General features: G+C 36.0%; 1 pseudogene; it reads left to right on the plus strand.

The window, feature by feature from the left end:
• Positions 1 to 11,060: 11,060 nt before the first annotated feature.
• Positions 11,061 to 60,054, plus strand: LOC144367242 (olfactory receptor 14C36-like; annotated as a pseudogene).
• The last annotated feature ends 12,035 nt before the right edge of the window (positions 60,055 to 72,089 follow it).

Below are 72,089 nucleotides of genomic sequence, written 5' to 3' on the forward strand. Positions count from 1 at the left end.
TAGGTTTTAAGGCCTTTAAAAGTCTCAGTTTAATTAAAAGTAAGCCAAAATAACAGAAGAACAACTTTTTAAATATTCATATAATGTGGTATTTTAGTTTGGGGATTCATCTCTATGATATTGAATTCATCATTCATTTCTAGGTGTTAAAAAATCAAATATGAATTGTAACCTAGGTTATAACTAGGTGCGTTTCAGAAGGTGTACTTACCTTGGAGTTTCAGTATGTTCAGATTCCTATAATAAAAATATCATAAGCTAGTATCTTAGGAACAACATTATTTCTCACAGTTCAGTAAGATGGGAATTCCAAGATGGTGTCCCCGCAAGATTTGCATCTGGTGGGGGTCAATTTCCTGGTTTACAGTAGAGACTTTTTGCTGCATTCTCACATGGTAGCAGGGACAAGGCAACTCTAGGACCTCTTTTATGAGGACCCTAAGGATCATGATGTCTCTGCCCCCATTATTTAATTGCCTCCCAAAGCCCACCTCTCAATACCATCACCTTGGGGGATAGAATTTTGGTGCATCAATTTCAAACTTGGATCTTGAGTGGTGATGAACATTCAGAAAATAGCACTTTGTTCTTTGTTAAATTGGTCATTAATCTTTCTATTAAAAAAAAATCTCCTTGACCCTTTAGCCCTTCTTTCCCATCTCTAAAATGGGGCTTGATGACCCAGAAGTTCTTTTAAAGAGCCCTACTCTATGATTCTAATCAAAATCAAACATTGAGGAAAGCCCCCACGCACACTCCCAATGTTGTGTGTGTTAAACATGTGCTAATCATAGAGTTTAATTTACCATCTCAGAAACAAACAATGTCAGATATCTTGGTTTTGGGGAAGACCAAGAAAATGACTCTTCCATTGCATACATGATAACTGTTGCATAGTTCAATATTTTCTTTCAACATGTGGTCACAGTCCTGACAGTTTTCTCTTATGTATCATAATAGTATCTTTTTTTCCATATAAATGATGACTTCATTATTTTCATTAAGAAATCATGAGCTCTTTATGTAAACAATTCTAAGAAGTACAAATAAAAAATACAAAAATGACTTCAAATCCTGCCACCACAAAAAAACTAAAAATAGCATTTGATGAGCCTCATTACAAATACTTTCCATGCATTGATTATATATCAAATAGACTAGTAGAATGATGGAAAGGAAATATGGGCAATACACATAGTACTTATATTCTAACTGTATAGACAGGATTTGTTTTATAATATTCTGATCATTCTTTACAAACATTTTAATGGACTCTTACAGGTAAAATGTGCTTAAAATGAAGGCAATATTTTTCATGTTTTTTTAAAAATTTTTTGCAAACATAATTCTCACTGTTGCTAAGTATTTGTTCTATATTCAGCTGCTTCCAAGATCATCATCTGTTCTTTTCCCAAAGCATATCCATTTCTCAGGTATTTAATCTAATCTGTTTATTTTTGAGAAGGACTCTGTGAAAATCCTCAAACTTTCTTATTTAAGAGTGACTAGTCTTGCCTTTATAAGGAGCTTAAATTCAAGTAATCATGATTGTTATATGCATTATGATTTTTCAGGAATAATTCTGAAATGACTTTTCCCCTCTGCATTCTACAAGTCACAGTAATATTTTTGTTGTATCATCACTAAATGAGACACCAGTTGTCAGGCAGAACAGTGCCTAGAAAGCACATACAAGGTGCCATGTAAATGTATAGTAACCAAGAAAGTTCTGAAATTACATTTTAAAACATTCATTTTAAGTACCATTCTGTTTGTCTAGGTGATTGAATATATATTTTTCATTATCTTTCTATATCAATGCTTTGAGCAAGATATGGCACAATATTAGGTTTTCTGCTTCAATATTTCTTGAAATATAATGCATTGTTTCAAATAATAGATTACTGTTTCTTTTAAGGAATTTTCTTTTTTTCTTTTTCTTTTTTTTTTTTTTTTTTGAGTACTTTTCCCCTACTGCATCCATTCAGGAACACCAATTTCAATTCTGTTCTGTTGTGTATGGACAGATATCATATCTCTTCAAGCTCCTTGTGGGTTTTTTTCCTCTGTGTTTACTGGGTTACCTCAAGCCATTCACATTAGGTATATTTTTTGTCATGAATGTCATTCCTCCTCTTAACATTTCTAAATAATTCACTAAATATGCAAGAGTGTTGGTTTGGTAGATAGCTCTGCTGTCACTATTTTTATTCGAATATCATATTTCCTTTCCGTTCCAGTTTTATCAATACTTTTTAAAAGTGCTTTCAAGGGAATCTACTTCTCTTCCTTGGATTCCTTTTTTATTTTTTTAAAAATTTTTTGGTTGCTTGTTTCCCTCCTTTCATCTTATCTTTCATCATTGCCTCCTCTTTTTCTTCCTTTTCTCCCCTCCTCTGACTATACGTGTGTCTCTCTCCCTTCTCTGGGCTTTTGCCATCACCACCTTTTTCATCTTGCTCATGCTGATGTGCTAAAAGCTGTGTAGTGTGGGCAAAATCTATTTAATACCCTTTCTGGATCGTCTAAGAAGATTCCGAGTCTTGGTTTTATTTGTAGCCAGTATTCACTGGGTCAGGATATGTACCTTGAGGAAACAGAGAAAAGAGATTATCTGAAATTGCCTTTGGTGAGGGGCAGGGCAGGGACCCGACCTCTGCTCTTATTTTTTTCCAACATTCCTTCAAAAATCTTGTTTGAGGGCCCACTTCACCTGATTAGGGATGGATCCCATTTTTATGAGCTTAGTCTCACTTTCTAACACAGCACAATATCCTGAGGAAGGGAAAGACCTAATGAATAGAAAAGATACGCTATTCAGTGCCAGAATCTTAGTGTTTCAATACTAAAAATTAGTCAGTTTTCTGCTGCTGCAACAAAATAACTGAGGAAGAAACTTAAAGGAAGAAAGATATATTTTGTTTAATCAGATGGGCTTGTGGTGAGACAGTGAGTACCTCATGGTAGAAGGGAATGGGGGAGCAAAACTGCTCACTTCAAGGAGGCTGGGAAGAGGAAAGAGAAATGGGCCAGGGACAAAATAGACCTTCCAAAGGCCTGCCTGCAGAGACCCTCCTCTTCCTAATAGGCCTAGACCCCACCTACAATTTCCCCCACTGCCCAAAAGAGCCACTTGTTCAAGACTAAGCCTTTCACAGGAGCTTGTGGGGGACATTCCACATACAAACTATAGCACAGTGCAAATGTGTATTTCTCATTTGTGATAAAGTGACCATTGTTTCATCTTCCACTATGACCACAGATATATGGAAAGGTAGGTACCCTTGAGGATTCTTCAGTGTCCTCTCAGGTTTATGTTCACATTTCCATTTTTTTCTTTCTTTTCTTTTCTTTCTTTTTTGACAGTTTGCTCAAAAGCACAAAACAAAGAACATTTTATTGGCTCAAAGTTATAAAGTTACATACAAATTCCTTAGGGTATATAGAGTGTCCTTCACTAATTATCTTACAAAACATTCAGGTTCTTGAAGAAAAAAAAATCAGCACTGTGCTATGTAGAGCACAAGATAAGCATTTCAACTTCATAACATCAAATCTGACATCTGTAAAATAAATACCAATAACCAGTGTATACATATGGAAGTATCATTCCCAAGACAGGAAAAAAATCCAGTTCACGAGTACAGCAAGCTGATGGCAATATTTTCAAATCTGAGATTACATATGTAAACACACACTAGCCCACAAAGTGGAAATGCACTTCTTCATTGAACCCAGCATACCCAGGGCTTAAAAGGTGATTCTGCTGAGTCTCTTCAGTTCATAGTCTGAAAAACTACCACAAGATTTAACCCTAGCAGGCCATATTTAAATATGATAGAAAGAAGATCAATGTGTTTGAGCAGGATGGAGTTCTTCTTCTGATGAACCACTAGTAACATTTCCAGTGCACCCCAAAGCCTTCCATGCCAAGGGTGCACATGGTAACAAGTCCACTGGATGCAACCCTGACTCTCGTGGGGCATCTGAGATCAGAGTCAGATGTAGGTGAGGAGTCATAGGCCTGAGTTTCCCACAATGGACACTGCACTGTAACCAAGAAATTATAAGTCAATACAATATAATGAAATGGTGTGTGTTTCCTAATCTGCTAGGACCAGATGGCTCAAAAACAGGGAATGTTAACATGTTAACCCTTCCTCTTATTATTACTTCAAGCATGAATGACTAGTCTTTTCCAGAATGGTCTTATAGACACTCACAGGGTTACCATGTTTTCTTTCTTGTGACCACGAGTACAACCAGACATAAAAATAAACATTGAGAAGCAGATGCAGCAGCCAATTATTTGAATTTTGACGTTAAGGGGGAAATCACTGCTCGAAAGATCAAGAGTAGATGAAAGGTAGTTTGGGGCAGGGGAAGTGCTGAACACTGAATTAGAGCAAATTATACTCCACGCTTTTGTGATTATGTCAAAATGTATCTTAATGTTTTATATAACTTAAAATAATCATAAAAAATTACTGCTAGTATGTGTTTTTTTCCTAAGTCATTAACATTTAACAACTGTCCAAACCAAAGGTCATTTCCAGGTAGAAAACTTCCAACTTCTCCATTGGCCCATGTGCAGCATAATTTATTCTGTTCACCAAAACTTGTGACAGACTTGGCTCTTACTGATGCTGAATGGGCTTGTAGACACAAAATGCCCTAAGGACGTGGGTCACCAGCAAGATGCTGAAAACTGTTCCTGTCAACACCATATTCTGCCCACGCAGCATTACATACGGATGGCTCTGCTCCAAGGCTCCTCCAGGCCTGGGCCCTCTGCCTGCCCCACCAGGAAGCTACACAGGCCCAGGCAGCTACAGCCACACAATATCTTCCCCAGTACAAGTGGCAAATAGCCATCCTTACATTTTCAAACATAAGGCTATTTCTGTAAATTCTCAATATCCTATTGAATGATAAAATAAAAATTTCAAACTTTCATAAAAAATAAATTATTTTATAATATAATTATAAGTTATGTAATGATCATATCTATTTATAAAAGAAAAAGAGGTTTTAAGTGTTTCTAAGAAACATTAGGAATTGAATCATGACCAGAATCTTGGGTTCTGTTCCTCAGAAACCATTTTACAAGTGGCATTATGGTCCTACCTATTCTTATAAGATTTTACTAAGATTTTACAATTTTGGTTTATTCAGTTAAGTATTGGGAAGGGAAATTTCTGTTTTGGCTTGTTCTGCTCATTCTACCTGGAAATTAAGATGCCTTGGTTTCTTTCCTTTCTAATTTGCTTCTCCCTTACTCCATCTATTATTTCATATTATTATTGTTCAATTTAACTTCTTCATAGATGTAATATATTAATGTGATTTTAAAAATTAAGAATTTTATTAAAAGTCTACATCTCATTCCTATTCCCATTCATGCAAATTTCCACTCACTTTTCATAATAACTACCACTATTTTCACATATATATTTCTGAAGATTCTTTATATAAATAGAAGAACAAATAAATATACCACCTAATATTTCTTATTTACACAAAACTTGCCATGTTATATATTTTGTTTTTAGAATTTTTATTTTTAAGTCAGAGCAAAGAAAGTTCCCTCGTTACTTTTATAAGTAACATCAAATTCCATTGCATGCTTATGTCATAACTTATTTAACCAGTCTTCATTGGTAGACATTTGGGCTGACTTTAATATTTTACTGGAATAAATAATACTAAAATATACTACATGCAATTTTAAGTGTGCTGTTTGTAAGGGTTTTAGCTCCTTACATTCTCCATAAGTATGTCATTGAGCATCTGTTTTCTCACAGCTTCATCAACAGAGTTTGTAATCAAAGTTTTAATTTTTTCCTCATTCAATAAGTAAAATTAACATATTTCCAGAATTTTCATCCACACTTCATTTACATATTGTTTTGCATGGCCATATACTAACAAATAAATTTGCTCATTTATCCATTTGGTTTTTAGAATTTTTGTAATGCAAAGAGCTCTTTTTATGTTATGAAAATAAGATATCAGTCTCAGCTCATTGATTAGAGTGCTCTTCTTTGTCATTGAGGTAGATTCCTATCTACACTGGGCATTAAGTTTAAGATCCACTAGGTTAGGCGAATCCACATGTTCCTCTAAAATAGGTGTATGTGAATTGTCTGTTTAGTACACATAAAAATATAGCCACCCCTTATGAGTCCGATCTTACCATCTGGGGCTTCAAAAGGATTAAGTTTCCTTTTTGTCTCCTGCTGTGATGGAGTTCTCACTCCGTGTTGAAAGTTGGATTCCCTCAGTACTTTACTCCATGCAGGAGTGCTGACTTGCCTGTGGTATACAGAGCAGATAGTACCTCACATGTCATTTGCATACTAAATGGTCCTGGCAGAGAAAGGCAAATTCTGCCCAATCTATTCTAGTCTTTATTCTAGAAGGCCGAAATTGATTCCAATTTCCAAAGTGACGTTATTTTTATTTTCTAAAAATATATTTCAATTTTACTAAGGGAATTCTGATACACACACATGTGCGTCGAATAGCTAGAAATTACATATCCGGTTTATTACTCTGTGTTATGGTTTAAATATGTGTCCCCCAAAAGCTCATGGATAAAACCATTAGAGGTGAAATGATTGGATTATGAAAGCCTTAACCCAATCAGTGGATTAATTGCCTGATAGGGATTAACTGAGTAGTAACCTTGGGCATGTAGGGTGTGGCTGGAGGAGGTGGGTCTCTAGGAGCATGCCTTTGGGGTATATATTTTGTCCTGTTTTGAGCAGAGCTTTTGCTCTGTTTCTTGTGATGTCTAGAGCTGCTTTGCTCCACCACATTCTTCTGCCCTGATCTTCTGCCTCATCTGGAGCCATGAGAAATGGAGCTGGCTGACTATGGTCTGAGACCTCCGAAACTGTGAGCCTCCAAATAAAATTTTCCTCCTCTAGTTGTTTTTGTCCAGTCTTTTGGTCACAGCAGTGAAAAAACTATCTAAAGCACTCTGTTAGTCCTTTTTCATTCATATATCCACTAGGTTGAAAGAATATAAACAATGAGCTGGCTTTCCTTCAGAGCTACTTGTGGCTATGTTTCCCTTCCAGGGATATCTTAGAAATCTTCAGAATTTATTTTCATCTCACCTTAGATAATAAGTCCTCCAACTCTTTACCAAAAATAGTTTTATTACAGGATCAGAAGTCTTATTAAATTTAAGAAGAATAATTTCTAAGTGACATTCAAACTAAACCTTTCCTGCTCCATGGGCAAAGAATCCCCAGTGAGAAGCCTCCAGGGGAAGATACCGCATGGGTTGAGTTGAGGTGACCCAAAGAAGGAACTCTGTCTCTGAGCTGGGGATGTGAAAGGAGAGGGGCAAGGACAATGGAAAGTTGAGGGGTAACTTTGTCTGGTACTTTTAATCTTATGATGTTGGTGTTTTATGAATATATTCTATACAAAAATATGTTGCAATTTTATAATTATCCTTTCCATTTATTGGGCAAATAGTATGTTATTTAAGAGATGTCCTTGAAAGACCTGGTTAACAACTTAAAAAAAAAAAGATCTTATGACACAATGTACTGCAAATTAAAATTACAGATTTAGAAAAGAATCATAGTGAACTGTCCCCCTTCATCAAAAAAAAAAAAAAAAAAAGCTTAAAAGAGCAAGGAGAGGAGAAAAGTTATATAAATATTTACCTTACTGAAGCATGGGAAAGGTCATTCTTTGAATAAAAATATAAAAAGACAGATTGTTAAATTATGCTGCATGAAAAATAAGGTATTCTACATAACAAACTTGTCACAGAATTGCTAAGCAATTTGAGAAAAATATTTGAAAATAGATATTAACAAATAAGTAGCTAGGTGGATACAGATCTCTTAATTTATTTATGAATATGTTAAAATGAGCCCTACTATTATCATGACAATTCTTCAATAATAAAAGGGGTAATCTTGTGAAAATAGAAGAAATTATAGTACAGTAAGGAAATGGAGGGAGGTTGAGAAAAGAGGGAGGAAATATAGAATGAAACTGACCAAATTATTGCTATGTGCATGTATGAAAATACTACAATGAATTACACTTTTATGTATAATTATAATGTATCAGTTCAAGAAAACAATAAATAAATAGAAGGAAGACCAATAAAGTAGAAGAAGACGATCAGGGAGAAGAGGAAGGGACCAGAAAGGGAAGCACTGGGGGAGGATATGGAGCAAATTATCATGTATACAATTAGGAATATGTCAAAAAGAATCCCATTGTTGTGTATAATTATAACACACCAATAAAAATATTAAACCAGTACCTCACTAAAATTGTATATTTTATCATGTTTAGAAAATGTTAGGTGATACAGGAAAATGGTCATGACTTTGTATCCACTAAGATTACAGAGGAAATCAGTTGACAATGACGTGTTATGAAATGTCTGTGAGGGTTAGTTTTATGTGATTGGGTTGTGGAAACTTTTAAATGTGTTTATGCTTTTGTGAATTGCCTGAACCTCCTTTTATATTCAGAGAAAGAATATTTCATTTCTAAGAATGTAGAAAACTGAAATAAAGTCAATTATGATCTTCATTAAATGCATTTTAAAATAATGATGTGAGAAGACATTTTAATTATACATACACACACACTATTTTAGACTGATCACATTTGTGCTATTAGAAATGTATGGGGAGTTACTTATTTCAAAGCAGTTTTGTGTAGGGCTGAGGATATAGCTCAGTGCAGAGCACTTGCCTAACACACTCAAGTTCTGGGTTTGATCTCCAGTAACACACACACACACACACACACACACGAGCTATGTTCAAAAAGTTACTTGCATGTCTAAATTGCTTATTGATTGTAGATTGATTGTAGTTTTTTTTTATGTGGTGCTAAGGGTCAAACCTAGGGCCTCACACATGCTAGGAAAGTGCTCTACTGCTGAGCCACAACCCCAGCCTGATTGTACTTTTTTAAGGTTCTGAAAAGTCCCAAGTGAGAATAGTAACATGTTAATTTATGTGCCGCCCTATACCCTATCACTGACTGTGTATAGGGGAGAATCATTTTTCATTTCTGATTTTTAGTTCATTTATAATAAAACTGAGATCTGAACTTAAGCTTAATAATATTTGAGCATGTCAGGGAAAGTCTAGATGTGGAAAGCTAGAACTCAATTTGCTTTGAGGACAGGGAATATTTAGGCTATAACTTATCCCAATACTGCCAAGGAGTCAGGTGAAACAGTGAGACAAATTAATCAAGTATTAGTTGTGAGCACAGGGAGTTGAGTCTAAGTATATAAGTGATCATGTACATGAGGTTATTTCTAGCTCATTTCCCATATCAACATTTAAGTAAAAGCCATAAAACAGTTTTGGTAAAAATTCTATAAAGTAATAAAGCGCAAACTTCCTCAAAAGTTCTCAATTATTTCTTGCATCTCCCAAGGCTTTCAAATAGTTTTTTTTTTAATTTTTATTTTTTAACAATTAAAAATAGCTTAAGTTTATTTGGTCAGTTACTCAGTTACAGATAAATTAAAAATTTATAGCATTAAATTATTACCTATTATTCTTTTAAAAATCAAGACTGAAATATATTTCAGATTGCAAGAATTTAATAATCTATTAAGAAATTAAAATTATCTGAATTCTTTCCTTTTGGATGCTAATAAACAGTGCATTTTGACACATATTCTGTATCTATTCACCCCAACTCTCAGACCTGAAATCTGAAGTTCTATACAATTTCAAATTCTCATTTAAAGATTGGATTGTTCCATCATATAAGCAATACCTCCTGGATGTCATCAATGGGGTTTTAGTTCTTAACAAGGACAAAAAAGTGGGTTTGGCTTTTTGTTGTTGTTGTTGGTGGTGGTGGTGGTGACAATTTTGCACTGCATTTCTGTTCTTCTTTTTTTTTTCTTTAAACATCAGGGTAAGTGACAATGCCCGATGGGGTAGTACAGAATAACCACAGTACCCAAAGATAAACATTGATTAGACTCAATAACTAACCTTCCAGGGAAATTGCAGAGAGGAAAGACTTGCAGAAGTTTGGAATAAACACAACCGAATGATTCAGGGGTAAAAGCAATGAATACCTGAGTCCTAGTTTTACATAATACACAAATGAAATATGATATAAGAAAGACTTTGAAAATAGAAAATTTTCTATGAACATGAAAAATATGTATTTGCTTAATCCAGACACAACATAATCCATTGAAAGGACTAAGGAGAAGAAAGCTCAAGTCATGCATAAGGTGATCAATTATTGTTTTCTTTTATAGGTGCTACAACCTTAATGATTTATGAGACAATGTATATTATATGTAAGTAAGGCAACTGTAAAAAGATTGATAAACAAAAGACCAGAAAGAGCTCTGTTTCCTTGTTGCAATTTCCTGAGCTGCTTTCTTCCTCCATTCCCTTCCACCATAATGTTTTCTACCTTACCTTGAACTAAGAGCTACGGAGTTGGTAAACTATAGATTGAACCTATGAAACTATGAGCCCAAAATTAACTTTTCCTTTTCTAAAACAAACAAACAAAGAACAGGAAAAAATTAAGTTTCTTCATGATGGCTCTCATATTTGTAAACATATAATTTATGTAAATATGCATATATAGTGCATGTAATTTGGCAATAATTCTTTTACTCAACACTATTCATTAACAGTTTCCTAGAAGATATATATCATGTAAAGTTTGCACAATATGGACAGCTTATACTTATTCATTCAACAACTCGTTTTAGACTACATGTTATATAATTGGCAACTGTGCTCATATTGTGGTACTATAGTAAGCGAGTAAAGACAATTTGTGTTTTTAGGAATATATATATTCCTAAAAACACAAATTATCTTAAATATATGAAATATATATATATATACTCAACTGGCCCTGAGAGTTGGGGGAAATCTTTGGTTTCATCGCCTCTGGCTATGATCATCCCCTCATGGTAGGCTCCTCAAAATATAGCAGTGATTAACAATGCAGCCTGTGGTCCTTGTAGGCAGTGATCAGAAAGTTGGACCAAGTATATGCTGTTATATTACAGCATGGCGAAGGGTCAAGGAGCTGATTTCCTACATAGACGTATACATCTTGATCAGTTTCAGAGTTTACCTCTGCATTCAGTATGGCTAAGGGCCTTTGGAGCTGCTGAAGGAGTTATTGTTGCAAGACCATGCTGGAAAGACCAGCATGCGGTAAGATGTGGTGGAAAGGAAAGGAAGTCAGATAGTGGTACCCAGTTGGGGAGGTTCTAAATGACATCCTCAATTTCTATTTCCATGTATCAAAAGTTTTATTCATTTGTTCTGAAGAAGCATTTGGTGGGTTCACAGTATCTGAAATATGATTTCTCTGATAAGGATCACTCATTTCTGCAAATTAGAGCATACTGGACATTTTGGAATCCTTAATATGAAAATAGTTTAGGTGGATAAAAAATTAATTAACATTATCAAATCCAAGTTTTCATATTTTATAGATTAGAAAAAGGAAAACCCATTGAGGTTTCTTAAGAGGTGTAATTTAAACTATTTTTATCTAAATGCAAATACCAGCTTTACCAAAACAGATTTGAAATTCTCATTTTTAAATGTTGGAGAATAATTTACTTGATTTAACAATTAATGTCTGCATTATTTTGAATGCTATATGGTGTAAAAATATATTTTATTTACCTAAGTCTTAGAAAAGAGTTAAATACCCTAATAAATTGCAGTGTGCCATACAAGTAATACTGACTTCTTCGTCTTTGCTACCAAAATGATATAGGCTAGGAAGAATGGCCCAATAATTGCTTCTTAAACTATCTGTAGTAAATATGTGTGTTGCATGTAAATAATATATAATCTTGTCTTATAATTTTATATCTATATGAGTATGTATAATTTTAGTGTGTAAAATACCATTAAACTTCTGATAAAATAATTATCAGTGTAAGTTAAGAATTAGAAAAATGAGAAGAAAAGAAAGACATAGAATACAAGCCCCTATTTTTTCCCTATTTTAAAAACTGTTACATTTAATGTTTCCTTACTGAATTGCTATAAAAGTATAATGTTTACTCCTAATTCTTTACTTTATTAAGGTAGGTACCCACTTTGACCAACCCGGAATTGTTAAGTGTTTGACTAAACTTTTGGGGTATTAGAAGTAATGCTGTGATTAATGTTGTTAGACATATAATTTAGTAAAGGTTTGGATTATTTCCTTGCAATAAGCTTTCAGATATGGAATAATAGAAGACCTTGTTGTGTCTTTTTGATTTAAGTTTACTTATTTTTTGTTCTGATGACATGATTTAATTTGTTTCTGAATATCTAGCTGTAAACCTCATCCTTTGTGCTGTTAATTTTGTGTGACACTAGATTTTGCCTATTTTTTTCATATAACAAGTAACATGTCCTACAATAACTAAAATTTATTTTGAAAAAGATTAAAGTGAAATGAATCAATTTTCCCTATGTTAAGAACACAGTGATCAAGACAAGTTGAAGGTCCATAGGAAAAAATATGAACATCAATTTAAACCTTATACCTTATGTAAAAATTGTTCCCAAATGACCTTAAATATAAAACTACAAAAGTTATAGAAAGAAAAAAATACAAGAGAAAGTCTTCAGAATCTAAGGAAAGTTCTCAGGCTTAACACTAAGCATGATGTATTTGTCAGTCAACTTTGCATTGCAACAAAATACCTGAGACAATAAACTTAAAAAGAAGAAAGCTTTGGCTCACAGTTTTGGAGATATCCATCCATTGTCAACTGGCTCTACTGCTTTCTGGTCCATGAAAAGGCAGCATATATTACTGACAGCACATGGCAGAGGAAGCTGCTTACCTTCTTGCAGCAGGGAAATAAAAAACAGAATGAAGAAGAGACCAGTGCCCCCAGTTACCTTCCACGAGGCCTTACCTTCCAAAGGTTCCACCAACTCCCAATAATGGGCCAAACTTATAACACATGAGCCTCAGGGAGACATTTATAATCCAAACTATAGCTATCCATGCAAGAAAATAAATAATAGATTGGATTTCATCAAAATTAAAAATTTATGCTGAGAAATAACTTCCTAATAGAATAAAAAGATTTGAAGAAAATATTTGAAAATCACACATTATGGTTTATCATCATCAATACACCTTAGAGAAATACAAACTGAAGCCAAAAGAAATATCACTATACAGCTACCGAAATATCTGAAATTAAAAAAAAATCATAATAACCCCAAATGCTGAAGGGGTGCAGAGAACCTGTATCACTCATACAGTGCATTTAGGAGTGGGAAATTGCACAGCCACTCTGGAAAGTAGTTTGGCATTTATTTTCCATAATGAAACCAGAATTACCATATGACCCACCAATTGCATTCCTGTATGTATATCACAGATACTTTTAAAATTAGGCAGAAAATTTATCCATGAATGTTTATAGAAGTTTTTAAAATCCTAATAGCCAAGAATTATAAATAACAAATATATCTTTCAGTGGGTGGACAGAAGAATCAAATTATGTTATATTACTCAGCAATAAAAGGGAAAAATCTAGTGATACACACAATTTGGATCAACCTCAGTGGTCTTATATGGAGTGGAAAAACGTCAAACTAAAGACACATATTTGGATCTATTCATGATTCTATTTGTATAACATTTGTGAAACAGCATAATTATAAATGTGTGAACAAATTAATGGTTTCAGGAGATAGGCAAGGTATTAGGACTGGGATGGATTTGGTTATAAAGGGGTAGAATGATGGACTTGTGATAATGTTAAAATGATTATCTTGAGGATGATGACAGTTACAAAGAGGTACTCATGCAAAAAATTGCAGAAAATTACACAAACACACAGAGAAAGAGTGCATGTATAACTAGTATAATCAAAATACACTCTATGAATTGTATCAACACCAAACTTCTGGTTTTGATACACTATACAAGATGTTAATAATAAGGGAAATATTAAATATCAGACAAATCTATCTATGTATGTGATATAATAAATGTTATAATAAAAAATGCAATTTTCTGAAGGACTTGCTTGAAGAAAGAAAGAAATCACACTATGATGTATAAGGAGATCATCCTGGAAAATTTTCAAAGCAGAAGGGAGAAAGCATGACATTTGCCAATACAGAACTTTACATTCTTATTTTATGGTAGAGAAAAATTGAAGAAAATAAACAAAGACCTAATCATAGAAGTCTTAGGCAAGGTGATGGGTAGGTACTTCATAGTTAAGTAGTTAAAACACTTGACAGTTCTTGGTATAAGGGCACTGTCCAAGTTCATGACATTATTCTGTCTAAGACATTAAAAGCCTTATTGGGTAAAGCAAGGGAACTTTGTATAAATATCTTACTTTTATCCACATGATTTCCTAGAACAATACTAAAAAAAATGATGGGGAAATATTAAAGGAATGAGAGCCAAGCAAGAATATTGCTTTTGAAATTCTGCCTAGGATTATTTATACTTTACATACTAAGACTTAAAAGAATTTTCACTTCCCCTCAGAGATGGCACTGTAATTACAACAAACTTTGCCCATCCATCAGTTCCCTATATGGCTCCCTTGTCCTTGAATTGGTGGGAAAGTTATGGCTTTTCATTCCTGGTGTGTATTGGGATCCAAAATGAGAAAAGAGGTCCCAAAGGTAAGTAGAGGAGAAATGAAAAGGAACTGAAGAGAAAGAATGAGAAAGAAGAAAGTTCATGTGAGAAAATTTTAAAAACAAAGCACCAAAGCTATTCGGCCCTCTCATGAACTTCTTAGAGGATAGCAATTATCCAGGATACAACAGATGGCTATAATTCTCTGTCTGGTCTGCATATTCTCAAGGCAGAAGACAGAAAAAGCACTTAGAATAGAAAGTTGATGCTGCCCTGAGGAACCCCATATAGAAAATCTCCACCTTCAGCCATCTCAAGTGAGACGACTCACCCTTAGCCCTGGATGTGGTGGCATGTGGAGAGTGTGGGGCAGGGAAGAAGGGAATGAGAATCCCTCAGTGTTTTTCCCCAACTCCTGAGTTTAGTCTCACACTGAATTTTTGCTGGTGAACCTGTTATGACTACATAGATATAAAGCAGCATAACTTTAATTAAATTGTGTGGAATGGTCATAATTTTAAGCAAAAACTGTTCAGAGAGTAGGTTAAAATTATGCACAGACAAAAGTATACGTGTACCCTTAGGAAATCTAGTGAGAAATTTACTTGCATTATTAATTATCTTTGAGAAGATTATGGGGCAGGAGTCCAGTCAATCCAACTAGCAAATTATAAAATACACTTATTTCATTTAAGATAGGAAATAATGGTTCTCCCAATGGAGATGAAATTCTGAAGTATGAATAGGTCATAAATCCATTTGAGAGAACCTGTTATAATTTTGTATAAAAGAGAGAGAGAGAGAGAGAGAGAGAGAGAGAGAGAGAGACAGAGAGACAGAGAGACAGAGAGAGACAGAGAGAGAAAGTTGAGAATGTTCAAAAAAACATCATTTGCTTATCTTTTTTTATATATAAGATAATTCACACTGGAACCCATCTACCAGTTGTGTGAATTTGAATAAGTTATTTAACTTTCATGTCTTTCATCTGTAAAACAAAGCTAATTAAATAACTTTCATTATAGAGTTGATTTGAGGATTAAACAAAAAAGATGGTACTTTACCAAAAATTAAAGAACATTTTACCTCCAAGGAAAAAAAAATTAAAGAAGTGAATAATAAGCCACAGATGGTATAAAATATTCACAAATTGTATGTATCAAATTACTTGTATTTAGAGTAATAAAACATCCTTACAACTTGACAACAAAATTCAAATGATTACATTTTTAAAAGAAACAAATGATATGAATAGAAATTTCACTAGGAAGATACATAAATGTTTAATCAGCATGTGAACAGATTCTTACAATAATTAATAATAGGAAAATTTATGTCAAAACTACTTTAGGTCCTATTATACATTCAACTAGAATGGCTAAGTTTAAGAATTGAAAATGCCAGGTATGTTAAGGATATAGAACAGAGGCCCTCCACAGTGTTGATTGTAATCAAAATTGACACTGGTATGTTGGATAGCCGTTTGGTGGTTTCTGAAATAATTTAACATATACTTACTATTTGATCCAGAAATCCCACTTAGATATTATAAGAAATTAAAATGTATATCCACACAAAGAATTTTTAATAAAAATTCATAGTAGTATTATTAATAGGAGCTTAAAACTGAATAGAATTTAAATGTATACCAAATAAATAGCAAAATATAATATATCTGCATAACAGAATATTGTTTAGCAATGAAAAGAAAAACTATAGATACATGATAATATGGATAAACTTCAAAATTACTATAAAAACGTATATATTATATGATATTATTTACATGAAATTTCTAGAATAGGCAGAATTACAGAGACAGCAGATTTGTGGTGTCATTGGACTAAAAAAGGAGAAAGAATTGAGTGCAAATGAGTATATGAATTTTAGAAGTGAGATGTAAATATTTTAAACTAAACTGAAAGTATGATTACAAAAAATGTGTAAATTTACCAAAATTTATCAAATTTGACATTTACAAAATTTCAAATGATATGCAAATTATATTTTAATAAAACTCTTAAAATACCTATATTGTCTACAGATTTTTTTATTTATAACCTTTGCATATACTCAATATTTCATTCCTGAAAAAGGCATTTTAAAGGACAATTAAATTATATCATTCATTGACTATTTTAAACTGCACTATAAATTTCATGTTGAATGCCCTGGTAATGCAGCTATAGTAAGAATTTGTTTTCTGCATCTAGTATAAAACTCTCCTAACTAGAATTTATAATCCAGAAAATCTGTTAAAAATGACCAAAGTAAATTTGTTTCATTGATTCCTAATGAATCTTTCACCTCTTTTGTTAGGTTGATTCCCAAGTATTTTATTTTTTTGGAGGATATTGTGAATGGAGTGTTTTTCCTCATTTCCGTTTCAGAAGTTTTGTCACTACAGAACCCTAAAGAGAGAAGTAGAAGAAGATCTTAGAAGATGGAAAAATATACCCTGTTCATGGATAGGCAGAACTAACATTATCAAAATGGCGATATTACCAAAAGTTCTCTATAGGTTTAATGCAATGCCAATCAAAATCCCAACGGCATTTCTTGTAGAAATAGATAAAGCAATCATGAAATTCATATGGAAAAATAAAAGACCCAGAATAGCAAAAGCAATTCTAAGCAGGAAGTGTGAATCAGGCGGTATAGCGATACCAGATTTCAAACTATATTACAGAGCAATAGTGACAAAAACAGCATGGTACTGGTACCAAAACAGGCGGGTGGACCAATGGTATAGAATAGAGGACACAGAGACTAATCCACAAAGTTACAACTATCTTATATTTGATAAAGGGGCTAAAAGCATGCAATGGAGGAAGGATAGCATCTTCAACAAATGGTGTTGGGAAAACTGGAAATCCATATGCAACAAAATGAAACTGAATCCCTTCCTCTCACCATGCACAGAAGTTAACTCAAAATGGATCAAGGAGCTTGATATCAAATCAGAGACTCTGTGTCTGATAGAAGAAAAAGTTGGCTCCGATCTACATATTGTGGGGTCGGGCTTCAAATTCCTTAATAGGACACCCATAGCACAAGAGTTAATAACAAGAATCAACAAATGGGACTTACTTAAACTAAAAAGTGTTTTTCTCAGCAAGAGAAACAATAAGAGAGGTAAATAGGAAGCCTACATCCTGGGAACAAATTTTTACCCCTCACACTTCAGATAGAGCCCTAATATCCAGAGTATACAAAGAACTCAAAAAATTAGACAATAAGATAACAAATAACCCAATCAACAAATGGGCCAAGGACCTGAACAGATACTTCTCAGAGGAGGATATACAATCAATCAACAAGTACATGAAAAAATGCTCACCATCTCTAGCAGTCAGAGAAATGCAAATCACAACCACCCTAAGATACCATCTCACTCCAGTAAGATTGGCAGCCACTATGAAGTCAAACAACAACAAGTGCTGGTGAGGATGTGGAGAAAAGGGTACTCTTGTACATTGCTGGTGGGACTGCAAATTGGTGCAGCCAATTTGGAAAGCATTATGGAGATTCCTGGGAAAGCTGGGAATGGAACCACCATTTGACCCTGCTATTGCCCTTCTCGGACTATTCCCTGAAGACCTTAAAAGAGCATGCTACAGGGATGCTGCCATATCGATGTTCATAGCAGCACAATTCACAATAGCAAGACTGTGGAACCAACCCAGATGCCCTTCAATAGATGAATGGATAAAAAAAATGTGGCATCTATACACAATGGAGTACTATGCAGCAATAAAAAATGACAAAATCATAGAATTTGCAGGGAAATGGATGGCACTAGAGCAGATTATGCTTAGTGAAGTTAGTCAATTCCTAAAAAACAAATACCAAATGTCTTCTTTGATATAATGAGAGCAACTATGAACAGAGCAGGGAGGAAGAGCAGGAAGAAAAGACTAACATTAAACAGAGACATGAGATGGGAGGGAAAGGGAGAGAAAAGGGAAACTGCATGGAAATGAAGGGAGACCCTCATTGCTATACAAAATTACATATAAGAGGTTGTGAGGGGAATGGGAAAATAAACAAGGAGAAAAATGAATTACAGTAGATGGGGTAGAGAGAGAAGATGGGAGGGGAGGGGAGGGGGGATAGTAGGGGATAGGAAAGGTAGCAGAATACAACAATTATTAATTGGGCATTATGTAAATTTGTGGATGTGTAACCGACATGATTCTGCAATCTGCTTTTGGGGTAAAATTGGGAGTTCATAACCCACTTCAATCTAATGTATGAAATATGATATGTCAAGAGCTTTGTAATGTTGTGAACAACCAATAAAAAAAAGAAAAGAAAAAAGATTCCTAATGAGCGTTTGAATGTATGGGAGGTTAGTGATGATTCAGTACTCAACCCACAAATAAGAAAAAGTACATATCAGAAATAAGAGTCTAAAGCTGACACATAAGTCCAAGATATCTTCCATAATCCATCCACAGTACCTCTTCTTCTGATAGGAAAAGTAGAACATCTGAAAAAGACTGGCTATGGAAAGAGACTCAAGAACTCACGTTCAAATTCAAAATATTTACATGTGCATGAAGCAACAGAGAGTCTGATTTCACATTAAGTCTCAGCATTGGAGAAGAGAAACTCATTCACTTTTGAATTCCTTAGTAGCTAAGCACATTTTGCTAATGATACATTGGCATTCTGATATATATATATATATATATATATATATATATATATATATATAATATAATATATATTTTGTAATTATAATAATATAATATTACTAGTAATAATTACTAGTATAATAGTACTAGTAATATTACTTATACTACTGTAATTCTACTATAAGTACTAATAGTAATACTATACTTAGTATAAGTACTATAGTAATAAGTACACTTAAGTACTACTAAGTACTACTATATTAGTCTAGAAGTAGAATGAAGAGCTTTTGTTGAAAAAATTTTGTTTTGAAATCAATGTTGGATGTATTACATTATTTTTAAATCTTTGACTCTGATGTTTATAAGCATGCCTCATCATTAGTCAAATTACAAATATTACTGGGGATATTTATGATACGGATTTTATGCCTTGGAAGAAAGAATAAATATCATAATCTTACAACCTCAAATATCTTATTTTAGGGCTGGGGTTATAGCTCAGTGGTAAAGTGCTTGCCTAGCACGCATGAGCCACTGGGTTCAATTCTCAGCACAACATATAAATGAATGAATTAATTAATTAATTAAAAGTCCATTGACAACTAAATAGTATTTCTTAAACAAATCTTTATTTTATAAAAAATTATATGCTAGATAATGTTGAATGCAATTTCATTTGACACATTTACTTTAATATTAAAACACTAAATCATGTTTATCCAATGGTTACAGAATTCTTTGTCTTGGTCTAAAGGCTATTTTTGTTTTGCATAATAATTTTCTCAACCTATTTGATTGGCCAATCTTCTAGTGTATAGGATAATAAACATGTTTTTGCTTACATAATAAATACTTGCTATATAGAAAACTTAAGAGATTTCCATAGGGACATGAAATTACTCATTAAAAGTATGTCAGGGTACACTGTATTATTCTGAAGTTGTAAACAAGTATTAAGTATATTCTAAGCATCTTTAAACTTTGAAATCCAGGCATAAAAAGAATAAAGTATTTTCTTTTTATCCAAGCGTAGGCATCCCCTTCTGATACCTAATTTTCTGTTGCTTGGGTTTTTTTCTTAGAATCATTGACAATGAGAATGTCTACTCTTCTCAGAGAAACTCCCTTTTGCTTGCCTCAACATGTACCCCATTGAGAACATACTTTGGAACACAGTATCTGATATGGGTGAATTTCCAAAATTCTGAATTCTCGTGTCTCAGAATATGTCATATATATAGTGTCATACTATCACCAATCTAACACCTTTAGAGTTTTCACAGTTTCACTGCCAGAAGTGAGAAGGTGATAGTAGTATGTCTTTACTGCGATTCTTTCCATCTCGACTCATCACATTTAAACAACTGCTCAGAAAACAACACTAAAAATTCCACAAGAACAGGAATACATACAAAGCCCCAAAACATCCTTGCCTTCATCTCCAGTTGTGTCAGCCTTTTTTTTTACCTACCCAAATAGCAAATAAATTAAAAAATCTTAATGATTAGAAAACTAATATGACTAAAAGGTAAGAATTCTGTTTCTACTACAATTTACATTGTATCTACTACAATTTACATTAGCAAATGAACACTCTGCAGGCTGAAGATTTTGCATTCAAGATGAGGTAAGATATCTGAGAGATTAGTGAAGAAAATAGGCAGCTAGGTTCTTCAAGACTGGGAGGCTCAACAGGGCACCCGGGTTACAAAGTTCTGGAAAGGCTAGAGAGATTGAAGAAAGTAGAACTGGAGAAGTGAAAGGAAGAAACAACAGACATCTCTAGCCTGAAGCCCCAGGGTTTTATAGTTTGTAAAAAATACAACAGAAGTGTTCAGCTTTATTTATGTGTAACTAAAAGGCCCCAATCTAAAAAGTTCTCCAGAACAAAAGAACAAGACTTTCTACAAGGACTATTGAATTTTTACCATTTTGTATGTAGAAACTGATTATACTATTCTGATAACAATATTTTTGGTTCTATTTAACAAGATGCTTTTAATTTTTAAAACTTTTTTGGTAACAGTGACTAAACTCAAGGGGTGATTTTTTAGCCAATGATAAGATCAAGTCTCCCCTTCCTTCCGTACCATTCTGCACTATTGGTACTGAATGACTGAAACAACAATTCCAAGACTCCTTATTTTTTCTCCTTTTCTTTTCTTTTCTTTCTCTTTTTATTTATTTTGTTGTTGTTGTTATTATTATTTTTGGTCCTGGCTTCCTGTTTAGGTTGGCCAATGGAAGGAACTGGGAGAACCAAAGGTGAGAAAAGAAGTTCATGTAGCCACGATGGGGTGGGATGGCTGCAGCCACCTGGAGCCCAGGCAGTGGTCACAATTTCTGTGGGTTTAAGATAGTGGCAGAGCAGAATCAGGGGCAGCCCTGGGGCTTCAGGCTAGAGATGTCTGTTGTTTCTTCGTATTAGGGTATTGCCCTCCGTCCTTTCACTTCTCCAGTTCTACTTTCTTCAATCTCTCTAGCCTTTCCAGAACTTTGTAACACGGGTGCCATGTCGACCTCCCAGTCTTGAAGAACCTAGCTGCCTATTTTCTTCACTAATCTCTCAGATATCTTACCTCAGAGTGCTCAGTGCCCTGCTGTTTTCTTTCTCTCTTTGACCACAGGTTTTTTTCATCCCCACAACTCCATTTATCCACCTTATGTCTCCAAAATCCATATTGCTGGTCCTCCATTCTAATTACACATTGGATAATTCTCATTGCTTCTCAGGCTTCAAGCTGAGATAATAAATAGAGAGAAAATAGGCAGCCAGCGTCACGACCAAGATGATGAGATCTCAGTGATTCATGGGATGGTAGAAAATACATTCTCTTCTGCTTTTCCTTTTAGCTGTATTGAAACCTCGCTAAATTTAGAAGAGAACGCTGTGGGTTTGTACAAATCAGAACTACAAAATAAAGGAACAAAACAATAACAATACCAAGCAAGCAAACCAACAAAAAATAGCCCTGGGACTGTAACCACAAAGCTAAGCAGCATAAATTCTAATTCAGTAATAGTTGGAAAAGGCTTCCCTCTGCTCCTAGTTAATGGTCCCTGTGCTCAACATGATACCACTGTATTTTGGCTTTTAAGTCATCACAAAGAATTAAAGGACTCACATCTTTTGGCCCCCTGTGTTTTCTGCATTACTTGCATGTTTTGGGTACATTTCCAATTTCTAGTGACATACAAGGTTACTCTTGGTAAATTTGTTTCTTATGTTCCCCATTTACCTACAAAATTATGCTACATCTTTTTCCAGAAGATAGATTTGGAGTTATAGAAAATCACTATGATACATTATGAAAGGTAGAAGGGAAGCACACTAAGGTATACCCATTATATACTTAGGCTGAAAATAAAGTTTTATTCTTTGTGATGTTTTCCTTCTTCTATATAAGCCATTTGTCATACTACCTTTAATCATCATTTAAAATTTCGTTTGGCTACTTTTTAAATTTATCTTGTGCTGATGTATGAAAAGTACAGTTTCTTTTAGTTTTAGTACTTTATGCTTTAAAACAACTCATCAGTACCTCCCTGCCTAAGAGATGGGGAAGTGTTTTTAGCATCCCCAATCCTGGTTCAAACAAAGACAATGACTCTAAACAACATCGGAAGAGTCCTATTAAGCAGCTAACAATTCCAGGGCTATAAACCATTACAGGATTTGTTATTTTTATTTTGTCTTCCTGTATGATTCTATTTCCCCTGGGACATACAAGAATGCAGCACTTTTTACAAAAACAAAAAACATCATATATCATTTTTATAGCTAAGCATAATTTCATGTCCCTCTTCTTCTGGATCATATTACATTTTGCACATTTACATAATGTTGGACATTTGCTCTCTAGCATCAGTTTGACACCAATCCATTGAAACTTCCTGTGAGTCTTGTGGTCTGAGTAAGCTTGGACAGTTTATCTCAATGTCAATTTCCTTGCCAGCAAAATGAAGAGAATACTATTGACTGTATTAGTGCTGAAGAACTGTAAGATCTCTGCAAGTGGTACCTGAGTATTACACGTGCTGTCAGTTCATGACATAGATAAACTTTTTATTTATACACACAAACATAAAAACACATATATTTATGTAAGCAGACAAGAAAAATCAAATGTAGTTTGTGCCTAGTCTCATTACTATGAAAGAAATATTATCAATAGTTGTCAAGTAACCTGCCTCATAATAAATCCCTTAACCAATAAGTCTAATTACTGTAAAAATAGTCATTGTCATAGAAAGTTCATTATACTTGAATAAAAATCAAGATTTCTTAAGCTATTTAATCCCTAAAATGTAAATATCCTTAACTTCTAAAATAGACTTCTGGCTTTTGCTTTAGTAGCTTTTTATAATAGCAGTCTTGAGCATGAGATGCCATTTAACAAGAAGAAAAGGTGTTTGACTCATACTTTTAAAGAACCTCCTAGAGCACCTCTCACCTAATAGATGAACACAAGAGTAATTTGATGGGTAATATAGAAAATCAAATAGCTGCCAGGTGCAGCGGAACATGCCTGTAATCCCACCAGCTCAACAGGCTGAGGCAACAGTAGCATCAGTTCACAGCCAGCCTCAGCAACTTAGCAAGGCCCTGTCTCTAAATAAAATATAAAAGAGGGATGCAGTTGTGGATCAGTGGTTAAGCACCTCTAGGTTCAATCACTGGTACCAAAGAAAGAATGAATGAAAAAAAGAAAGAAAATTAAACAGCTATCCTACAAAAAGAGCAGCTGATTCTATGAGAGTTATGATAGCTTCAGAACCATGGATAGAAAAAAATCCTCTTTTCCTCCAAGCAAAGTCATAAAATGCATGCTTCCACTAGCAGCAATATTTGATATCAGCTCATTTCAATATTTGATATCAGCTCATTTTTTTTCTAAAACTGAAAGAAAATTGTCTTCTTTTTAGAAAAAATAAAGTGAAGTAGAAGTAAGCAATTTAAGCAAATTGTCATAATGTTGTTTTCCCCCTTATGACTGACCTCTTAACTGACTCCCTGTGCCTGGTTTTTAGTCACTTGCCTGTCCCAGTTCACACACCCTGCAGGGTTAATCAGTAACATTATGTTGTGTGACCCATCCATGCTAGTTGATAATTATCTTAAGTAGAAAGTGAGAGCCAGGACAGAATTAATCAATATGCATTTTCCAACATTATAATAAGAGTGGGCTGCAGAAGTAGAAAAAACACTGAGCTGTGTGGAATTAGGAACCTTGTATACACTGTCAGGCTGTAGTGACCACCAATTAGCATGGCTGTTTTGATGAATAAACATCAATTGAAACCTGGTCAAGACTTATTTGACTGACTTTCACCTGCAGACATTTTCCTAACTCTGACATTTATAGTAGATTCAACACCATGTTGAAAAAAGTCTCAGGAAGACTTTTTTCCCTTTGGTCTCCAAAAGCTTGACTCTGTATGGAAGGGGTAAGAAATTAAAACATTCTATATGGCTTGGGTTATGGCTCAGCAGTAGCTCATTCACCTAGCACATGCAAGGCCCTGGGTTTGATCCTCAGAACCACATAAAAATAAAATAAAGATATTGTGTACATCTACAACTAAAACAAAATATTTTATAAATTTTATTTTTTAAGAGCAGTTTAGAAGACAAGTTTTGTGATTTCAAGACTTATTATTATCAAGACAGTGTGATATTGGTGATAGGATAGAAATAGATCAATGGACTAGAACAGAAAATCTTGAAATACTTCCACATAAAATGATCAATTTATATTTGAGAAAAATTGAAATACAGTTTAATGGAGAAAGAGTAGTCTTTTCAACGAATGGGGCTAAGAAAATTAAAAGTGAAAAGAGGAATAAAAAGAAAAATGAAAGAAGGAAAGAAAGAAGGAAGGAAGGGGAGAAAGGAAGAAGAGAGAAACAAAATTAGGAAGGAGAGAAAGAAGTAGATTATAATTCAAGACTTTGTTTCAAAATAAAATGAAAATTAAAGACCTGGGGATGGAGCTTAGAGATAAAGTTCCTGGGTTCAAATCCCAGTACCACAAAAAAATAACTTTTATAAAACTCTTATATGATAAAAGGTAGAAAATATACCCTAACTCATTTTTTTGAGACTAGCATTACTTCATATCAAAACCAAAGATAAAAATAGAATATTAAACACAAAAAAGATATCCCTGGTGAGTATTTTTAAAATCATACTCCTTGGTATTGATCCAATACTCCTTGGTATTGATCACCATACTACAGGGAAGTGGGCTCATCAATGTTTACAGCAGAGAAATTCACTCTGGCCAGTCATGGTCTAGCCCAGAAGCCTGTTAGTAGATGATGGACTAAGAAAATGCTGTACAAAAACACAATGGGGTTTGACTCAGCCATAAAGAGGAATGAAATCATGGCCCTTTCAGGTAAATGGATAGAACTGGTGAAATTCATGCTAAGTGAAGAAGACAGACTCAGAAATCAAGGATTGAGTGCTTTCCCTCATGTGTGGAAGAGCAAAATTAGAAAAAAGGGGGAAATCCCATCAAAAAGCAGGGAAGTCTGTGGAATAGAGGAAGGGAACTGAGGAAAAGGGAATAAGGATGGGAGAAAAGAGGAATGGTAGAATGAATTTATCAAATTGTGCTATCTACATATTGAGTATATCACAGAGTTTGTACCTTTATGGGTATCTATGGAGATCAATTTAACAGATTTATAAACAGAAGGAGCATCAGAAGAGCAGAGGAAGTGGAACTAGGGAGGGAGGAGAGGAGGGAAAGAGGAGGCACTCGGGACTGGATTAGAGTAAATTATGTTCCATGCTTGTATGACTATGTCATAATAAACCCCAACATATGAGTAACTCGATTGTACTAATAAAACATTGAAATGTACTATCTAACAGAGTTTAACAGCACACTGAAAGTGTTACACAGCATAAATAACTGGCACTTATCCCAGAAAGCAAGAGAGTTTCAATGCCCACACACAAACATAATTGATCATGTCACAATACACAATAGCAGGAATAAGGGAGAAAAATCACTGATGATCCTCTCCACTGGCCGAGAAGAGGCACTCTGTAAAACTCAGTATAGTTTCATGATAGGTTATTAAACTGGAAATTGAAGGAAATAGGAATCCACTTAGGGAAACCTTAGGAACAGGGATAGAATTTGAATAGCAAGAATAATAAGAAGGATACTACTTCTGAACAGTCAGCATCTTACAGTAAATTTCGAAGCAAAGACAATGACCAATGATGAATGTCTGAAAGTTCCTTTCTAAGATCAGAACAAGAAAAATTTCCTACTTTAACAACTTTCATTTAATGAAGAACTATATGTCACAGCCAGAATAATGAATTAAATAAAAATAAATAAAATACCTCTAACAAAATAACTGACAAAATTACCTTAATTTTCCGATAGCATGATCTTATCTGTTTAAAAAATCCTAAAGTTTTCCCAATAAACTGTTATAATTAATAAATGATAAATGAGTGCAGCTAAGATGCAGAATGCAAACCATAGAGAAAGACAGTGATTCCTATAACATAACCATGAGTAATTGGAAGAAATAAAGAAAATATTCTTAATAATAGCAACAAAAAGAATAAACATGATTGTCTTTTGCCTTGATTCACTTCCAATATGGATTTCAGGTCTCTCTCTTGATAGTGGCCAGAGGCCAAGGTGGGCACTCCCTGGAGGAGCTCTAACTGGAGAACATCCTGTTTAGGTGTGTCAGAGGGCAGAGGAGGAGAAATGTACTTCTCTCCTTTGCTCATGTTCCATAGGTGTCAGAGGTGAAAACTGAGAGTTGGAGGTGACAGGGAGAAAGAGTTAAGTTTGGGGAGAGAAACCATGGGACTATGCCTTCATCTAGATCCACGAGCATTATCTGTAGGCTTTCTCAGGGAACTAGCTAATGTAAAGAAAACACAGCAAAGGGGGCACTTGTATACTTCACCATGGTGCTAGACAGCTGGCCAGCAGCTGCAGGGTTGTTGGATTTGTGCTCAGTGAGATAGAAAATCAGCTGCCTCATCTCGAAAGTGACATGAGAAAGGCTCACTTCATTGAGGCCAAAGGTGGTGGGTACAGCTGGGCTTCAAATCACTTATGTGTGTACTGTAAATTGACCCCAAGGAAGCAACACTATTAATCAAGGGCACAACAATAAAATATTCAGGAATTAACTTGGAAAAGGAGGTGACAGGCTCATGTACAGAAAATTACAAAACATGGCAGAAAGAAGTCACAGTAGGCACGGATGAATGAAAAGGTATTCCACACATAGTCAGTTGAAGACTTGAGCATTCAGAAACCAGATAGAGATGTTCAAGTGACCTAAAGACATTCCTGTAGGTGAGATACACAGAAAAATTATGCAGAGTTCAAATAATAATAAATGTTGGAGAGGAAGTGAGGAAAGGAACATTTTTACATTGTTGGTGGGACTGTAAATTAGTACAACAACTATAGGAGTCAGTATGGAGGTTCCATGAAAGACTGGGCATGGAGCCACCATTTGACCCAGCTATACCACTCCTCAGGATTTATAAAAAATTAAAGTTCTCAGACTACAGGGATACATGCAGACCCATGTTTATAGTGCACAATTCAAAACAGCTTCCAACTATGTAACCAGCCTAGGTGTCCATCCATAGATGAATAGATAAAGAAAATGTGTTGTATGTATACAATGAGGTTTTAGTCAGCCACAAAAAACAATGAAATTGTGTCATTTGCAGGAAAATGAATGAAACTTGAGATCATTATGTTAAATAAAATAAGTCAAACTCAGAAGGTCAAGTGTATAAGTGGAAGTAGACAGAAAAAAAGAAAGAAAAGATGGAAAGTCTCCTAAAAATAGAAATGAGATCAGTAGAGTAAAGTTTTTATGAGGAGGGAGGAGGGGAGAAAAAAGGGAAGTACTGAGGAATGATATTGGCCAATTACATTGTTATAGTGTGTGCATGTGTGAATATGTAACAAAGTCCCACTAGTACACAAAAGTATAATACACAAAAATATACACACAAAAGAAGAATAAATAATATATTATAAAGTATAATATATATAATATATTATAAAGTCAAACAAAATTCTAATATATAAAAGTATATTTAAAACCTTTTATAAACAAATGGATTAATATTTTATTTTAAATATAATATATCCTTTGGTCTTATTTGAGAGAAGATATATATCATAAGGAAATAGGTAAAGAGGACATCAGGGCTACACAAGCCTAAAATGAATGAACATAAAAAAAAGAATAATATTGGGCTGGGGATGTGGCTCAATCGGTAGCATGCTCGCCTGGCATGTGTGCGGCCCGGGTTTGATCCTCAGCACCACATACCAACAAAGATGTTGTGTCCGCCGAGAACTAAAAAAAAATAAAAATAAATATTAAAAAAATTCTCTCTCTCTCTCTCTCTCTCTCTCTCTCTCTCTCTCTCTCTCTCTCTCTCTCTCCTCTCTCCTCTCTCACTCTTTCTTTAAAAAAAAGAATAATATTATACATGTAGAAATATGTGAAATGACACATTTTGTATTAATAGAAAGTGAAATACATGTCAGAATTAAAAATATTTTTTTTTATTTCAGGGACTGTGGTATAGCTCTGTAGATTAAGTGTTTGCCTTACATGAACAAGCCCCTTGGTTCAATCCCCAAAACCACTAAAAACAAATCAAAACAAACAAACAAACCAAAATCCCTTTTAAAAATGCAGTTATAATACACAGAAGTTCTGAAATATTAGTATGAGGATTAAAAGTGGTATATGGACAACCCGAGTTCTACATGCAGAATAGCACTGAAAACTCCCAGCACTTCCTTGATATACCAACTCAAATGTGGTAAAGACTTTAATATAAGGCTGGATTCTGCATTACAGCACAGAGAATCCCACTCTCACAGCTCTACCTCCCAGTACTGGAAGTACTAGGAAGAACAGAAAAAGAAAAAGGAACTTTCATCAGAAAAGAAAAAGGAATCAAAGTCATCCCAATCAAAAAGGAAGATATAAAATGATTTCTGTTTGTGGATAACATAATTTATATGTAGAACATTTCAAAGGCACCACAAAAATTTAGAACTAATAAATAAATTCTGGAAAGTGAATGATACAAAATCAACATACCATGGTGGAATGAGATGGACATCATTACCCTATGTACATGTATGAAGACATGAATGGTGTGACTCTACTTTGTGTAGCATCAAAGAAATGAAGAATTGTGCTCCATTTGTGGAGTATGAACTGAAATGCATTCTGCTGTTATGTGTAACAAATTAGAACATATTAATTAATCAATTTTAAAAATCTAGAAAAAATCAACATACAAAATTCAGTAGTACTTCTCTGCACAAATAATTACCTAGGAGAAAAGGAAATCAAGAGAATAACCTCACTTCTGATTGCATAAAAATAACTCTATAAATCAATTAAGCAAGGAAGTGAATGATTTATACACTCAAAACTAAGCATTGGTGAAAAAAGTAAAGAGAAAATAAATAAATGGAAATATATCATATGTTCATGGATATTGTATGGAATTTATATGGTTAAAATATCCAAGCTACCTGAATAAATGTAGATTTGATGGAGTCTTTATTAAATCTCAGAAACATTCTTCACACAAAAAAATGGAAAAAAAATATGGAGACACAAAAACTTGAAATGTTCATAGAGACGCTTAGAAAGAAAAACAAATTTGGAGGCATTACACTTTCTAATTTAAGATATTTTTACAAAGCCATAGCAATCTACAGTACAACACAGGCACAAAAGTAGAAACCTAAATAAATGGAACAGAGTAGAGAGCTAAGAAATAAGCAAAATATATGTGGTCAGGTAGAAAAAATTTCAACAAGGGCACCAAGAAGACACATTGTGAAAGAGGAGTCTCTTCCAGACATTGCTGAGGAAAAAAGGAATACCCACAGTAAAAGAATGACACTGTCTTCTTTTCTTACATCACATGTTTAATCATCTTGAAATGCATCAGTGACATAAAAGTAAGGCCTGAAACTATCAAACTTCTGGAGAGGAGCTTAAGGGAAAATATTTTCAACACTGGTCTTCATGGTGAGATTTTTGGATTCCAGCCCTGGAAAGTTGCAGACAGCCTTCACTTAGAGCAACCACTTCTAACCCTCTCTGGGCACAGTTAGAGGGCCACACAGGACATAGGCACAATAATGAGCAAATCACAGAGATAAGCAATGGCTGGAATAATGAGGGAAAGTTTTAGAATCTGGCAAATGAAGTTTTTGAAGGATACTCATGAGACTCATTAAGCTAAGGAGATGGCAGATAACCTCTGGGAGCTCATCTTCAGAGTTTTGCCTACTGAGCATCCCTGCCACATGAACCCTGGTGCACCTAGCAGGCAACACCCAGAGGAATCTGATGTAAGCCTCAGGTTTCTGATGCAGGCAGTATCTTTGGAGAAATTAGGTGGCCAAAAGAACTGAGAAAATTAGTGCCCCAAAGCATGTTGCAAGAGCAATGTGCCAAGAAAGAAGAGAGAGTACTGAAGTTGTTGGGCTAATTGTGCTGCCATAGGGAGAACTCAGCTCCTGGCATGAAGAGGCAGCACTTCACATGCTTCTGTGAGAGAATTCTGCTTACTTTAACATGTTTTTTTTCAAATAATGTGAAACTAAAACTTTGATAGTTTGATCTTTTAGAAAGATGATTTTGATTGGCAAATCTTCCCTTTGAAAAATTAAACTAGAGAGATGACTTATTAGATAATTCTAGAAAACATTTTAAGAGTTTAAAGCAATCTTTCTCAAACTCTTTTGAACAACTGAAGAGAAAGTAGCCCTCCCAAAATTCATTCTGAGAGGGCAATCATTGCCCTGAAACCACAAGGAAGGAAACAACAAGAAAAGAAAAATTAAAGAGCCATATCCCCAAGGAACTAGTAATACAAAAATCCTGGAAAAAATAAAGCAAATTGAATTGGACAGCACATTTTTAAAAAGTCATACTTCTGAGCCAGTGGACTTTATAAATGGGATGCAAGGGTAGTTCAACTTACATCAATCAATCAGTGTAATACATCAAATTAACCAAATGAAGTACAAATTACATGATCAATGGAGAGACTGAAATCAGTGCATCTAAGATCAGGAATGAGTCAAGGTACCCTCTCTCAGCACTACTGCTCAACAGAACACTAGGACATTCCATTCTATCCAGAGGACAGAGATATGAAGAAGAAGCAGGAGACATTCAGACACATTAGCACGTTTACCACTTCACATATTTATCATTATTGTTTTATGTCTGTGGTGAGAAAATTTAGAATCTGCCCTCTGCAACCATCAAGTATATAATGCCCTGGAGTGCAATCTTTATGCTGGGCAGTAGCTGACCAGAAGTTATTTACCCCAGCCAACCTCACTCCATTTATGTTCCACATAATTCTGTGGGCTCAAAATTTTCAGAGTTCACATTCTAAGAGCTTTATTATGATTATCATTTTGTTTGTAGTACACATATTCCTCCTATATACCTGAAAAATATATATATATATATGTATATCATCATACAAATTAAATGTAAACAAATTTTGTTGTTTCATTATACCTCTATAATGTGAAAATAAATACCACTCTGAATATTCTTTTTAATAGCACTCTTTGTTTTTCTTTATTTCTGCTTATTGAACCCAGGGAATTTAAATAAACTATGTTCATAGCAATTTTAATTTTTTAACTTGAGGCATGGTCTTTCTACATTGCCCAGGCTGGCTTAGAACTTGAGATTCTTCTGCCTTGGACTCCTTGTGATGAATTCAGCCTAATTCCATGTTAAGTTTGGGAGCCGTCTCGTCACAAAATCATGAAAAGTTAATTTTTGTTTTACTATAAATTACTGCAATTTCTAAACTTATGTGGAATTTCTGCCCATGCCTTGAATTCACCCATGCCTTGCTTTCCCTGACCAGATAACAACCCTCTTTGAAACATCAGTGGTACCTCATAAATTCTGATGTTGGGATCTAAACTTATTCCCTACCTTTCAATGTTAAGCCATGTAGATAATTAACTTTCTATCTTCTTTTGTATTATGCTTGTGAAAATCCTGTTATGTGTAAGTTCTCACAACACACCTTTGAAACTTTTTGTGCTATAAAACTGTGTTCCTAGAGAACTAGGGTGCTACTTTCTAGCCGGGGTTTTTGGGAGAAAGTCCTGGCCACGTCCTGTATATACAAAGATAAGCTTGCTTTAATTTGATTTACAATTTGAATTGGTGGTCTTTTCTTTGCATCATGGTTTAACACTGGGTCCCTGGGAATATAGGTGTACACCACCAAACTAGGCCTCAACTACACCCTCAAAGAGAAACAAACTATTGTAACTCCTCACGGTTGATATGTTCTCTAATGAAACTACAAATGCTGAATTAGGAAATACTGTCTCTTTGCTCTCATGAGAAATGCAGTTAGGCCCCAACAACCCTGATCAAAACTGATCACAGCCTTTTCACAAACCACACAGACCCTGTTCTGGGAACAGAGGTATTGTTCAATGCACCCTGTGGGTTCATTCAACAGCACTGAGACCATCACTGTCAACACTGTGACACAAGCCACTCAAAGCTCCTCACACATGTGTATTCTCCTAGTAAGATATTTCAGAACCCAAGGCTTGTCAGGTACACTGGACAGCACCTAACACCTCACCTAGGTGGCATTTTGTACAGCAAAGCACCAAGAGCAGACTAATGACAGCATTGAGACAGGACCTTGACAGAGAAAAGGACACTAGTGTATGAACTGAGAGCCCAAACAAGAAGGCAGAGTCCTGCTCCATCCTTCCTAAACTAGGAGTATGCACTGCAGGGTAACTCAGATAGTTCACTGTTCTTACATTTAGGAGTGGTCCTTAAGGGCTGCAAGTACAGAGTCTAGAGTCACATTTGTGGGAAAATCACAATGAGCAAGCTCACAAACACAGAATCTGAGGAGAAGAAACTTCACCTGTATGTGGTCTGATATAAAGGAGTTTGATAAATAAAATTACGAATCTATGACAGGAAAATGTCTCAAATGAACTAACAGGATAAATTAGGGAAATTACATACACCACAAATGTGCCATTAAAAATTCACCTTTAATTTCAAAATAAATAAAACATAGAGATTGAAATAAAAAAAGAATTTATACAGCACAGTATTTTATATGTAACAATGACTAGTCAAAAATGGAAACCAAGAAAGTGATTTCATTGAATTTTATATTGTTATAGTTAAAGCTTCATCCCAGGTTTTCATAAACTTACTTCCAGCCACTCACATATAATTGAATCAAGTCTTTATTGCAGCACACCTGTGGCGGCTGACCAGAACATAAAGCTGTTTCCCTGATCAGCCCTGAACAATTGCAAGGGCACTCCTTATAAGCCTGAAAACTGCAAAAGGGATGTTGGGGGGGGGGGTCTAGCCAATGCAAGTAAGCCGGGTTACACTTGCAAGGGCACTCCTTATAAGCCTGAAAACTGCAAAAGGGATGTTTGGGGGGTCTAGCCAATGCAAGCAAGCCAGGTTACAGAATCGGGACAGTGCAGTTAAGCAGAGGGAAGCCTAACCAATCACAGTTAGCCCAGTCACCCCAGTGACAGAAACAATGCCCCATTAGGTAGTTCTGTGTTCTTAAAGGTTTCTATAGCAAAAGGAAAAGAACATCTTGCTCCAGTCATGACTCTTCTACTTGGAATGGTTGTTTTACAGGATGAAGTCATAAAACAAAATGGAGTCACATTTGCTCCTACTACCACATTCCCCACTGGTTTTAGTAGGTTTGATGTCAATCTTTCACATCATTAGGCCTTGGGTTTTTTTTTTTTTTTCATTCTTCTGTGTCTAAGGGATTATACTGGGCTCCCAAGACCATAAGCCTGACCTCACCTACATTCTTTTGTATATGGTTTAGTAGGGTTTTTAAGAGGCTGGGTCCTAATCCCAATCAGGAGAAGGACTAGGGGCCCAACTATGGCTGAAATGATGGTAGTCAACCAAGGGGACCATGGGAACAGGTTTTGGAACCAGTTGCCTGAAGTCTCTTGTGCTTCATCTCTTTCCTTTAACCTGTTTCTCACAAGCGCCAAACTGTTCTTTATTATCCCAGAATGGTTTGCAGAGAAACAAGTTTCTCCTGGAGCCATACAAGTCTCCTTCTTGTTTCAGAAAGAGACCATCTAGACCTCATCTGTTTTGTAAGACTTTTTCTGTCAGAGAATCTAGTGAAACCTTTACTTTGGAGATTGACCTTTCTAGTTTTTTCTAAATTTATATCTATTTGATGGCTGAAGGACTTCCCAAACCAGCCAGGAGGGGAACTAAAATAGGGGCATGTCAGCCAGTCTATGTTGATAAATCAATGAGCCCTGGCCTTTTAATAAGTCCAGGTGTTCTCTTCCTTTCACTCCATCAAAATAGTAGGTTACATAGTTCAGAGTTATTGACAGTTTGGAGATATAGGCAGGGAGTTCAAAGTGGGACCTGGGAAGCACAATTTTTGGTGAATGGGGAGTTGTCCCACTTATAAGCTGGGTTGTGGAAGCAAGTGTCTCTTTATGGGAGATCACCCAGGGTGATCTTGGGAATGGTTTCCCAGGTACATCTTCCTGAGCTAGAAATATTGGCGAATATCTATGTTGACTGTAATTTTTCCTCTAATATTAGGGACCTCCAACTGCCGTAAAAGAAAAGGGCGATGACCGTTCTTGCTACTTTCAGCTGAAAGGGGGTGATATGCAGTGGGCAAGCAATTTGGAGTCCCTTTTGAGAAACTGAGTGGGTCAAGGAGTCCATGGTAAAAGTCTGGTTCAGGAAGAACAGGATGTAAAGTCACCTGGGGTAGGCTCTTCTATGAGGGAAACAAAAAGACATGAGTGCTGAAGTAAGATTAATACAAAATAGCAGTTGTATCATCTGGAACCTGTCCATAAATATCATGAAAATGACAAAAATTAATAATTGTTTACCAGGAGATAGAAGACCTGAGAAATTGTCCCCATTACAAGGCCTAACAAAGCCTAATAAGGCACTTTTTTTAGGGAACAGAAATCTTTAACATTGTCAGAATTATCAAGAATGTAGACACAACATTTAGTTAAATTAGTTAATGATTTTTGTAAAAATATGTTTTGACATGACCTCTGTGTTCAATAAAGATCCTTTTGTTACTTAGGGCTAGATAATTTTATTAATAAACATTGATTACATCTACCTATGTAGGAAGTTAGGAAGATCTGTAGGCCTTAAACTGAATAAAATGTTTATTGATAGTTATCAGGCATTTTTGCCTAAGAGTTTTTCTTCTGTTGTCTCCAGTCTTACTTATTTTTTTGGGAGGGGATGCTAACACTAGTGTACATTTTAAGTTACATTATAATAACTGTTGTTTCTTTTTAAATGTCCAGGAATGACTGTGCTTTGGTTTTAACTGTTTTTGCTAGGTGTTCAAGACCAAGCTGGTCACAGTGACCTTGTTCCTATCTATTGGTAAGAGTCACCTGAGTTTCCTTGGAGGACATTTTTGGGGAACTTGTGAGCAGCATTTTAGCTTTGTTAATGTCATCTGCATTAGGATGGGTCAAGGTCTTGCTGACCATATGGCTTCCCTTGGAAGCATCAGACATGTCTCCTTTTTCAATGACCCTCCTCTTTTGCAGCATGGACACTCATTGGCTTTCTGTTCTTCAGTGGCCTCATTAATCTCCCTTATTGGGAGGTTATGTGGCCCAGAGTTGCAAAGCTTTCCCCCTGTCCTGGGTTCAGCCTGACTCAGAGGGCAAGAGTCAAATATTGGTTTCTTTGGCCCCTTTATTTTAACCTTAATATTTAAATTTGGTCTTAAACATCCAGCAAGTTTGTTTTACCAGTTTTAAAGTAAGAATGTTGAGCTTTAACTTTAATGTTTATAACTTTACAGTTAATTTTTACAAAACACAATATCCTTATTTTATTTATTAATTTATGTAATGCTGGAGATCTTCCTGAAGGCAGAAGATGACACCTTAGCATCTACTGTGATCCAATCACTGTACACCCAAAAGGCAGCTTGCAGATCCAGATACCACATTAGATTTTGGTTATAAAAATTTTCTCTTGCCAGGTCCTCCTCTCTTCTCTCCTTTTTCTCTCATTTTCCCTGTCTCTCATTTTTTCTTTTCCTTCTCTCTCTCTCTCTCTCTCTCTCTCTCTCTCTCTCTCTCTCTCTCTCTCTTTCCTCTCACTTTCCTGTCTCTCTCTCTCTCTTTTGCACTTTCTCTCTCTCTCTTTCTCTCTTTCTCTCTCTCTCTCTCTTTGTGTTAATCAGACGTTGTCACAGTAAAGGTCTCTTGGTTGCTCTGAGTGTTGTGGTCACTTATTTTGGTTATAATGAAAATACAAAGTGAAATTAATGATAGTAAAAACTTATTTAGCTTGTATATAATTTTGAACCTTGGCTGAGTTATACATTATATTTTCTATTTGAGATCACAGTAATCTTTGTAATAAAATTAATCTTTGAATATAACTTTAACTGAAATCTGGCCTACTTTGAAGTTATTCTGACATGTTGTAAGGTGGGAGGCAGAGCCTTATCTCAGGTAAGGCAGGGCTCTTCACAATCTCAGGTAAAGTGTTTTAGTTCTAAAGCTGATCTTTGTCTCTCTTTTTAGATATCATTTTATAAAGTTTACTTATATTGTTTTCTGACTCTGTATGAATGTTAGCTAGCACAATATGACATATATTTGAGGCATTAATTAAGGAAAGGCTGAGAGCCCTTAACATTTTTTTTCCATGTAGAAAAGTGGCAAAATGTTTTATAATATTAATTTTTAAACAGATCAGGCTTTCATTATCTTTTAAAATACCTTTAAATTTTTATATATTAGTGTAAAAGTTAACATAAGCTTTGGTTATAAAACATCAAATAATATAAATAAATCCCCAATAAAATCTATTATCTTTATAAGTTTAAATTACCATTACAATTTTAGTTTGAAGAATACCAGCTTGATAAAATGTTCCTTTAAACCTTTTACCTTATAGACTTGTTTACCTGAAAGATATGAACACATTTAATCCATAAAGAAGAGTAATGTACCACACTTTCATTGATGTTTTATATTAACCAAGATTAGTTTTTAAAGGAAAATCTAGACATTGTAATGTAGGACAATACTTTAAAATAACAGTTGCTGTTTAGCCACAGATGTAAAAACCTTAGTTTCTCCAAGATTACTTGTTACAGGGGATAAAACTTAACAGACATAATGTAATTAATATTTTTAGAAGTTTTTGTCATTTTAACATATAAATATATCAGTACATTAATATTTGTCCTTAGAAAACAATGTTCAATAGTTTTAACTATTTGTGTTACATATATAACCAACTTAGTTACATATAAACCTTTTAATATTTGTCTTTTATTTATAGACGTTTATATAACTTAATTAGACTCTTTTGTTGTTTACTTAAATGTATTATAATTATATTTTATCACATTAAGACTTTTTTATCTGGAAAAGTTTTATATTAAATATATTTTTATATTTAGAACTTTTTAAATAATTTATTAACCCATTGATCCTTTTTCTGTTTATACCTTGAAATAATAACCTTTATAAATTTTTGAATTTAGATAAATTAATTTATATTAATAAAATGAAATATTTATTATTTACAATACTTTAATTGAAATACAGTTGAAACCTCTTGACTCCTTGTATGTAGAATTATACCTGTTAGGACTTTGTAATTTAGAGTAACCTTGTTTTTATAATTTCCATTTTTTTTTTTTTAGTTTACCAATTTATGAAAACACCAACATTGTTTAAGTATTTTACTTTATGGAATTTAAGGAGTTAAGAGTACTTGATATTATATTTAACAGTCAGCATTTTAACTTTGTAAACCAATTAGATGTCTCTAACAAACACATCCATGATTAATTTTATATACGTTTAGATGAAATTTACGAGTCTTTTTTTTAAAAAACAAGGTATCAGACAAGTGCATTGAATAGTATTAGTAATCTTTTTTTGTTGTTGATGAATAAAAATCCTAGAGACAATGACATCAGACACTTTATAGACATTAACATTTTAACAGCTGTTTAACCATCTAGAAACAAAGCTGTGTATTAGTAACTTTAAAGATATTTGTACTTTTATTTATTTATTTTCCCAATTTGAATTGAACCTTTTAAATTATATTAACCAAAAGTATTTGGATCCATTTTTTAAAATTTTAATTAATGAGCTCATTTGTATCAAATATATAGACATGGCAATGCATGCAGACAGACAGTACTCTGGTGCACCCACACAAAGCAAACAGAAAAACAAAAGCCTTGTAGTTTAGTTTTTTAAAGCCTATTAGATTCAGAGTTAATCCTTGTAAATTGGCTTTAGAATAAAGCAGAGTGTAATCAGAAAAACATATTAACTTAAGCATATTGGATCAAAATTATGAGTTTAACAAACATAGAATTTTAAAAGTTTTCTGACCTTTTCCCTGAGGTGTTCCTGTTCATGAAAGCTGAAAAAAGTAGAGGGAAAATAGAAAAATGAAGGGGGCTTTTTTCTCCCTGGAGGAACTTCCCAGAGATGCAGCTAGCTTCATTGGTCTCCTTGGGAGAGTCACCCAGGTTGGAGTCCCATTTTAAACTGTTTTGTCTGGTTTCTTGGATAGTGACCACCAACTTTTAGCCTGACATTGAAAAATCTTTGGACTATTTTTTAATAGTTGGGAGTTATTCATGCTTGAAAATACTGAGAGACAAAAGCCAAATTTTCTAGACAAAATTATGTTTTATTGTTATACAATTTAGGAATAATAATTTTATAAAACACTTTAGTTTTAATCTGTCCTCTATAGGAACTGACATGATTTACCAAGTTGGCCACCTGGCCCACTTCCTAAATGAAGGCAATCTCTAGAATGTCTTTTTGTTCTTACCTTTAGCTTTTACTTTTGACAAATCTTTTAGTCCTGTTGGCAGCACTTTACATTTTAATGTAAGCTGTAGTGAGCACAGTTAAAACCTTTTAAGCATTTTTTTTCATTAGAAACAAACTGAGGTAGAAATTAACATGGAACACAAAGGGAACAAACAAAAACAAACCAACAGATAAAGTCCTAAAATTTGTTAAGAAAACAAGTTAAAGGGGTCCAGGTAGAGAGCTCAGTAGCACCTCCTTGTCCCATGATGTGGTGGAGTGAAGGAGTCCTGATGATAGAAGAGCAGTTATGAGAACAAGAAAAGGGCCCATGCACAAAAGAAAAATGGCCGGCCAAAAAAAAAGGGGGGGCAATGAATGACAAACAGCAAGAAGACGCTGGAGAAACGACAAACAGCAGAACAGACACAGGACAAGCAATAATTTCTGAGGTCACCTAGAGAGACCTCTAATGCAGCAGAGACCCCGCAAACAGAACAAATGGCTGATGACCTGACACTGGACAAATGACAAACAGCAGAAGACACTGCAGAAATGACAAATAGCAGAACAGACACAGGACAAGCAATAATCGCGGAGGTCACACAGGGAGACCTCTAATGGGGCAGAGACCATGTCTCCTCTTACCCCCAGACAGATGAGGCCCAGCAGGGAGGTTTCCAGTGGGCCCCAGATAGAGACAGATGAGGTCACACAGGGAGACCTCCAGGGAGACAGTGACAATGTCTCATCCTGTCCTGGGGAAGGGGTAAGCTACTGCATCCAATCTTCCCACCCAGCCCCAGAAGAGTCAACTCACCAGAACTGACAGCCAACAGGAGGCTTTTCAGAGTGTCCTAGGACTTGTTGGAGTTACCCTCGGAGTGAGGATCAGGAACATCTCTCAGGAGCTCCCCTGTACTCCTGGCCTAGGTCCAAAGGCCCATCATTGGAGGCAAATTTGGCGTGAGGGTAGGTTAGAAATGGATCCAGGGTGAGCCCTCAAATGTTATGGTTAAAGCTTCGTCCCAGGGTTTCATGAACTGACTTCCAGACCACTCATGTATAATCAAATCAAGCCTTTATTGAAGCACACCCATGGCAGCTGAACAGAACATAAAGCTGTTCCCCTGATCATCCCCGAAAAATTGCAAGGGCACTCCTTATAAGCTTGAAAACCACAAAAGGGATGTTCGGGGGGTCTAGCCAATGCAAGCAAGCCGGGTTACAGAAGCGGTACAGTGCAGTCAAGCAGAGGGAAGCCTAACCAATAACAGTTAGCCTAGTCACCCCAGTTACAGAAACAGAGCCCCATTATGTAGTTCCATGTTCTTAAAGGTTTCTATAGCAAAAGGAAAAGAACATCTTGCTCCAGTCATGACTCTTCTACTTGGCATAGTTGTTTTACATCATGAAGTCATAAAACAAAAGGGAGTCACATTTGCTCCTACTACCACAGTATCAAAAAATATAAAATACATTTAATCAAAAGCTTAAAGATTCTTACATGAAAATATAACAAAAATAATGTCAAAATAAAAAATATAAGTAAGCAGAATGATATTTTGTGTCTAGCATAAGAAGTCTTAATATTATTAAAAAATATAGATCTTTAAATGTTCTACAGCTTCAATGCAATCATTGTCAAAAATTTTAGCCTTCTTTTCCGTTCAGGAAAAAAGTATTGTAAAATTTATTTAGAATGAAGCTGTGCTGAAAAGCTAAAGATAGTCTTGAAAAGAACTGACCAAAATTAAAGGCCTCACACTCTGGTTTCCAAGACAGGACCTTGACAGAGAAGAGGACACTAGGTTATAAATTGAGTGTATAATTGAGGTTCTGGAATTGGCTGATTGTTTAGACCTAAAGTTACCAATTCTCCTACTGGTACTATGGAGAGTACTGATAATCCATGGTGTGAATTGTTTAAAGATATTTGTGAAGTAAATGAATTTGATACTCCCAATTTGCCACTTGTAAAAATCAAGGCGTGGGGCTGGGGATGTGGCTCAAGTGGTAGCGTGATCACCTGGCATGCGAGGGGCACTGGGTTTGATCCTCAGCACCACATAAAAATAAAGATGTTGTGTCCACTGAAAACTAAAAAAATAAATATTAAAAAATTCTCTCTCTCTCTCTCTCTCTCTCTCTCTCTCTCTCTCTCTCTCTCTCTCTTTAAAAAATTCAAGGTGTTCAGTGACTCTATATGTGATATCTTTGAACAGTTCTGAAAACCTAATAAATATTATGATGTAGATTGGTTGATTCTGGCTTTACTGGGCGAAATAAGAAGGAGAATTATCATCTCAAAAATTCAGTTTCTTAGCTGCAGTCATGCATAACTGATCTGAAAGCTGTTAAGTGTTTTCTGAAGGAGACTCTCTGTCTTATAGTCATAGGGCTGAGGTTGCTGAAAACCAAACACAAACCCTAATCCTGCAATTGGCTGAATTAAGCAGAAGTTTAACTCTTAGCCTTGGAAGGTGTCTGCAGTTAAAGTGAGGGCACTGCTTGGAAAAGAATGGGATCCTGCAAATTTAGATGGTGATAAATAGAAGGAGGCTGAAGTGGCTGGGGTTACTCATCTCCCATACTCTGATGGGTTTACTTTACCAGAAGTTGTTGAGCCCCCACTTTAGCCACAACTGAGACATCCCTCCCACACCCTGTGTGGCATTGGTTTCTCCACCCTCACTGGAGGGAACTAGACCTGCTTTGCTTCTGGAAACAGTAAAAACCTTCTGTGATTCACTTGCTCAGCATGAAGATATTCATACTCCTTAGGACCCACATTCACCACCCACTTTTTCCTCCTGGCCTATAACTGGATCCAAATCTAAGCAGACCCTAGAGGTGAGGTACAGAGTGTGACCCCCAAGGAGGTACCCCAAACTCTGAAGGAACTTATTGGGTTTTCTAATTTATACAAGTAGGGGTCTGGGGAACATGTGTGGGAATGGATTATAAGAGTGTAGGATAATGGTGGGAGGAACATAAACTTTGGTCAGGCTGAGTCTATTGATATTGGCCCATTAAACAGAGATTCTAGATTTAATGTAATAGCTTGCATTATTTAAAAGGGTACTATTAGTTTGTTTGGATGATCAGCTGATGTATGGGTCCAAAGATGACATACTATAAATGATCTGGAAATGACTGACATCCTTGTATTAGAATCAGATCAATATTGGCATTGGAATCACCATTTTAGGTCAGGAGCCATTTTATCTAAAGGTTCCAAAGTTCTGATTCTGAGGCAATGCTGCTTAACTTTCCGTAAGAACAGGTATCTATGTTGGGATGGAAAAAAGGTGAGAGTTAAGCAGTCCAAGGGGAGAAATAAAGAATGTCCACATGCTTCTGTCCTAGTCAATTCTTTATTTACTCAAATCACTCAATAAAATTTTTCTCTATAGGTTCTTAATCAAGAAAACCACAACTCTTAAGGCTAATCACACCAATAGATATAATTAATTCAGAACAAACAGTTCTAGATTAATTCTAAGCACTGCAAACACACTTAAACATGACAGGATCATGACAGATATTCCCTCTGCATGCTAAGTTCAGATATCAGAGCAAAAGTCTCCAGTCTTAGGTTTTAAGTCCAGCAGATGCACACTCACTCAGATCATGGTGATCAGGTCAGGAACCAAGGCAGGGTTCTCTTGGGATGTAGCTGATAGTCAGTAGAGAAAATGAAGGAGAGAGTCATAGGGGACAAGTTGTAGCTCTCACTATGTTCAAGATGTTGCAGTAGAGTCTGAGAGTGGCGAGGAAAATGCAGAGGATCAGCAAATGGTGAAAAGTTTTGGGATGTCTGCCCAGGTCCTCATCATGCTCTCAGAGTGAGGACATCAGCTGACTGAATATCTGTTCATTTGCTCCATTATTTATACCAAATTTTAGGGCTTTTCACTTCCCTTTAATACCACCAGGGCCTCTCAGTGACATCACTTACCCTGGGTTAGAACATCTGGTCGGTGGACAGAGCCTGAACTTTTCATCCTTCCCTCTTATTAAGCGAGGACAGCCTGCCAGAGGCTTCACTCTGAGTTTGTCAGGGTGGAGGAAGTGACTTGTTGGTGCCTGTGGGATACACTGCAGAGCTCCATAGGTGTGCCTGGTGAGACTGCAAGTTTCAAACTGGAGTTTTTAAAATGGAGTTGCTTAGACTCAGACCCGAGGCCATCCACACAGCCTGCTAAAGGATAAACCCCACTCCATCTTAGGACACAACTCTTACATAGCTTATGAAATTCATCTTGTGGGCTCTAAAGCTGCTATGTAAGTGCCGACAGGCTGCTGCTCTCCTCAGAAGAACAGCCTTGTTGGTGTGCTACTGACAATAAATCTCTTGTGTGAGATTCTGGTTAGTGGCATGGTCTTTAGACTTTGTGTCAACTCTGCAAATATCCTTTCACCTTGGTTTTTCTATTGATGTGGAAATTCAGAGTCTCAAAGAGATTGGAATGCTGGAGTGGATCTGTCATGTGCCACCTTCTCCTCTATACCTGGGCAGTCCAGAACATGTGTGCTTCACCAAAAGTATAAGAAACACATTTATGAGTGGAGCAACAGCATCCCTGAAGGTCTCTGTCATTGCTTTTCTCTGCATGCCAGTCTTTACTGTGGGAGCTGGGGTCAATCAATGGAAGACTACAATGTGATGGGTATGATTGAATCTCAGGTAGAAAGAGGACAAGTGGCCTCATTGGTGACAAAGTGCCCCTTTGGTGACAAAGATGGGGTGGTCATATTTAGCATAATGGACAGCAAAGAGTAAGAAATGAACACAATGGCCTGACTCTTATGAATCTCTGGTGTTGGTTAATTAAGCATGGTGTTTCTAGAAGCCACATAAATGGGAAACCCACCAAATTCTTACTTGACTTATATTAACAGAAAATTTCCAGGGAAAATTGTACAAAAGTCTGCCCCAAATCAACACCAGAGAATCACGGCCACTTAACCACTTCCCAATTTTGGGTCAATTTACAGATCCAGAACCTGTTGAATGAAGGTGAGGCCAAGTCCCCTTGAGTGAGGACCTTGGTACAATATAAAAAATCTTTACTGTTAATCTTTCTCCCATCCTTCCCTAAAAGGACCTAAGTCCTTTTACCAGGGTAACTATACATTGGGGAAAAGGCAATGATCAGACTTTTGGGGACAACTAGACAGGCTTTGAAGTGATATTGATTCTAGGAGATCCAAAACGTCATTATACCCTTCCACTACATGTAAGGGCTTATGGAGGTCAGATGATCATTGAAGTTTTGGCCAAGGTCCAACTCACAGTGGGTCCAGTGGGCCCCCCCCCAATATATCCTGTGGTTATTTCTAAGTCTCAAAACATATAATCAGGATAGATAGACTTCACACTTGGAAAAACTCACACATTGGTTCTCTAATCTGTGGAGTGAGGGCTATTATGGTGGGAAAGTCTAAAGCGAAACCTCTGAAATTGCCTATACCTGGAAAAATAGTGAATCAACAGCAATAGAGCATCCCTGGAGGATTGTAGAGATTTATGCCAACATCAAGGACTTGAAGGATGCAGGGGGTGATTCCCATGACAGCCCCATTTAACTCTCCTATCTGGTCTGAGCAGAAGATAGATGGTTCTCGGAGAATATCATACGATTATTCAGGTGGTGACTCCTGGTACTTGGTATGTGGCTATTGATTTGGAAAATGCTTTTTTTCCTATCCAGAAACAATTTGCTCTCAGCTGACAAGGCCAGCAGTGTATGTTCATTGTCCTTCCTCAGAGGTACAAAAACTTTCCAGGTCTGTGTCACAGCTTAGTTTGTAGAGATCTTGATCATCTGTCTCTTCCCTAAGGTATTACACTTGTCCATTATGTCAATGACACTAACTCCAGTCTTTTTCAAAATTTTCCAAGATATTGTAAGAATGGGAACACTCCCAATTACATTCTATGAATCCAGTATAACCCTGATACCAAAACCAAACACATCAAGAAAAGAAAACTATAGAACAATGTCACTGATGAACACAGATGCAACATTTCTTAACATTTGTTTTAGCAAATCACATTTAAAAATACATTAAGAAGGTAATGCAGCAGAATCTCCTAGATTTTATCCCAGGGATGCATGGTTGGTTGAACAAATATAAATCAGTAAATGCAATAAACAACATAAATACAATAAACATATTTAAGAACAGGAATCACATGAGCATCTCAATACATGTGGAATAATATCTTCGATAAAATTCAGCACTCCTTCATGTTAAAAATATTGGATAAAATAGGGATTAAAAAGAACTTATTTCAACATTATAAATGGAGAAAAACTGAAAACATTTTCTCTAAAATCAGGAACAAAAAAAGAAAATTAATTGGATACAGATAGGAAAAGAACTAGTCAAACTATCTCTACTTGGTGATAACATGATTCTAAATTTATAAGACTCCAAAAATTCCACCAGAAGATTTCTAGAGATGATAAATAACTTTAGCAAAATACTAAGATAAAAGATAAAATCAATAGCCTTCCTACACTCCAAAAATAAATTTGCTGAGAAAAAAATCAATAAAACTATCACAACAACCTCAAAAAAATTTTAGAAAATGACAATATAACCAAGAGAATGTAATTCTCTACAATGAAAACTATAGAACACTGAAGAAAGAAATTGAAGAAACAAGTTGAAGAAATTTAGAAGATGGAAAGACCTCCCAGTTCTTGGATAGGAAGACTTAATATTGTCAAAAGTATCACAGTACCTAGAGAACTGTACATATTCAGTGTGATCCTCATCAAAATGCCAATGATGTTCTTCACAGAACTAGGAAAAACACAATCCTAAAATTGATTTGAAAAAATAACAGACCAAGAATAGCCAAAAAAATCCAGAGGAAGAGGAGAAAAGCTGAAGGCATCACAATAACATGTCTCAAATCATACTCTATATAAATATATATGTCAAAATATTCTCTACTATCATGTACAACTAGAAAGAACAAATCTAAAAAAATATGTATCAACTACTCAGGACAAAATTTAACCTAAGAGGTGAACAATCTGTGCACATAAGACTACAAACTATTGATGAGTAAAATTAAGAAAGAAAAAAAAATAAATGGACTCAGACCTCTGGACAAGGTAGGATTAGCTGGGGTAGGCACTGAGGGCAATGGGCCATTCAGATCAGGCTGGAGGTGCAGCTCCCCTGGTCTGTCTGGGGCCATTAAGCCAGGCAGAGAAAAGATATGAAAAGAGCAAAATACAGTGGAGGAGATCAGATCCTAAAAGAAATGAAACATATTAGATTGGATTTTCCTCCCTTCATACCCACTGTGAGGACTACCAGTGTAAGGGGAATCTCTGAGAAACTGTGAGAAGAGGGAAATATCCCCTCAAGGTTTGTGACTGAGGGTGTAAATTATATTCAACATGAATAAATTAAATAAAAGCAAAGGAGAGTAAAATGATATTGACTAGCCATAAACTTCAGGTCAGTTGGTGGAACTCTTGTAGCTACAGTTGAGAGAAATCAGGGTACTACTGACAAGAATAAAAGTCCACTATCATATGCACAAACTTGTCTATCAAATATTGGCATAAGTGCATCCTAAGAACAACACAGAATTTTTTGCAAAGAAATTTACAAAATGACAGAAAAAATACATTCTTATAAAGGCAACCGGAGGACAAAATGCCAAATGTCTTGTAGGTGACAAGGAGGTAGATAATAATTTATTTGTGCAAATGACATACATTCATAATTTTTAACAACTGTTGGAGACAAAAACATTTACCAGTATGTACAATTTTCATTGAAACATTTTGACTTCATTAACCTCAGCTTTTTGTCCTGATCACAATTATGTTCTCCTTTTCAATAATCTTTCCCATTTCATATTAAAAGTACATTGTGTGTGATGAGCATGTGTGTCCAGTGGCAAAATGATTACAATAGGGTTATAGAGCTTTGGAAGCACATTATGAAGTTCATCATGTAATAAAGTGTCCCTCAGCATTCCTCATTGGTTGATCAATAGCACTAAGTGATCAATGTTAATAGGGTGGAAAAAAGAAATCTAGAAAGTAATTAATTCCCATATCTTACAATCAAAGCAATCTTTTGCATTTTTTACATGCAATCAATTTACCATACTTAAATTTCCTTATTTTAATCAGTATAAAGAGAAGAACCAAAGGAGAAACCCCCAGCTTCCCCACATACAGAGAAAAGTACTTGCAGCAGTCTTTCTTCAAATCATTGGCATTAAAAATATGCTAACTTCTCCTCATACTCCTTTTCATGGTCCTCCTGCTAATGGAGATTTGTTTTACTTATGAACCATCTTATGGTTTTTCAGAGGGAATTTTCAATAAACCTTTTCACCCTTAAAGGAGAATGTAGTTCTGAACACTCTAAAATTATTGAAATAAAACTACAGAACATAAAGCTCATTCCTTATTTAAAAAAGTAGGTTCATAAAGTAATCATATTTTGTAGATCTATAGGATGTGAGGCTGTATGAAACCCAGGATGTGATTCATATATGTATTTTACAATCACCATAATCTGAAGTCTCCTGTGGGAATAATCCATTAAAAAAGCTTAGTTTAATTTAGAGAATAATTTTTCAAAAGGTAATTAAACAACAAAATCAAAGAAAGATATCAATATAATTCAAACTATATAATTCAAACTACTTTACTAAGGAATTTGATAAGTTCTTTTGGAGAAACTAAAATAGTACACTGTTTAGTAGGAAAAAAATAGAAACAATGTCTCTATAATTCTAGATGAGCTTCCATATCCTGAAAACATACTTATTTTTCCATCTTGTATTTGACACAAATGTGTAGGGCTGTTCAGAAAGGACCCCCTACAGGGCCTGAAAGTTATTACAGAAGTGAAAAGCTGCAAGGGTTTTAATATGGATTTGTTATATGGATTTACATGCTTACATATTATGTTATGTATTTTTTCTGTCATTATAAATGGTAATAAAAATACTCTAAGATATCAATATTTTCTTCTTTCCAAAACTTCATCATCTGAAATAGGGGTGGCCATATTTGTGTCATAAACAATGCTTTTTGAGTGATTACAGCTGTACAGAGACCTTACCTTGCAAGTGCACTGGCCCCTGGGCTTGCATGGCCTTCGAACAACATACACTGTGTGTGCTACAGCAATGTAAAAGGGGCTGAGTCTGCTTGGGAGCTATTCCTTTGTAAATTAGTAGCATAAAGGAAGTCAGTCCAGGGAAATTGTCAGTCAGTAAAGCCACCAGACTTTAACTATAGTGCAGGAAGTAATGCACTTGCTCCTAAAAGGGTATAACGTTTAAGATACAAAGTCCCAAATCAAAAAATTTACACCAGTGATTTGGCTGATGAATACCTACTGACTTAGTAAAAGGTAGTACAACAAGCTGATTTTTAACACTACACAACAGTGGAAAAAAATTGAGACTGGAAAGCAGTTTCCAGAGAATTTTTTGCATTTGACTGTTCTTTAAAGCCTAGTACATAGTAATGGGTGAATTTAAATCATTATGTCACAGTAGAAAAGGGGCTCTGTCAGCAATTCCTAGGGTAGATTGTGAACAAGGAGGTCCCTCAGAAGTAAGATTCAGGTTTGTGACAAGGAGAGATGGGGGATGGAGCAAGACCCAGATTGCAGGTAGAGGGAGTAGGACCCCTTGAACATCACTCACACTGTGAAATTAAAAGCAGCCTACCTGTGTCTGGCCACCCACTTCTGACCATAGGAGACACAGACATTTCCAGGGGAGCTAAGGAACGTTCAGCAAGAGGTCACAATCATCTAGTCTGGTAGAGCATCAGCCGCTGCGCGCAGTGGTTCGGCCCCAGCGCTGCGGTGCCTGTGGCAAGACCTTCCACTACCGCTCCAACCTGCTGGAGCACCAGCGGCTACACTTGGGCAAGCGCGCCTACCTGCGGCAAGGGCTTCTTTCACTTGAGCTCTGTGCTGCGCCACCAGCGCGCCCATAAGCCTCCGCGGCCTGAGCTAGGCTGTCTCGCTTGCCTGGATCCCGGCTACTTCCGTAAGCACTTGGCGGCCCACCAGGGTGGCAGGCCCTTTCGCTGCTCCTCCTGTGGGGAGGGCTTCCCCAGCACCTATGGCCGGAAGAAACACCGTCTAGTGCACAAGGCCAAGGGCCTGGGGGGCCCTGGAGCAGGGGCAGGAGCCCTGGGGAAGGATGCCTGACTCCAGAGTTTTATCTCCCGCTCCAATCAGATGTCCCTTCTTGACTCCTCCCTCCTAGGGCTGCTGATCAGACTCTTCCCCCTCCTTGCTGTCACCTGTCCTTCTGAACTTCAGATGTTTGAGTCTCCTTCAGGGCACATGCCCTACAAATCAAGACTGAATCACTCCCATCCTGAATCTCTGGACCTCCCCTCATTCTGTCAGACACTGAACTGAACCCTCTGTCCAACCCTCTTTTGTAATGCTCACTAGCTACCCCCAGCAGCATTCTGCCCTGGGAGCTCTTTGGTGGAGATTAATCTGAAATGCCTCCCCTTTGGAATCTGGCTGGGCAGCAGATATGAGCTGAGTTGGGAGGGCACAAGGGGGGTCTGGGTGCTCTTGGATGGTGGGGTGGGGGTGGGGTGGGAGACGAAGCTTGTACAGAGCAGAGGACAATAAATCTTATCAACAGGGAAAAAAAAGCATCATTCCTAATTTCTCTGAGTGAAATTCAAGATTCGGTCAAATGTTCTTCATATCTGGGTGACACAAGTTAAACTGCCTACTCTAATGTCACTTGGTTTGACTATGAGATTTTTTATTATTTGATTTTTTTCATTTACCTATTATTCCATGAATCCTTTATATAATGTGTAATTTAATCAATGTATCTTTTAATGAGTAAATATAATTTAATATATTTGTTGAAATCATTTGTGGAGGCATGTATTAAAGATTCATAAAATACATTGCAGTACCTGTATCAAGTACTATCACAGGGGAAAATTTTAGCAATCAAATCTGAAAAAAACTTACACTCCCATAATGTGCTATTATTCAGAGAAATGTCAAGCAAATTTCTAAGCACTGTGGTACATAACTGTATCTATCGAATTAACTACTTTGAATATATGCAATAATTAAATCCTAAAGAAGTAATAGCCAATCTATTTGGCACATGAGAAGAGTAAATCCTTGTCCATGAATAAACAGGGCCATGTTTACCACACCCTGTGTCCCGACAGTCAAATCCACCAACCAGGAAGAGCACCCAGTACTTCCCTGGCAGTGGCAGCTGACAGTCTTTTATTATGTCCATGAGTGATTCAGTGTGGGGGACAAAGTCTGGAGCATGAGTTGCAGGTCAGCCCTGATGGTTTACCTCTCACACATCTTCTGTGACATCTATGCTAATGTGCCAGGCCTCAAAATTATGACATGGTAGATCATTAATTTTTGACTTAAATTTCTGACTTGGGTAAACTCTTAAATTTCCCTCAGTTTACTGTACTTCTTAAAGTACATCTGTCTATACTTGTTCCCTAAAACTTTATGGCAGTGTATGCGCTCTCTGATTATTATTATTATTATTATTATTATTATTATTATTATTATTATTATTGTCATCATCACCATCATCATTATTATTTTCATTCTTCTTCTTTTTTTAACCAAAGACTGAACTTAAGTTCTCATCCCCAGTCTCTTTTTTGTGTGTTTTACTTAGACCAGAGACTTGCTAAGTGGCTTCAGGCCTTGCTTCATTGCTAATTCTCTTAATACCTCTGATCCTCCTGCCTTAGCCTCCATAGGCATTGTGATTGCAGGCTTTCACCACCACACCTGTCTTGTAGCAGTCTTTCATCACCTCCCACAAAATATCTCTCTCCAAGTATTCTCGTGCCCTCACTGGCATATACTTTGATAATTAGCAATAGTAACTGACATATTCTTAAGAACAAGTTTATCTAGTATTACTTATATAACACAATGAGAAAAAAAATATATAATATCACATTCAAGATTTTAAATTACAAATTCTGAAAAACATTTTTTTCACCATTATACTAAAATGAAAATATGGAGAAAAATATAAATGTACTTATTACATAAGAAAATACAAAATAATAAACATATAAGATTGATTGATGAATACACTTATTGAAGTTTTTAGGCAAGGGAATTCTTGTGGTAGGAGCAGATGAGCACCCCAGTACTGACTGCTGCAGGAAGCTTTGAATTGCTTAATAGGATCCAACCATCCCCACACTGTGTCCCATGGTTTCTAGTTCTGACTGCTCCAATGTTCCCTGCTAGAATAGAAAGACATTCAATGAACCTCAGTTAAAGTCTGTACACTCCACCTTTATATGCATTTTCTCTACAACTATAGCTTACTGAATCCCAGTGAGTAGTATTGAACATTTTACATAGATGAGAGGGCTAGTTAAATTAATTTTAAATTTAATGTAAAAAGTTGGAAAGAAATTAAATTATACACACCAGTTCTTTTTTGTATAGATGGTAATTATTTTATTTTTCCTAATTAATTAGTTTTACATGGTAGGAAAAGGCATTTTGACACATTGTAAATATTTGGAGCACAACTTCTCATCCTCTGGCTGTACATGAGGCAGAGTCATGTGTGGTGCAATCACACGTGTATATAGAATAATAATGTCCTCATTCCACTGTCTTCCCGCCCCACAATCTTCTACCCTAACTCCCCTCGGTCCAATTTAAAGTTTCTCCATTCTTTCCTAGCCATCCCACCATTACAGATCAGCATCTGTGTATCAGAGAAAACATTGGGCCTTTGGTTTTTGGAATTGGCTTATTTTCATCAGCACGATTTTCTGCACCTTCGTCCATTTACCTGCAAATGCTGTAATTTTATTCTTCTTTAATGCTGAGTAATATTCTAATTATATATACCACTTTTATTTATACATTCTGTTGAAGGGCACCTAGGTTGGTTCCATAGTTTAGCTATTGTGAATTGAGCTGCCATAAATATTGATGTGGCTGTGTCACAATTGTTTGCCTACATTGTCCTTTGGATACAAACCAAAGAGTGGGATAGCTGGGTCAAGTGGTAGTTTGTAGGAATTCTGCATTTGAGATTGAGTCTCTGATTAACTTCATGACTGTCACATGCTTGGTGGATAGGAAGTTTCTGTGCAAAGGTGCAGAATGCCTGGCTGCTGGAAAACTTCCATGTTAAAGACAAGGGATGCCTGGCCACTGTAGTAATGCTCTTCATGAGAGTTTCAATCTTGATATTAGGCACATAGATCCTGGGAATAGAAGAATTTGCTGGCTAGAAAACTACAATGTTTCATCAAGCTCCTGTGCTCCTGGAGCTGCCCACCTAATAGTACCTTCAGACAATGGACTTTCTGAAGAGCTGCACAAAGCTCCTGACGTCCCAAATTGTAACTGTAATGTAACTGCAGAATAAGTGACCTCAGTGATACTCCAAACAATAATGTGGTTATGGTACTAATGACCTAATGTAACCTACTGATATAGATAAATGTGGCCGCTTGCACAAAGAATCACTCTGTCATTCTAAATTTTCTGCAGAATCTCCATAGTGATTTCCAGAGTGTTTGCACCAATTTGCAATCCCACCTGCAATGTATGAGTGTACCTTTTTACCCACCTCCTCGCCAATGCTTATTTGTATTCTTGATAATTTCCATTCTGATTGGAGTTTTAATTTATATTTCTCTAATTGCTACAGATGTTGAACATTTTTCACATATTTGTTGATCAATTGCATTTCCTCTTCTGTGCAGTGTCTGTTCAGTTATTCAGCCCATTTGTTGATTGGATTATTTGTGGGTTTTTTTTTCCTCTCATTTTTTTGAGTTAAGGTTTTTAAGTTCTTTATATATCCTGGAGATTAGCGCTGTACCTGAGTTGCATGTGGTAAAGATTTTCTCTCGTTACATAGGATGTCTCTTCATGTTATTATTTGTTTCTTTTATGAGAAAAATCTTTTTAGTTTTACTCCATTCCAAAAGTTGGCCCAAATTTTTATCATGTCAGCTTAGCACTGGACTTCCTTAACAAGACTCCTAAAGCTCAAGAAGGAAAATCAAGAATCAACAAGTGGCATGGATTCAAATTAAGAAGCAAACACTTGTTCTATTGAAAGGTGCCCCTCTTGATGAAAGCTGTTGGATATATAACACCTGTTTTAAGATGTTTTATATCATAATATCTAGTAGCAATAGATACAAAAAAAGGAAACATGGATATTAGAATTTGTGATATCTCAAATCTTGTATCAAATAACACAAAACCCTGCAGGTGCATGAGAATGGTATAAAATTTCTGCAGAATTTAGCAAAAACATTTTCTTTGTATATTAGTCATGAACAAAGAAATAGATTTTTTTATAGTAATATAAATTATGTGAAAGATATGTATTGGAAAGAGAGCTCTTCTGAAATATTAACCCTACCCATTAAGGAAACAATATTTAAGAGTACTTGTTAGATCCTTTATTGTGATTGTGTTTTTTCAGTGCTTTATAGAATCAAAACTTCAGAAGACAAAAGACTTAGAGCAACACGTAGTTAGAAATTTGATGTGAGTCTAGCAACCACCAAGAAAATGTAGTAACTTATTCTACAGTGTGTTTCATGGTAATATTCATGACTGAGACTATTATGCCAGAACATTCAAACTTTTCTAAGTTTTAAAAAGATTTTAGAATATTTATATTAATACCAGAGATATATTGCATTATAATAAAGCAGTAGTTTATAGTAGTAGAGTTAAAAACTAAATTGGATCAGAGATTTGAAAAGATTATTTAAGAAACTAGGGCCAAGGAAGGTGTAATTGTAATGGATACCAGCACCTAAAGAGATGCTAAGCATTTCACACAGAGACATCAGGAAAGTGGCTAAATCTAAGGAATTTTTTGTTGTTGTTCTTGCAGTACTGGGGATTGAACTGAGGATCATTCAACCACTGAGGCATATCCCCAGCCCTATTTTGTATTTTAGTTAGGGACAGGGCCTCACTGAGTTTCTAAGTGCCTAGCTATTGCTGAGACTGGCTTTGAACTCACAATTCTCCTGCCTCAGCCTCAGGAGCTGTTGGGATGATATGCATGCACCACAGTGCCTAGCTGTTTTTTTGTTTTTGTTCAGGTATTTTTGTCACAGCAATGCAAAGCTCACCGAAACAGGTTCTAAACATAAGCATAGAGAATGTAGAGTGTTTACCAGAGAAGTCAAATGTGACAAAATATAAGGTAACAAAACAAATCAGTCAAATTATACTAGAGAATTAAAAAAAATATGTCCACAAATAGATATGTTGATTAAAATATTTCTGGCATATGTAAATAATGGTTTTTCTTTCATCTTTCAGAAATGATCAAATGATACATGCTATAAAGTGGACTAATTTCAATGATGTTATGCTCACTTTAGCTAGAATACACTTCATATACTGAGTGACTTTATTTATATGAAATTTTACAAATATATAAATTCAAAGATACAAAATACATTTAGTTTCCAGTGACTGCAATTAGGGATAATATTCACAATGTATGTAATGGGTTAGTTGGTCATTTTGAAGTAAAAATTATTTTGGAAAAGATGTAGCTGGAAAATGTACAAATATGAAGTGTGGTAACTCACACTGATGTGAGAACGATAAACTGTTACAAAGGTTAATTTTAAATCATGTGTATTTCATCTTAATGATAAGAAACTTTTGTTGCTGAACTGGAGGTAGTTTTAGATGTTTCCCTCTTACAGGTTGGTAATGAGTGAGAGCTGCCCACAACACTTAATGTTAACTAATCCATACAAATACCTACTTGTAACTGACACTGAGGTGAAGAAGGGCAGAGATGAAAACACACCCAATGAGCACCATCATTCTTTCCCCAGGGTCATTGGTTTCTCAATAACGACTAGAGTCAATGCCCAGCAGAGGAGTTCCCATGTGTCATCCACTGTCCATACTGGCATGTGGCCAGGTCCTCTCTCCTGGGCTCTGCAGGTCCACTGTCTGGTGGTGGGCTCAGGCCTCCTGATGGCCCTGCAGCCTGAGCTCTGGGCTCCCAGGGGCCCTGCTCCCATTGGCCCAGTACCATGCTCACAAAAAGCAGTAGTGACTGAGCTCCCCACAACTCATAAGGCACTGGGCTGACTGGACAGATCCACCCTGGCTGAAGACACAGTGGATGGGAGAAGCCAAGGAGAGATTCGGTACTGCAACATCATGGAGAACAGGTGACACTCAGGAGTGAGTACTTGGCATTTGGAGTCCAAATGCATCTAAGATTCATCATAATTCTGCTATGCAAATTGCAATTTCATCCAAAGAGTCAGGTAGCCCAAGAAAAGTTTCGTGAATTCTGAGAAGAACACAGGAAGCAGAGAGAGTCCTTATAACTGCATTATGATGTTCGCCGTGATTGCAACCACTGCAATAGGAACATAGGGAACCTGGGGACATCTGCATGGTATATGGAAGTAAAGTGTGTAATAGTTCTTTGTGTTGCTTCTTGTTGGTTTGAAATTCTTTTCTTCAGATTACTTTAACTATTAGTACACTTGGATAATGCGCAAAGTAGTCTGCACAGAAATTCAATAGAAGACTAATAAAAATATTCACATTAAGACAACAAGAATAAAATGCAAAACATGGTAAAGGATAGATAGATAGATAGGAATGATTTTATATATCTGATACACATGCACCTAAGTCAATAACTATGGGAATTATATTTAATGTGGTAGGCAATATTCTTTGAAATATTTTGAACATTAATCATATTTCTTTTGTTCACAAAAACATGTTTTCAATTATTTATTGTTTGTTTGTTTGGTGTCAGGGATTGAACCCAGGGCTGCTTAATCATTGAGCAACTTCCAAGCCCTTTTGAACATTTATTCTGAGACAGGGTCTTGACAAGTTGCTGAGGCTAGCTTGGAATTTGAAATTTTTCTGTCTCAGCCTCCTGAGCTCCTGGGGTTATAGGCATGCACAACTATGCCCAAGTTTTCAATTGTATTCTTAAGTTTTTATACTAAATATATGTTATGTATGACTATGAGGATGTGTGTATCCAGTGGAATAAATATAAAAATAATGTTGTACAACATTTGGAAGCATATTTTTATTTTCAGAATATATGTGCCTCAGCATTTTTAATGGCTTATAAGAACACTAATAATAATTCCTAATAGGGAAGATATAATTTAGAAAATAATTTATTCTTGTGTCTTCAAAACCAAGTAATATTTGCAGTTTTGAAGTGCTCTATTCATTATGTATTTCATTATTTGAAACACTATCAAGAGAAATTAAAAAGAGAAAATTCTCAGCTTTTACCAGTTATAGAGAAAGCATGTGGGCAGTCCCTCTTCATGATCCTGGAGGTAAAATATGCTAGTTCTCCTAACAAACATTGTGCTGACTCTCACTTTTACCAATGCTTTCTGTTATTTATACCTTCATCTTATTGTCTTTATGAGAGAATCCTCTATAAGCATCTTTACCCCTTAAATGAGAATGTAGAATTGAATCACACCAAAATATTAAGGCCAATCTATGCAATCTAAGCCATACTTTTATTTTAAAAATCCAGGTTCAAAAAAGTCATCCTATCTTAAGAATCTACTGAAATTATTTGAGGCTCTCTGTAAAAATTAGGCAGTGCTTTGTACATTTATTTATTGTATTTATACATGACTTTGGATTGGGGCTCCAAAAATGGAAGTTTTTGAAGACTGATACATGAAAAAAGAAATTCAAATTCTGAAGAATTTTTGAAACCATAGCAAAATCACACAAAGGAGGGCATCAAGTAACTAATGTAACTCAAACTGGTTTGTGGAGAATTTGCTAAGTTCTATTGGAGAAGGAAAGGCAGTATTTGGCTTAGTGTAAAAAACAATAATAAAGAAAGAAAATGTCTCTGTAGTCCTATGCACCTTCTAGATTTGCACCCATCTTGACGTCCCATCTGTATATTACAGGATGTCCTGAGGTGATCAACAGGAGCTCCTGTAGCTCCTGGAATCCAGGTTAAAGGATAAAAAGTCTGGCAGATTTCCTTATTAGTCTCATCATATATCACATTCAGAAGTTTTCATATTAATTTGAATTTTTATATATGTATCATTTTCTTTTTTCCTTCACAGTACTGAAATAATGTTTTTTAAAAAACAATCTTTTACTAAAACTCAGTATCTGCAGCAGATTTTGCCGTATTATAAATCCTTAGTAAATATTTGTCAAGATTGCCTGCTTTGAAAAAAATCTTTCTTTCTGTACAGAAGTGGGGATATGTTATCTCAAATTGACACACACTGTATGTCTTAAAGAAGTGAAGAATGGGCACCACTGATTTAGACAGTACTCACTTGTAAATTAGTGGAATAAAGAATCTTAGTTCATGTTAGCAGTTAGTCAGTTGTACTACATTGCATTTTTTATTAACTACTATGCACGAAGTCACTTACTTGCTACTAAGAGAATAAATAGATGAATGATACAACGTTCAAAAATCAAGGAATTTATACCAGTGACTAGTACTTATAGATCTACTAAAAAGTAAAATAACATGTTGACTTCTAACACTAACAGAAATGTATAAAAAAAAATTAGAGGCTAAGAAAGGGATTTGGAGAAAAGTTGCATTTCAGCCTCTTTAAAGAGCAGTATATAGTAATGGGGAAAACTAAATTAATTATGTCTTGGTAGAAAAGAGGCTCGGCCACCAAGATCCAGGATATGCTGTGAACAAGGAGGTCACTGAAGTTTGAGTTTAATTTTGTGTCAGGGAGGAATGGGGGATGAGGCTAGCAAAAGATTGCAGTAGATTAAGTAGGATCCCTTTAACTTCACCAACACTATGAAATTAACAGTAAAGTTCATGAGTCTGGCCACCCATCAATGACCTTGGGGGACACACACATTTTCAGAGCAGCCCAGGCAGGCTAAGCAGGAAAGTCTCTTTTCCAAGGGTGAGTGTGGTTAACCTGGCAAGGTGCTGAGATGGACTCAGGTTGCAGAGGGCTGAGGAGATAATGATTTTGGTGACAAAGGATGGAACCAGTATGAGGTGATGCATGAGTGTTATAACTATCAGTAAAACATTCCTTTTAGGGTATGCAGTCAGTAACTTTCTGTACACTTATGATAACTTTAAGAAGACTGGTATATAAGGGGAGGTGTCAAAAAGAAAAGGAACAATTATTATGTAGACAAATGAATCTTCAACTTCATGGTGCTGAGCAATTAGTAAAAATATATTAAGGTAAAAGTAGAAGTTTTGTAGAATGTCAGTCTCTAAAGACCTTACACTGATCTGCTGGAGAAAAAACTAGCCCCTGGGGGAGCTGAAACAAGTCTGGTGAGCATGTAAGAGTTTTTTATGTTCATGATGATAAAGTCTCTGAAACCATATCTACAAAAATATTTATAAATTATAATTTGAATTATTTAGTGTGTATACAAAGGCAAAAAAGTGGTGAACTTTCATTTATGGAAGACAATGAGGTAACTAAATTACAGAGCATTAAAGAATGCACTCTCACACAGGTCTCAAACAGGAAAGAAGGTGACCAATGCTTGCTAGTACTCTGCATGGGAGTCTCAGGAGGTCAGAGGAGGCCTGATGAGGAGCTGAGGAAAAGCTCTTAATGGCACACAAAGACCCTGGGCTGCAGACCTCCACTCCTGCACTGGGAGTTGCACTATGATTAAAAGTGTTTAAAAATATCAGAGAAAAAGAGTGACCATTCCTCTGTCGGGAAAGCTAATGCAAAATACAAGAAAACAATCTGGACATAAATATGTAAAATAATTGTATTAATTATTTTTTGCTTCCTCTCTCATCCATTTATCTTCCCAGACAACTAGAATTTTCAGCAAGTGGCCAATGCCACCATGGTAACTGAATTTCTCCTCCTGGGCTCTCCTGATGGCTGGAATCTGAGTTTTCTCTATTTCACAGTATTCCAAATGACCAACCTGGGTACCTTGTTAGGCAACCTTCTCATTGTCACTGTCATCACTGTTGACCAGAACCTGCACACACCCATGCACTTCTTCCTCAGGAGCCTGTCAATTTTGGACATGTGCTTTATTTCCATCACTGTCCCCAATGCCTTTGTCAACTCTCTCACTATCAACTGGGTCATTTCAGTGACTGGTTGTGCAACACAGATCTTCTTGGTCCTTTTTTGTGCATATGTAGAGATTTTGATTCTATCATGGCCTGGGACCGCTATGTGGCTATCTGCCAGCCCCTCCAATACCCCCTCATCATGAACCCTCAGTTTTGTGTCTGCATGACCCTGGCTTCCCTTCTCAGTGGTCTGCTGTATGCAGGTGTGCACACTGGGAACACATTCTGGCTTTCTTTCTGCCAGTCAAATGTGGTACACCAGTTCTTCTGTGACATCCCCTCTGTGCTGAGGCTCTCCTCCTCTGACACAACCAGCAACATGGTCCTTCTTCTTGTCTCTGCTGTGGTCATTTGTGGTGGCTGCTTCCTTTTTATTGCCATGTCATACATTCGCATATTTGCTGCTGTGCTGAAATTTCTCACCAGAGCCCCAGGGAAGGCCTTCTCCACCTGCACCCCTCACATCCTCGTGGTGTCCGTCTTCATCAGTTCTGGCTCAGGTGTGTACCTGAGATCCTCAGCAACCTCTGACACCCTCCAGGACATGGTTCTCTCTGCCTTTTACACCATGATTCCTTCCTTCCTGAATCCTCTTATCTACAGTCTCAGAAATAAACAGGTAAAGGAAGCTGTGAGGAGAGTAATTCAAAGACAGTTATTGTCAGCGAAATAATAAAGATAACATTTCAGCTTCATGCTAATTTCATTGATCTTGGTTCTTAATTAAATACAATACTTTTCATATTTATGCTTTACAAGTTACATTGTCTACCTTTCTATTACATTATTAGAAGCTGAGTTATTTCATAGGGTATTTTTCTGTATCTTACCATATCATTTCCATGGACCTATTATACAGTGCATCTTTTAATGATTAAATATAATTCAATATATTTGCTGAAATCATTTGTGGTTATATATTTTAAAGAATCATCTCATATGTCAATTACCTATATCAAATTCTGACACCAAAGAAAACTCTAGGAGATAATTTATTCTGATATAATTTGCTCTTATTCCAAACAATTAGAACCTACTTGTAAACACTGTAATACATAATCTGTCAATTTATTTAGTTATAAAATATATAAAAAATCAAATCCTAAAGAAATTGTAGCCAAAATGTAAAGAATTTTTTTTGTATGTTCAAACAGCAACGCTTTATTCTCAAACTCTCACTGGCACTCTACACACACTTCACGGGAATCCACTCCCTCTACCAGGCTCCATGCACCAATTCTCAAAATGTAAATAATTTAACAGTAATATTTTTCTCCATCTGAACCAGGCATAAGAAGGGACTCCTTTCTGTGAAGTAAAGAGAGGGCAATGGTTAATTCACCCTGTGTCCCAACATTCATATCTTTCCACAGGGAACAGAAGCCTGTGATTCTTTGGCCATGACAGGGGCCAGTCTTTGATTATGCCCATGAATTGATGTCAGCTTTCTGATGGTTTGTCTTCCACACATCTTACTCCTGTAGTGTTGTGCTAATGACTTAGTCCTAATAATAATGTAGAAATGGACCATTCTTGTCTGGCACATATGTCTGGGCCATACCAACTCTTATATTTTACCTCACTTTTCTTGAATTTGTAATGTAAACTTATATCTTTTATTCTGATAGTCATTTTGTTGTTTTCCTTGCTGGTAATGTTTTATTTATTTATTTTTTAAATTTTAATTTGTTATATATGACAGCAGAATTTATTATAATTTATACTGCACATATAGACCACAATTTTTTTATTTTTTTAAAAATAAATGACAGCAGAATGCATTTTCTTTCTTATTACATATATAGAGCACATTTTTTATATCTCTTGTATATAAAGTATGTTCGCGCCAATTCATGTTTTCATACATGTACTTTGGATACTGATGTCCCTCACATTCTGCCAACATTGCTATCATCCTACTCCCTCCCTTCCCCTCCCATCCCTCTGTCCTATCCTTACTAATCCCCTGCCCCCTCTCTTCCCCTCATATCCCTCTTACCTATCTAGAGTTCATCTATTCCTCCCATGCTCTCCCTCCCTACCCACTATGAGTCAGTATCCTTATGTCAGAGAAAACATTCCGCATTTGTTTTTTGGGATTGGCTAACTTCACTTAGCATTATCTTCTCCAATGCCATCCATTTACTTGCAAATGCCATAATTTTATTCTCGTTTACTGCTGAGTTATATTCCATTGTGTGTACATGCCACTTTTTTTAAAAAATACCTTAATCTACTGAAGGGCATCTAGCCTGGTTCCACAGTTTTGCTATTGTGAATTGTGCTGCTATAAACTTTGATGTGGCTGTTTCAGTGCAGTATGCTATTTTTAAGTCCTTTCGGTATAGACTGAAAAGAAGGATAGCTGGGTCAAATGGTGGTTCCATTCCAAGTTTTCCAAGGAATCTCCATACTGCTTTCCATATTGGCTGCACCAATTTTCAGTCCCACCATCCATGTATGAGTGTGCATTTTCCTCACATCCTTGCCAACTCTTATTGTTGTTTGTCTTCATAGTAGCTTGCATTCTTAAAGGAGAGAGATGAAATCTTAGAGTAGTTTTTATTTGCTTCTCTATAATTGCTAGCAGTGATGAACATTTTTCATAAATGTGTTCATTGATTGTATATCCTCTTCTGAGAAGTGGCTGTTCAGGTCCTTGGCCTAAATATTGATTGGATTATTTCAATTTTGGTGTTTAGCTTTTTGAGTTCTTTATATGCCCTAGAGATTAGTGCTCTATGTGATGTATGAGGGGTAAAAATTTGCTCCCAAGATGTAGGCTCTCTATTCACCTCACAGATTGTTTCTTTTACTGAGAAGAAACTTTTCATTTTGAATCCATCCCATTTATTGATTCTTAGTTTTAATTCTTGCACTATAGGAATCTTATTAAGGAAGTTGGGGCCTAATCCCACGTGATGAAGATTAGGGCCTACTTTTTCTTCTATTAGGCTCAGGGTCTCTGATTTAATTCCTAGGTCCTGATCCACTTTGAGTTGAAGTTTTCTGCACGGTGAGAGATAGAAGTTTAGTTTCATTTTGTTGTGTATGAATTTCCAGTTTTCCCAGCACCATTATTTGAAGCGGCTATCTTTTCTTCAATGCATGGTTTTGGTACCTTTGTCTAACATAATTGTAATTTTGTGGGTTATTCTCCATGTCCTCTATTTTGTACCATTGTTCTACCAGTCTCTTTTGGTGCCAATACCATGCTGTTTTTTGTTACTATTGTTTAAATTTAAGTTCTAGTAAAGTGATGCCACCTTCTTCACTCTTCCTTCTAAGGATTGCTTTAGCTATTCTGGGTCTCTTTATTTCAGATTAATTTCATGAATGTTTTTTTAAATTTTTATGAGGAATACCATTGGGATTTTGATTGGAATTTCATTAAATCTGTATAGTGCTTTTGGTAGTATGGTTATTTTGATATTAATTCTGCCTATCCAAGAGCAAATTAGATGTTTCCATATTTTAAGATCTTCTTTGATTGCTCTATTTAGGGTTCTGTAGTTTTCATTGTACAGTTCTTTCACCTTTTCCATTAAGTTGACTCCCAAGTATCTGTTTTTTTTTTTTTTTGAGGTTATCATGTATGGGGTAGTTTTTCTCATTACCTTCTCAGAGGATTTGTCACGGATATACAGAAATTCCTTTGATTTATGAGTGTTGATTTTATATCCTGCTACTTTTCTGAATTCATTTACTAGTTCTAGAAATTTTCTGGTGGAGCTTTTTGGATCTTCTATGTATAGAATCATATTGTCAGCCAATAGTGCCAATATGAGTTTTTGTTTTCCCATGTATCTCTTTAATTTCTTTCATCTGTCTAATTGTTCTGGCCAGTGCTTCAAAAAGAATGTTAAATAGAATTGGTGAGAGAGGACATGTCTTGTTCCAGTTTTAGAGGGAATGTCTTAAATTTCCTCCATTTAGAATGATATTGGCTGGGGCTTAGTGTTGATAGCCTTTATGATGTTGAGATATGTTCCTGTTATCCCTAGTTTTCCTCGTGTTTTGAACATGAAGAAGGTGTATTTTGTTAAATGCTTTTTCTGCATCTATTGAGATGATAACATGATTTTTGTCTTTAAGTCTATTGATGTGATGAATTACATTTATTGATTTTCATATGTTGAACCAACCTTACATCTCTGGGATGAATCCCACTTGATTTTGGTGCACTATCTTTTTGATATGTTTTTGTATTTTATTTGCCAGAATTTTATTGAGAAATTTTGTATCTATGTTCATTAGAGATATTGGTATGAAGTTTTCTTTCTTTGATGTGTCTCTGCCTGTTTTTCAGGATGATATTGACCTCATAGAATAAGTTTGGGAGTGCTCTCTCTTTTTCTATTTACTGAAATAAATTGAAGACTATTGATATTACTTCTTCTTTAAAGGTCTTGTAGAATTTGGATTTGTATCCATCCAGTCCTGAGCTTTTCTTGTTTGGTAGTAAACTTCTGATGGTGTCTTCCATTTCATCACTTGATATTGGTCTGTTCAAATTGTATATATCATCCTACTTCATTCTGGGAAAATTGTATGACTTACGAATTTGTCAATGCCTTCAATATCCTCTACTTTATTGGAGTGTATGTTTTCAAAATAATTTCTAATTATCCTCTGTTTTTTTTGTATTATCTCTTGTGATAGTACCTTTTTATCACATATGCTGATAATTTGATTTTTCTCTCTCCTTTTCCTCATTAGCATGGCTAAGTATCTGTCAATTTTTTTTAATTTTTCAAAGAACCAATTTTTGTTTTGTCAGATTTTGCAGTTGTTTCTTTTGCTTCAATGTCACCTCTAATTTTGATTATTTCTTGTCTTCTACTGCTGTTGGTGTTGATTTGTTCTTCTTTTTCTAGAGCTTTCACATGTAGTGTGAGGTCATTCATTTTTTGACTTTTTCTTCATTTAAGTAATGAACTCCATGCAATGAACTTTCCTCTTAGGACTACTTTCATAGTTTCCCAGAGATTTCAATATGTTGTGTCTATGTTCTCATTTACCTCTAGGAATTTTTCAATTTCCTCCTTGATATCTTCTGAAACCCATTGTTCATTCAGTAACATATTGTTCAGTCTCCAGGTGTTGAAGTAACTTTTATTTTTTATTTTGTCATTGATTTCAAATTTAATTTCATTATGATCTGATGAAATGCAGGGTAGTATCTCTACTCTTTTGTATTTGCTAAGAGTTGCTCTGTGGCAATTTATATGGTCTATTTTAGAGAAGGATCCATGTGCTGCTGAAAAGAAGGTGTAGCCACTTGATGCTGGTTGTTATATTCTATATATGTCAGTTAAGTCAAAGTTATTAATTGCATTATTGAGATCTATAGTTCTTTTTTATTCAATTTTTGTTTGGAAGATCTATCCAGGTGTGAGAGAGGTTTGTTAAAGTCATCCAAGATTATTGTGTTTTGGTCAATTTAACTCTTGAACATGAGAAAAATTTGATGAACATAGCTGCTCAATTGTTTGGGGAATATATATTTATGTTTGTTATGGCTTGTTGGTATGGTTCCCTTGAACAGTATATAATTTCCATCTTTTTCCCTTTTGATTAACTTTGGCTTGAAGTCTACTTTACTGACATGAGGATCAAAATCCCTGCTTACTTCCACAGTCCATGTGAGTGGAATGATTTTTCCCAACCTTTCATTATCAGTCTGTGTATGTCTTTTACTAACAGATGAGTCTCCTGGAGGCAACATATTGTTGATTTTTCAATCCAATCTGCTGGCTTATGTTTTTTGATATATGAGTTTAGGCCATTGATATTCAGGGTTATTATTGAGACATGTTTTGCATGTCCAGTCATATTTATTTACTTTTGTTATTTAACTTGACTTGATTTTCTTCTTTGATTAGTTTTTTTTTTTTTTTTTTTTTTTTTAGGGTACTACCTCCCTCTGCTGATTTCATTGTTTTTTTTTTTTGTTTGTTTCCTCTTCATGGAATATGTTTCCAAATGTGTATTATAATGCCAATTGTCTAGCTAAAAAATTCTTCTAACTTTTGTTTATCATGAAATGTTTTTATTTCTTCATCAAATTTAAAGCTTAAATTTTCTTAAAGAGAGAGTGAGAGACAGACAGAGGGAGAGAGAGAGAGAGAGAGAGAGAGAGAGAGAGAGAGAGAGAGAGTTTTTTAATATTTTTTTTTCTGCGGACACAACTTCTTTGTTTTTATGTGGTGCTGAGGATGGAACCCAGGGTGCACATATGCCAGGCAAGCATGCTACCACTTGAGCCACATCCCTAGCCTCTAAAGAGGAGACTAAATAGGACCCAGGATGATAGAGGCCTCAGGATATTATGATGGAGGTAATCTGGGATTGAAGTGGTCTGAGCTGTTATGGAAGTATTCAACTATGAAAAAATCTTCTTTTTAGTGTATTCAGTCAGTATCTTTTTGTATGATTATGAAAGTGTGAAGAAAAAATATAGGGCTGTGGTTGTGACTCTGTGGAAGTGTGTTTGCCTCACATATGTGAGGCACTGGGTTCAATCTCAGCAACACATGAAAATGAATAAACAAAACGAAGATATTGAAATTAAAAAAAAAGAAAGAAACACAATAGAAGATGTCAAGAAGACTAAAGCAATTTAAATTTTAGGCAAAGGAATCTTTAACTTCATGGTGCTTTCTGGGAGTTGCCCCAGCTCAAAAGACTAACTTCCCCATCCCCCAAGAAGAGCCATCCAATGGTGAGCCCTGTTGACTCAAACGATCCTGCTATCTAATGGTGAGTGCTGCTTGCTCACATGATCCTTACCCACCAATCAGACAAGCCCTGCTGGTTCACATAATCCTTATTCACTAATCAGACTAACCCTTCTGGCTCACATGATCTTTACCCACCAATTAGACTAGCCCTGCTGGCTTGCATGATTTTTACTCACCAATCAAACTAGCCCTGCTGACACATATGATACTTACCCCCCAATCAGAAGGCACCCCAGGTCAATTGTAAAACCCTTCAGCCATGAATCTGTCATAACTATTAAACCACCCCCGGCTCTATAAATATGGAGAGCTGTTCCTCAATAAATGGGCATTTTCTCCGACAATGAGCCTTGTTCTTTCTTTCAGTGCTGAACATGAAATATAAACACAACAGGGTAAAAATAGAAGTTTAGGAGAATGTCAGCTGTAGGTGTGAATATCTTACTCTGATCTGTTGAAGAAGAAAAGAGAGCACCAGTGAGAACAGGAACAGGTGCCTGTTTGATGGTTTGTGACCATGAGACAGCACCGCTCATGTCCTGGGGAGCAGCGGGAGAGTAACCATATGTAGTTAGGACACCTCAGTTTACTGTAACACAAGACCTGTGAGGTTTGAATGGGAAAGTGTTGTGGAGAACTTAACTCATGATAATTATTTTTATGTTCATGAGAATAAATACTTCAACATTATGAATAATTTGGACAATTACATTAATGAAATAAAATGAAGGTGATAAAAATGAAGAACAAAAGGAATGCATGGTGACACACAAAGTCATCGGGAAGAGGAGATGGGCCACCCTGGAAGTCCTCTGCATGGAATCTCAGGAGGTCAGGAAGGCCTGATGAGGAGCTGAGGACAAGCCCTGCAGGTCAGACCCACACCCTGGGATGCAGACCTCCATACCTGCACTGGGAAGTGTACTCTGCTCAGAAATGATTAAAGATATCACAAAACCAAGAGTGTCCTTTTTCTGCAAGGAAAATACTAAAAAGTACAAGAAAACACATTGGACATGAATGTGTAAACTAACTGTATTATTTTTCAAATATGTTTCAGTTGTGTAAAAACATTTATATTTTATTTATTTTTTTATTTATATGCAGTGCTAAGAATCAATGCCAGTGGCTCACACATACTATTCAACTGCTCTATCACTGAGCAACAGACCCAGGCCAATCCACTTGTACTAATCATATTTTTGATTTCTCTCTGTTATCTGTTTATCTTCTCAGACAACCATAATTTTCACGCTATGTCCAATTTCACCATGGTTACTGAATTTCTCCCACTGGGCTCCCCTAATATCTATAATCTGAGTTTTCTCTATTTCACAGTATTCCCACTGACCTACCTGGGTACCTTGTTAGGGAAACCATTTCCATCACTGTCCCCAATGCCTATGTTAACTCTCTCAAGGGCATCAGAGCCATTTCAGTGGCTGGCTGTGCAACATAGATTTACCTGGTCATTTTCTGTACATGTGTTGAACTTCTGTTTCTCACCATCATGGCCTGGGACTGCTATATGGGCATCTGCCAGCCCCTATATTACCCCCTCATAATGAACCCTCAGTTTTGTGTTTACATGACCCTGGCTTTTCTACTCAATTGTCTGCTGTATACAAGTTTGCACACTTGGAACATATTCTGGCTGTCCTTCTGCCAGTCAAACGTGGTCCTTCAGTTTTTCTGTGATGGTCCCTCTTTGCTGAGATTCTCCTGTTTCGATACCACCAGTAACATGGTCCTTCTTCTTGTGTCTATTGCAATAGTTGGTGGTGGCTGCTTTGCTATAAGAATCATGTCATACATTTGCATATTCTATGCTGGGCTGAAATTCCTACAAGAGCCCCATGGAAGGCCTACTCCACCTGCACCCCTAACATTCTTTCTCAGTTCCATCACAAGTGTGTACCTGAGGTCCCCAGCCACCTCTGACACCCTCCAGGACCTAGTTATCTCTGCCTTTTACACAATCATTCTCCCTTCCTGAATCCTCTAATCTACAGTCTCAGGAACAAACAGGTAAAGGAAGCTGTAAGGAGAGTTATGCCAAGACAGTTATTCTCAGGGAAATGCTAAAGATGTGCTTCAGCATCATCCTTATTTTACTGATCATAGTTCATAATTGGATAAAGCTCTTCATATCTGAGCTTTTCATGTTACACTAATATCCTAGTATCAAATTACTAAGACCAAGTATAGAAATATTTACCATAATAATTATGTTATTTAGACTTTTATATCTATCCTTCATAAAATGACACTAGGTTCAGCTATAGAAAATGATAAGGCAGTAATATATTTAAAAGTTACACAATATGTCAGTGAACATGCTGAGTTAAGTAAATAGCTTTACACATTTTGACAATAATATATTTTCTCACAGTCACATATAAAATGATTAAAAATCAGAGTAAAATTTGTTTTGTCTCTGTGCTCCTCTGCATGTGAAAGGGTGCGAAATTATAAGTTCAAATGAAAACTATTGAGTGAGCAGCCAGGAGATCACTTTAGGCTCAACAGCATTGTCCACTGACCACTGAGCAGGACTGTGTTACATGGAGAACATGACTCTGATCATGCACAGGAGTGTGCCTAGAGCAGACAGGCTGCTTTTAGCTGCAGTGATCAGTATTGCTCCAACCTGTAATCTAGAAAACCTTGTTTTCACACTGTGCTTGGTAAAACTCAGGACTCATTGCATCCCTCCATTAAAGCAGCCTACAGGACAACTAGATTTGCTCCATCCCTGAGAATAGGGTTCTCACTTCCATAAAAGCCATCTACATAGGAGGGCCAGGCCCCCACATCATATGCCCACCTTGGCCTGTGCACTATGGATGAGCTTGATGAGTGTCATGTGATCAGAAGTCTGCAGATGGCTCTATCATGGAAAATGGGGCTCACTTCTTTGGCTTGTGACGTTTGGGAGGAAAAATAATTACAATAGTAAATGACAGACCAAGGCCAAGATCAAGCAGGAGTCCACTGCAAGATATAGTGCTCCTTTCCCTCCGTGGCCTGCAGGGTGGTCAGTACTGTGACCACTGGGCTCCTAGAGGGCTCCAAGAAGCCGATGCCCATTTGTTATGGTTCAAATGTGGTGTCCTCTGAGAGCTAAGTTGTGAGACAATGTAAGAAGTTTCCAAGTAGCACTGATTGGGTTGTAAGAGTCTTAACCCAATCAGTGATTTAGTCCTCTGATGAGGATTAACTGAGTGGTAACAGAAGTGGTGGGGTGTGGCTTTTGGAGGAGATGGGAATTAGAGCATGGATTTGGTGTCTATATTTGTATGTGGAGAGTGGAGTTTCTCTCTGCCTCCTTATCACTGTGATGTGAGCTTCTTCCCTCCACCACACCCTCACACCATGTTTAGCCTCATCTGGGGCCCTGAGGAATGAACCTGGCCTTATATAGGCTAAAACCTCTGAACTGTGAGCCCTCAAATAAACGTTTCCTCTTCTATAATTGTGTGTGGTTTAGTTCTTTAATAACAGCCAAAAATAAAAGAAAGAAAGAAAAAAAGAAAGAAAGAAAGAAAGAAAGAGACTAAAACACTATTCATTATTATTCATAACTTCCTTTCCTGATTCCCTAATCATTCCTTTTCATAGATATAAAAAACAGAGGTGTGCTTTTTATCTTGGATTCCTCACCTGGGAGAACACAGATAGACAAGAAGAGAAGGTGACCACCCATGTCTCCCTTTCTCCATGAAACTTAAACTTTCTACATGAAGCTATCTCTAGACAGTTGACTTGATTTTATTTTATAACACTTTTTACATTCTTGTACTCATGCCCTAGATATTCAGAAAGGTTATACTAGAAGTGGTAATATAAATTTATAAATAAATAAAATAAAAAAACAAAGACCAGTCCACCATAAGATTTTTTGTTTGTTTGTTTTTATAAGCTACATTGTTCTGAACACCAGTGCCAGGTCTTGCTCTCCACATATCAGGTGGGATATTCATAAGGCATGGAGGCTGCTAGCCTTGGCCCAGGTTCTGCTGAAGATCATGAATAAGACACGGGGTTGATGCTCTCTTATCACTCTCTGACTTTCCTTCAGTGGTCTTACCTCTGTGGCTCACCATAATCAGTGTTCCTTCTATGTTCTGGGTCCTGGGACTCAGACAGTGTGGTCTGTACACCTACAATTATAATAGGTAAAACATACTTGAGTTACTTTTTAGGATATCTGTTAATCTATCCACCAGTTGTCAAGTCAAATACTGACTTCTGTTCCTGGACATTTTCCATCCTTTCATAGTCCATGGGATTTCAAGTCAAATAACCCTGTAGACATAGTAATTAATGTTGTCTCCAATGCAGTGAAGTAGTCCCCATTGCACTATTTTACAAGCCAGTGAACACCCTGGGTGCATCCAGTGACATGCCTGCTTATTTAGTTCTCCAATCTTACAGACATTGTGGCCTCAAGATAAGGAGAATATCATTCTTGGTGTCTGTAGAGACAGGATCTTCGTACTTTGTATATTTGAGTTGTTTAACACACATTTTTTTTTCTTTAAACTAGGTACAAGGTATGGGATTAGTAGCTAAGGACAATGAAGAAAATGCCAGAACAAGAAAAGAAGACTTCAATACAATATCCCTGACAAGAACATAGGCAAACCTTCTCAAAAAAATGTAGCCAAAAAATTCCACAGGACACCAAAACCAGAATAGACCATATTCATATGGTATCAATCCCAGCATGCAATAAAGCACCTACAGAAAATCACAAATTTTACAGTGGGTTAACAGAACAAAGGGCAAATCATCCATCAATAGGTCTATTTTGAAAATGCTGGTATATACATATAATGGAACCTAATTTATCCATTCAAGAAATAAAATAGTGATAAATTCTACAATATGGACTTTCTTTGAAAACATCAGGCTGATTCAAATTATAAAAATAGCACATATTTAATAATTCTAGTCATACAAAATATTCAGAACATATATATTCAAACATGGTGATTATACTTAGTGGTTCCCAAAGTAAAGATAAACAGGGACTATGTGCAATGGGTTAGATGGTTCATTTAAAAAATTACAGATATTTGGGAACAAGACGTAGTTGAAAGTTGTACAGTTTTGCCATGTGGTAAATAATATGGAATTGTTAACCACAAACTGTTACAAATTTAACTTCATGACACATGTATTTCATCTCAATGAAAAGAAATTTTGATACTGAACTGCAGACAGCCTTAGATGTTTCCCACTTACAGGTTGAAGAGTGAGTGAGCGTGGCCCATCACCCTCAGTGTTAACTGATCACCATAAATACCCCTAACTCACACTGAGGTGAAGGAGAGCAGAGATGAAAACACACAGTGAGCATCACCAGTTTCTCCTTAGTGTTACTGGATTCTCAATGTGACTAAGCATGATGTCCAGCACAGAAGTTCCACTGTGCCATCCACTGTCCATGTGGGACAATTAGCACACATTTCCTTATTTTAAGCACTACCAAGAGAACTACCAAAAGGGAAAAATCCCAGCTTCCCCACTTGCAGAGGGAAGTACTTGCAGCAGCTCTTCTTCAAATAATTGCCATTAAAAATATGATAACTCTTCCTCATACTTGTTTTTCTGAACTTCATGCTACCTGATTGTGGCTTTATTTTGGTTCCAAACTCTTGTTTTTACAGCAAATTCTACATATACATTTGCACTCCTTAAAGGCAATGTAGTTCTGAACACTCTAACATTATTGAGGTCAAACAATAGAAGCTAAAGCTTATTTCTTACTTTAAAAAATCCAGGTTCATAAAGTAATCATATTTTGTAGATCTGCAGGAACACTCTGAGGATCTATGCAAGTTAGGAGGTGATGCATATATTCTGTCACATCCAAAATCTGAAGGTTCATGAGACTGATCCATGAAAAAATCAAGTCAAATTTGGAGAAGTGTTCAAGTTGTAGTTAAAGCAATAAGCA

Source organism: Ictidomys tridecemlineatus, chromosome 1, assembly GCF_052094955.1.
Source record: "Ictidomys tridecemlineatus isolate mIctTri1 chromosome 1, mIctTri1.hap1, whole genome shotgun sequence".
NCBI classification, from domain to species: Eukaryota; Metazoa; Chordata; class Mammalia; order Rodentia; family Sciuridae; genus Ictidomys; species Ictidomys tridecemlineatus.